Source organism: Lotus japonicus, chromosome 6 (assembly GCF_012489685.1).
Source record: "Lotus japonicus ecotype B-129 chromosome 6, LjGifu_v1.2".
In the NCBI taxonomy this organism is placed as follows: Eukaryota; Viridiplantae; Streptophyta; class Magnoliopsida; order Fabales; family Fabaceae; genus Lotus; species Lotus japonicus.
In genome coordinates, this window is record NC_080046.1 from 10326414 (window position 1) to 10398502 (window position 72089).

A 72089-nucleotide genomic window follows, 5' to 3' on the forward strand; every position below is an offset into this window, starting at 1 on the left:
AACAAACAAATTAACACACTGTAAAGTGTATATTACTTAAGTTATACCTGCACTCAATGATTGTTGTTGACATGTAGTATACATATAACTTTGTGGTCCATGACATGTGGTACTGGACCAGTAAGAGAAAAAAATGTACAACATCACTCCTTTATGCGAAAAGTGTGACGAACACAACCTGAAACGCAGTAGCAACTATGTGACACATATCTGGAATGCTCAACCACTTCTCCTTTGTCGCAAACTCCTTTTGAGCAACATTTAGGGCTTGTAGGACATGTTGTACAATTTGTTGTTGCCAAACAGTCTCACATAGGTAGAATTGCGTGTGGTAAGCTTATTTATCATTGCTCGCCGTACTTTAGGCCAGCCTTCTTGCCCTTCTCTCATCAAGGTAGCAATACTCATATATTCACAATTCTCATCATCAACAACATCCACAATGTTAATCACATAATCACAGAAGAGTTTGGGCACTTAAAGAAGCATAGGGGCTGAAAAGAATTTGGGCATTTCATCAACCGACTGAGAGGGTATTACCTTTCCCTTCTTCTTGGCTACAAATGAGTGGAGGTGGGGAATGTGGTAGTAACTGCATTTATTAAATCATTGTCCTTGTCAGTTACTATAACCTTCGGTAAATCATCGTCCTTAAGTATCAACCCCCTTAATTTATCTAGAGCCCATGTCAATTCAGGTTCACGCTCATTGCATAGGTATGCAAAACTTCTAGTGAATGTTCTCCAATTGATGTCATACCCACTATCTTGAGCAGTGATATCCTATACTTGTTGGTTTTGTAGGTGTTGTCTATCAACACAACAGTAGGGAATTGATTAAACAACTGGATTGCAACTGGATGCGCCTAGAATAGTGATTTAATCACTGTGGAATCCTCTTCAATCCTGGACCAGTGGGTGTACTTGTCTGCCTCCATCATCCTCATCAAGTGTTGCAATTATGTTAAATGCCCCCCCCCCCCCTTTGACTTTATGTATGACATGCGCTCATTGTAAACTTGTCTGATGGTGGTGAGATTACCAGGATTGACATTCTTCAAGGCGATCGCTTAACCTTGTCGTTGTAACGCCCCAATTTCTAAACTGAGAGATCACATTAATAACCTGTCAAAGTCTAAGGATTATTTCACATTCCCAAAACACAAGGATATTTTTTTTTTAAAAACAATAAAACATTTCATCGCTAAAGCGAGTACACCTGCCACTTAATTTGATAAAACACTTCAATCATAGTTTTGAAATATAACACATCCTAAACTATGAACCTGTACCCAAGGCCAACACGTAGCAGTGATAATAATAGAGTATTTCACCATAACATAAGCAAGACTCAAAATAAGTACACACACTTATACAAGTGGCAAAAGTAAGGTTTTATAACAAAGTTTTCAGATGGCGAAGAAGCCTCAAAAATCCCACAAAACGAATCATCACACTTCCTCTCCCATCCTTACTCCACCGCCTACAAGCTCTCCTCCGTCTTTTACATAACTAAGCTTCGTCGGAAGGATCTTCATCGCCTAGTAGCGTTAAGCGCTCAAACAACAAGTAGCAAAATAGAAAGTGTTAACTCCATAAAATCACCTCATATAAAGAGAAAAACATATTATTCGAAATTAAGTACATAACAGGATAGATAAGCTAACAACATATAATCATTTTGATTATCAACCAAAACAAATGTTAGCGCCCTATAATGCGACTATAATGCTACTACCAAAATGGATCGATCAGTAACGTCTTGCAAGACGGGACAATCACGTGCGACAAACACCACCTCATTGTCACTTTAGGACGCCTCAACAGACGGGACAATCACGTGAAACAAACACCGCCTCATTGTCACTTAATAACGTCTCGAAAGACGGGACAATCACGTGGGACAAACACCACCTCATTGTTACTTAAGGTTCAAGCCCTATATGCCAAGTTAATCAACAACATTTCGTGACCTTACTAGTCATTTAATCAACAATTCCAAATTCAATAATCAAGTCAAGATAATTACATGTTATTCCAAATTTCAACAAGCGTAAGTCAAATCAGTTATGCTTAAGAATTCATCAAATCAATATTAATAACAAATAGATTATCATATAATTCATGTCAAGCAAGTTATTGAGCAGTTCATGTTATACACACCACATGATAATCAATTTATCCAACAACATTCCTCAAACATCTAGCAAGCATAAAACATAGCAAAGCATGCTAAAATTTCAATCCAATAACAATGAAACTAAACACCTTCATCTCAACCGCAAGCATACAAGACTCAATGACACTTCTATACTGAGTTACCCTTACCTTCGTAAGTAGTAGTGCATAGGAGTTTTAGACTTAGAACAAAGAAACACAGCCAATTAAAAAATGTTCTACAAGAAGCAACCAAACCCTAACCCCTGTACTCAACCTAGTTCATGCATCAATCCTAAGGTTTCGCGAAAAGATTTTGTCCCCCCCTACATTATGGCGCTAACGGCCACAAGCCCAGAAATAGGGTTCCTGAACTTTTTCTTCGATCTAATTTAATTCCATGGTATTTTTAGGTGATATCTAGGGTAGGAAAGCACTCGGAAAAATTACGGGACTTAAAACGCAAATAGGGGTATTATGGTCAAACTTTTAGGCTAAAAAACTCAAAGTTGAAATTTTCCAAAAGTGAATCGGTAGAGTTATAAACAAGTCATCCACTAGCAACTTATCCTAAGGGTGCTTAGCTAGATCGAGACATTAAGCTTCAAAAAGCAACGGTTGATCAAAAATGGGTTTATGGCTCAGATTTCAGATCTACGGTGCCACAAAGAGAATCTAAGCGGATAGGTCATGATTATGAAGTGTATAGAAGGTATTTGAAAGAAGAAATGAAGCTAATATGACATTTTATCAAAAAGCTCCAAATTTTAAGCATATGAAGACATAGGAAAGAAAAAAAGGTTGTAATGATGATGATCCTTACCTCTGTGTCTATCCAACGCAACTAAAATCACGACGATCTGGCAAGAACCGAAGAAAATCTCCCTCTCCTTTTTGTTCTCCTTTTGTCCTTTAATAGGAGAACAAATTTTTTCTCCTTTCATAGGAGAGAGGAAATGAGTAAAAAGAAAGATTTCACGGGTTCAGGTGTTTTGGTACATTCACCTGCTGATTTTAAATAAGTATTCAGCGACAGAATGTCAAAACTTATTTCGAGGCTCATTTAATTGAAGAAAAGATTTAAATGCAGTCTGCATCAAAATAGGTCGCATTACTACTTTTTGTAGTTGACGTCGGATGAAGAAACTTCCTTTTGGAAAAAGATCCCAAACGTCGACAGAAATGAGATTACGAGGATGGAAACTTCGTTACAAGTTACGAATAGAAAAACTTTTTATTTCGGGCCTTATTTAAAGTCCCTGCTGAGATATAGCCTAGCTTTATCATGCTTCTGGAAAGAGGAAACCATGAAGTTTACAGACGAAAGTTTCGTAATGGAACACAGGTCAAGGGAAAAATACAATAAGGGTCTTATTTTCCCGCCGATTTGAAATATAAATTAAATAGTGCTCTAGAAGCGGAATTAGCCTTTTTCGGACACGCCAAACCATAGTCGAGTGTGAAAACGACTCGAGCTATCATTCAAACTGACTATAATGTCATAATTGAATATGTATCGAATACTCTACATTGTTCCACATGTCAACACTTGCTCAGGTTCCCCTCACGCTTACACAACATCCTATGCGTGAGTCGGAAATAATTAATTATTCTAATACAAAAAACTTGGTCTTACAGTCATTAACCATTTTTCCAAGCATGGAATTTTCTTCACTAGAAAGGCGACAGATGTAACACCCCGATTTCCGGGTGCCACTTTAGTAACTCAAAATCAAAATAAAGCGGAAAAGCAGGTATTTGTTTTTTCGTTTTGTTTAAATAAAAAACTTGTCGAAATAAAGACTCAACCCAAAGCGTTGAACATAAACTAATGTACATCTATGTATACACATCTCCTGCAGCAAAATAAAAGTCAACGTCACAAGTGACCTCCTGTGACGGAAAAGTAGTCTGAAAGTGATGGCTGCATGGCTGCATGCCCATAGGTACAAACCATAATCTGACAAAGTGTGATAGTACAGTCCTCCAAAAGAAAGTAACTCATCCTCAAAGCGGCCTCAACAAGACCTCCTAAGTCCTACCAACTCCATATGATCCTGATGAAAGAGAATCACACAAAAAGCTATAAGTCGGGAACTACCATGTCACAAAAGAAAAAGACCATCAGAGCTACGACATACTCCTACTCTAACTACCCAAGAGAGCGCGTCTCAATACTCCTCCTCCTCCTCCTCGGAATAATCCTTGTCGGAGTTAGAGTCAGAATAAGAGTTCGGAATGATCAGCTCGCTGTCCACATCAATGATCTCTCTCCTATCAAACCGAGACACCAACCTAGACGCCCATGTCTCTGCATCCACCACTCTGATGGTCACACCCTCCTCCGACACGCGTACCAAAGGTACCACGCTATAACCACGAGAGGAAGCATATGTCCTAGAGCGAATGGAGGTAGCAGGGTCAGAATCATCCTTAAACTCAGGCCTAGAGGAAGAAGCGGCATCGGAACAGTCAGCGACGGTGGGAAAGCTCGAAGCAGACGATGCTCCACCGGCAGGCTCCTCCTCGGAGGGATCCTCGTCGTCAGACGACAACGGTGGTGGCGGCACTCCAATACCGGGACTGTAAGACCCTGAAATAAATAACTAGATTATTTATTTAATTTCATTATATTAATTAATTTCAAAATATTTTATTTTCTATAGTTTCATTGAAAATAGAATTAATATCATTAGTCTTCTTATTTTCAATAAGCCATAACTTTGGGTTTATTCGATAAGCTCAATTCAACGTTCCGTGAGCTATCTAACAATTGTCTTTTCCTCTCAAATGATGATAAGTAGTATTGTCATTTTCTTATAATTTATACTTAGCTTAAACGCATAACATGACAACGTCAAATTTGTTCTAATTATCTCACAATTATTATTTAGCTCAGTTCTTACTCATTTTCTCGGTTCATTAATCATTTTATTTTGCTCAAAGTGATCCTAAATTATATTTTATAAAGCTTTCCATAATTTTTGATATAGTAATATATCATCTTTATATTTTTCTCTTAACTCTATGAGTTAAATCTTCCAGTGTCTAAATCAATTCGTACCCAATTTTAAAAATATCTATTGAAAAATATCTCTCTTGATTAGCCATCCTTGCTCCACGTGATACCTGTTGACCAATCCATTCATTTTCACCACATGTTTTTGCTTTCTTTATACTCTCCACATTTTTCTTCCTCAGGCAGTACAAAAACGCAGACCCACCTCCACTCATTTCTCTCAATTTAATGGAAAAGCAACCCATAGGATATTTTGAATTCAGATATTTTCTATCTATCCTCGTCACGTTCTTATCTGCTTCTTCTCTATCCTTTCCTTTACATATCTGAATGATTATTATCATCACATTTTGGCACAACATAATCCCAATCCCCTCACCTCTCGACCCATTCTCTCTTCTCACCACCAACATCACCATTCTTCTTCGTTTTTGTCTCTTCTTGGCAGCAAGCATCACCGTCATCTTTCTTTCCCTTGGCAGTCCACGCACACTTCTTCTACAAATCACGTTTTTCTTATCCTTTCTTCTTCTTCATTACTTTTCTTTTCTCCATGGCTGGCCAAACGCACCACAACCCTCTGTCCTTCTTCCTCACGTAGCTCCCTTGGACAGCCACAGTAACCATAATCTCTGTGCACTTATATGGTAAATAATCTCTTCTTTATTCTTTTAGTTTTCACACATAGTGTTTTCATTAAAGTTATGACTATGGAAATGATTCATTAAACTATGATTTTTATTTCAAAAAATGTTGAGTTCTTGTCTTTGTAAAATTTTCAATTAGAGCTTTTTTCAAAGTGCTTTTACAAATGTTATTCCCCATCACCGGATTTATAGATTTCACCAATTAGTTTTCTAAAAAGTTGTTTTTTTTAGTTAAGTGATTTTGGGGTTTTAAAAATTTTAATTTAAGCCTTGATTAATTGTTTTTAAATGTTAAAAATGGCTTTGGAAGTGATTTGGAGAAAAAGGAAAATTTATACATATTTATGTAGACGTGGCCGAGCCTATGACATGTGTTTTGGGTTTCGAAAATCAATTCTGAAACTTGTTTTTGTTTAGTGAAAATCATAAGTTAAGTTTGAGGACTAAAAGTTTATTATGGGAAAACCTTAGGACTAAAACACAATATGTTTAGAAGTTTTTAGTTAAACTTGAGTTTTAAAAGCTTGGGGTTTGTTTGATAAATTTATTAAATTTTGAGGATTGGTTTGCAAAATGGGTTTTCTTAAGGATCTTTCTTTAAAACTCACAAGTATCTTCTCTTTGGACTTTAGTCCTTGAAACATAAAGCATATGCATTAACCTAAGTGAGTTAGAATGATTAGCTAAACTTATTTTGGAACTTTAGATATGACCTTAGAGGCTAAAGTTTAGCATATGTACTTATGAAGGGTACAAGTAACGGAAGCGCTTGGCGACGAAGCCAAAGGACAAAAAGAAGCGAGCTGACACGGGAAAGCAAGGATGTGTTTGGATTAGAGTTGCAGTTTAGGAAAGAAATTGACTAAGGTAAGGGTAACTCAGTTTTAGCGCGTCTTTGAGTCTTGCATGCTTTTATTGCATTGCATGCGTTTGAGATGAAGGTGTTTAAATTGATTGGCATTTGATTATGACTGTTGTGTTGAACTGGGAAATTGTTTTCTGGAGGCTTCGGCCGAGTGAACTTATTGAGACGTGTGTCTTCATTTTCTGAGAGGCTTCGGCTGTTTACTGATTTATGTCATTACCGCTTTCTAGTTGATATGACAGGGTTATGTTTTCCAGCACTGAATTATTGATTCATCGCTCAATAGAGCTTGATGTGTTTGTGCGGATATGGAACTGAATCGATGTATGCTTGTTGATATTAAGAGTAACATAGGGTTACTTTGTCTTGATTATTAGATTTGAAATTGTTGATATTTGTGCATATGCGTTGTTGGACCGACTGTGTGGCCTTTGTGGCGTACTGTGTGGCCTTCGTGACGTTATTAAGTGGCAGATCAGTGGTTTTCGTTCCACGTGATTGTCCTGTCTTGCGAGACGCTTTTGATTTGACCGACTGTGTGGCCTTCGTGGCGTACTGTGTGGCCTTCGTGGCGTTATTAAGTGGCAGATCAGTGATTTTCGTTCCACGTGACTGTCCCGTCTTGCGAGACGTTTTTTTTATTTGACCTGTCTTGGTAGTAGCACATAGTTGTACTACAGAGCACTTATATATTGATGTGATTTGATTTGATTTATATTGTTAAGGTTGTGGATATCTGATTTGAGGTTATATTGTTGAAGTTGTTGATATCTGAATTGATGTTGTATTGTTGAGAATTGTTTATATCTGATTTGATTTATATTGTTCAGGTTGTGGATATCTGGTTTGATTTTATGTTGTTGATTTTGTTGATATCTGATTTAAATCTATGTTGTTGATATCTTAATTAAATTTAGGTTTTTGGATATATGTCGTTATCTATCTTGAATTAACTTGCTAGCTTATGTGTCATGTTACGCACTTAAACTTGGATAGCATGCTTTTCCCTTTTATACGTGGTAATTGCATGGAGTTAACCCTTTCTGTTTGCTACTTGTTGTTTGGGCGCTTAACGCTACTAGGCGATGAAGAATCTTCAATGGAGCTTGACCTTCGTACGAGTCGGAGAGGAGAACTTAAAGAATTGTGGAAGACTTGAAGAATAGAGTCGGGTGTAGAGTTAGAGCCTTGAATTAGAGAGCTAACCATTATTGGTTTAAGCTTGCCTAACGATTTTAGAAATTTATATTTGGGGTTTCGGGTACTCACCTTGTTCAAGGCTTGATGTAAATCCCTTTGTAGTTGGGAGTATGCATGACATGTTTTGGAAATACATTTGAAAAAAAAAATATACTCGTGTTTATACATTCTTTTGGAAAATATTGCATATTTACTTTAATAGGTTACTAAAGTGACACCCGAAATTCGGGGCGTTACAGGGACCACAGTGAACAATGGGTGGCAAGTTGAACACACTGAGTAACATCGCAACAAACCCTTGGTCAATCTCCCAAATTCGTCAATCTGATCCTCCATGATCCTCCCCATGTATATAGCCCGGTGACTGGCGGGATCGGTCACCCACGTGGCATGGGAATCCCGATCGATCATCTCATATCGGGTTCCCCTCGAAGGGTGAACCAGCTCGAACCAATCGGTCGTCGACATCTGACAGTAGACGTACAACCGCCCAAACACAAGTAGACAAACAAGGCAAGCGCGAGGGTCAACTCACGGAATAGATAGATAGTACACATAGTGCACGCAATAAGTAGAGTATACGAGGATAGATACTTAGGTTCAATAAGCTTACAATAGCATGTAAATATCATGACTTCAAATGAAACAACAATAAACGATAAATGACGACTAAATCAGTTATTAAGAAACAAAACGATATCCAACGACATCAAGCCAATAAGTTAGAAATGTATGATGAAATGCATGTCATGCTGCAAGAAATGCTCCAGAAAGGATGGACACCAACGAGTCAGTCCTAACACTGGCCTTGTGTTTAACCATTTCCGCTCGGGCGTCTCTTACACCAAAAAAAATGTAGTCAGATCAGTCGTAACCTGCAGGTCTGCTACTAAGAACCACACGCAGTGTTCTTATGTGAAAACTCGGGTCTTATGACCATTTTAGGATTCACCGAGGTGCGGCATCCCACCGTGTATGAACCTCAAAATGTATGAATGATGCAGTATGATTAGCCAACCAATGTACGACCTCATCTGTCACATCGTCAGGTGTTCTAACTAACATATTCTCTCTAAAAATACCCTAAGGTAAATGTCGATTCTGCGACAAACGACAAGTAATTATAAAAAGAGTGCAATCACTCTTGGTGACTTCTCGAGTCATGTGACACATCCAATTTCGATGGTCAAAAACTTCTCAGCGAGCGAAAGAGTATCAAAGTACTCGGAAACTTATAGTTTCCCGTCTTATCCTTTAGATAACCAAACAACAAACTGCTCATCGAGCAAAATAGTACCAGCGTACTCGGAAACTTATAGTTTTCCTGACTTATCTTTTAGATAGCCAAACAACAAACTTGTGTAAGATCAAGATTTGATCAGTGGTTGCATCTCTATATTTTGATGATTACAATTAAGGTTTTTGAGGATGAACAATTATGGTACTCTAACGTTTGTCTCTTTTAGTTGTGACAAACATGTTCTGATTCTGACCCAAGCTTATTCAATCAGAAGATAAAGACCCAAGGGTAACCATAAGAGAGTTCTAAAAGCTTACCATGTTCGCTCAGAACAGTGGCAAATCCTTCAGAAGTTGTGAAGATAGAAGCTCTCAAGAGGTACTGAAGAACCGAAGTCAGAAGTTCTGAAGACCAGATGTTCTAGAAGGAACGGTCCTGAAGAAGAAGACTCAAGTTCTGAAGATCTGCAAGAAGTTGGCTCTGAAGACCCAAGCTATTCTAGCTCTGGCGTTCAGAAGTTTTGAGGAACATGTCCAGAAGCAGAAGTTGCAAGGTCAGAGGATCCAAGCTTCCGTCTGACACTGATCAGAAGCTTCACCAACGTCCATCTGAAGCACACCAGATCAGAAGTCAGCTGGTGAAAGGATAGGTCGTTGTCATAGTACACATTGTACAGTCATAGCCTGCCCGCCACCTACCTCGTTCAGTCTAGCAGTCTGATATTACAAGATTGCCACTCCAACGGACAAAACCCTAGCAACGGCTACATCAAATGCCTTGGAGTATATAAGGACTGAAGATAGAAGAAAGAAGCTAAGAAACTTTGCTGATATTCCTGAATTCATTCTAACCGATCTCTTAGCAATATTTCTTCAGTATTCTTAAACATCTGAGTTTAGCATTAGCTTTTCAGAAGCATTTCTTGTATACCCAAAACCTTTCACAAACACTTTGTAAAGTTCCTTAAGAGACCAAGTTTGGTCGGATCTTGAGAGGACTGAATCAAGTTTGGTTCAGTGTTTAACTAATCTGGAGAGGATCGGTTGATCAGCTTCTTGAGAGGATACTAGTGAGAAAATCAGTGTACTGTTAGTCACTTTGCAGGTTGCAAGTGCAGTTGTAACACTCATTGATTTTAGTGGATTGCCTTCATTAGAAGAAGGAAGAAATCACCATCACGAGTGGACTGGATTAGCTTGAGCTTTTATCTCAAGTGAACAAGGATAAAATACTTGTGTGCTCTACTTCATATTCTTTAGCACCTAGTTCTTATCTTTAAGTTTGTCAAAACTTCAAAAGGGAAAACTTTTGTTTAAAAACTCTATTCAAACCCCCCTTTCTAGTTTTTTTCGCACCTTCAATTGGCATCAGAGCTCCGGTTCTGATTTATACACTTAACAGTGATCAGTGATCCAGAACCTAGTGTGAAAAACAACGATGGCCCAAGCCAATACTTCCGCTGACAACAACAACAACAACAACCAACTCAGAGCACCAGTCTTTGATGGTGAAAAGTTTGAGTACTGGAAAGATAGAATCGAAAGTTATTTCCTTGGCACTGACCCAGATCTCTGGGATATGGTCATGGAAGGCTATACTGATCCAGTAGATGCTTCAGGAGTGAAGATCCCCGTACTGAAATGACTGACGCTCAGAAGAAGCGTTTCAAGGATCATCACAAGGCGAAGTCCATGTTGTTCAGTTCAATATCATATATTGAATATGAGAAGATCTCTGACAAAGAAACAACAAAATCCATCTATGACTCCTTGGTCATGACGCACGAAGGAAATGAAGAAGTTAAGGAGACTAAGGCTCTTGCTCTCATAAAACAATATGAGCAGTTTAAGATGGAATCTGGTGAAACCGTTGAGGAGATGTACTCAAGGTTTCAAACTCTGATTGCTGGGATCAGAGTGCTGAACAAGAGCTACTCAACTGGTGATCATGTCAAAAAGATCATCAGAAGTTTGCCTAAGGAGTGGATGACTTTTGTCACTGCACTGAAACTTTTCAGGAATCTGAACTCCTTGAAGCTAGAAGAGCTTGTGAGTCATCTCAGAAGCCATGAGATTGAACTCAAAGAGCACAAGCCTCAAAGGAAAGACAAATCTATTGCTCTTAAGTCAAAATCTGACAAGGCGAAAGCCTACCAGGCAGAAGAGGAAGATTCCTCTGAAGAAGTATCAGATGCTTCTGGTGATGAAGAGCTACTCTTTTCACAAAGAGATTGAGCAAGCTCTGGAAGAACAGACAAAGCAAGAGCAAAGGACTGAAGAAAAGTAAGGGAAGATTTGAATCTTCATCTGATCAAAAGAAGTCCTCTGGGAAGGAAGTCACCTGCTTCGAGTGCAAGGAATCTGGGCACTACAAGAGTGACTGTCCCAAGCTAAAGAAGGACAAGAGACTAAGAAAAGTGTTCAAGAAGAAAGCTCTTGTGACATTTGATGCGACTGACTCTGATGAAGCTGAGACAGAAGAAGATGAAGCTGTGGAAGCTCTGATGGCTACCACTAGCAGAGATGCTGAAGCATAGGATGATATGAGAGCTTCAGAAGATGACTCAGACTCTGAGAATGACGATGAGGTATTCTCTAATTTTTCTCCATCTGAGCTAAGAACTGCATTATTTGAAATAATGGAGAAACATGATGTGTTGTTAAATAAACATAAAGAGCTTAAAAGAAAATATGCTGTTAAAACTAGTTCATCAGAAGTTCATGAGAAGTCAGTCTCTGGACTCATTGAAGAGAACTATTCTCTTAAAAATGACAACTATGTTCTTCGTGCTAAAAATGCCATGCTAGAAGATCAACTTGCATCATCTGATATTAAACATGAAACTCTATATGAGAAAGCGTTTCAAAGGTTCCTAGCCAAAGGCATAGACAGAAGTCTTATGGCCTCAATGATCTATGGCATAAGCAGAAATGGGAACAGTGGTCTTGGCTACTCCCAACCTATGAGAAGTGAGCCATTTGAGCCCAAACGCGAACCTTTGCATAAGCATTTTGTTCCCGCTGGTACTGTCATTCCAGAAAAGGTTACACCCAAGGTGGTAAAACCAAAAGGGAAATTAAAACTTGACATGTCTAAATATTATAATCAAGTTTCCTTGTACTATCTTCCTGTTGCACCCAAAGTTCTAAGAACTTATGGGAAAACTAACAAGAAAGGACCCAAGATATGGGTACCTAAGACAAAAATTATTCCTGTTGCAGATATCTTATGCAGCTCAGTTAAGACACCTGTCATGGTACCTGGACAGTGGATGCTCGCGACACATGACGGGCATAAGGTCTATATTCCAAGAACTGATACCGCTTAAGTCAGAAGGAGACGTTGGCTTTGGAGGAAACCAGAAGGGAAAGATCATTGGAAAAGGTTCCATAGGAGATGGAAAAATTCCAGTCATTAATGATGTACTTCTGGTGGATGGATTAATACATAACTTGCTCTCCATAAGCCAAATAGCTGACAAAGGTTATGATGTGATCTTCAATCAAACCGGCTGTAAATCTGTCAGTCAAACAGATGAATCTGTTCTCTTTTCTGGGAAGAGAAGAAATAACATTTACAAAATCAATTCTTCTGAACTACTATCTCAGAAGGTCAAATGTCTCATGTCCGTTAATGATGAGCAATGGGTTTGGCACAGACGTCTAGGGCATGCCAGCCTTAGAAAGATCTCTCAACTAAGCAAGCTAAACCTCGTCAGAGGATTGCCTCGTCTGAAGTTCTCATCAGAGGCTCTATGTGAAGCTTGTCAGAAGGGAAAATTCACCAAGAAGCCTTTTAAAGCAAAAAATGTGGTATCTACAACAAGACCTCTTGAGCTACTTCACATTGATCTCTTTGGACCAGTGAAAACTGAATCCATTGGAGGAAAGAAGTATGGGTTAGTCATTGTAGATGACTACAGCAGATGGACATGGGTAAAGTTCTTAAGGCACAAGGATGAAACACACACTATGTTCACCAATTTCATTACCCAAGTTCAGAAGGAGTTCCAAACTTCAGTGATTACTGTCAGAAGTGATCATGGTGGAGAATTTGAGAACAAAGCCTTTGAAGAATTGTTCATCTCTCAAGGGATCTCTCACAACTTGTCCTGTCCTCGCACTCCTCAACAAAATGGAGTTGTTGAAAGAAAGAACAAAACTCTTCAGGAGATGGCTCGCACCATGATGCAAGAATCAAGTATGGCCAAGCACTTCTGGGCAGAAGCAATCAACACTGCATGCTATATCCAGAACAGAATCTCCATCAGACCAATTCTGGAGAAGACTCCTTATGAGCTGTGCAAAGGAAGACAACCTGATATCTCTTACTTCCACCCCTTTGGGAGTACTTGCTACATGCTCAACACAAAGGAGCAATTGGGTAAATTTGATTCTAAATCTTTAAAATGTTATTTTCTTGGTTATTCTGAAAGATCAAAAGATTTTAGAATTTATAATATTGTCCATCAAACTGTTGAGGAATCTATCCAAATTAGATTTGATGACAAGCTTGGCTCAGAAAAGTCAAAGCTGTTTGAAAGATTTGCAGATCTCAGCATTGATCCATCAGAAGCTAATCAACCAAAGGACAGCCTAGAGGATGTTGCTCCAGAGGCAGAAACATCAGAAGATGCTCCAACAACTTCTGATCAACTTCAGAAGAAGAAGAGAATAGTTGCTTCTCATCCAGAAGAACTGATTATTGGAAATAAAGATGCTCCTGTCAGAACTAGGTCCATGCTCAAACCTTCAGAAGAGATTCTTCTGATTCTGAAGGGACTTGTATCTCTCATTGAGCCCAAATCAGTTGATGAAGCTCTTGAAGATAAAGGCTGGATTCTGGCAATGCAAGAAGAGCTAGATCAGTTCACCAAAAATGATGTCTGGTCCTTAATGCCTAAACCCAAAGGTTTCCATGTCATAGGAACCAAGTGGGTATTCAGAAACAAGCTGAATGAAAAGGGAGAAGTCACGAGAAACAAAGCAAGACTGGTGGCTCAAGGCTACAGTCAACAAGAGGGGATTGATTACACTGAGACCTTTGCTCCTGTGGCAAGGCTTGAAGCTATAAGGCTATTGATTTCATTCTCAGTAAATCACAACATCATTCTTCATCAAATGGATGTCAAGAGTGCCTTCCTCAATGGCTACATTTCAGAGGAAGTGTATGTCAAGCAACCTCCTGCCTTCGAAGATGACAAGCATCCAGAGCATGTCTACAAGCTCAAGAAGTCGCTCTATGGACTGAAACAAGCTCCTAGAGCTTGGTATGAAAGGCTTAGCTCCTTCCTTCTAAAGAATGAGTTTGTAAGGGGTAAAGGTGACAATACTCTTTTCTGCAGAACCTATAAGGATGATATTCTTATAGTTCAGATTTATGTTGATGACATCATATTTGGTTCTGCTAATCCCTTCCTTTGCAAGGAATTCTCTAAGATGATGCAGGCTGAATTTGAGATGAGCATGATGGGAGAGCTCAAGTACTTCCTGCGAATTCAGATTTATCAACGACCAGGAGTCACTTATATCCATCAGAAGAAGTACACCTTGGAACTTCTGAAGAAATTCAACATGAGTGACTGCAACATCTCTAAGACTCCAATGCATCCAACATGCATTCTTGGAAAAGAGGAAGTTTCCTCTAAGGTTTGTCAGAAGCTCTATCGTGGAATGATAGGCTGTCTTCTTTACTTAACAGCTTCCAGACCTGATATATTGTTTAGTGTGCATCTCTGTGCTAGATTTCAATCAGATCCTAGAGAGACTCACTTAACATATGTTAAGAGGATCCTCAAATATCTGAAAGGAACCACTAACCTTGGCTTGATGTATAGAAAAACATTAGAGTATACACTTTCAGGTTTTTGTGATGCTGACTTTGCTGGAGACAAAGTGGAAAGGAAAAGCACCTCAGGAAGCTGTCATTTCCTTGGAGCAAATCTTGTCACCTGGTCAAGCAAGAAACATAACACAATTGCTTTATCAACTGCAGAGGCAGAATATGTCTCAACTGCCACTTGCTGTACACAAACCATATGGATGAAGAATCATTTGGAGGACTATGGTTTGTTTCTGAAGAAGATTCCAATCTTCTGTGACAACACAACTGCTATCTCTCTCAGCAAAAATCCCATTCTACACTCAAGAGCAAAGCACATAGAGGTAAAATATCATTATGTTCGAGATCATGTTCATAAAGGCACTCTATCATTAGAGTATGTTGATACTGACCATCAATGGGAAGATATCTTCACTAAGCCCTTAGCAGAAGATAGGTTTTTATTTATTCTTGAAAACCTGAACATGGATTTTTATCCAGAGTAAGGTATTTTCAGAACCTCTGACCATGGTGCTTCTGAAGTCATCAGATGTTACATATTCAGAAGGTACTCGATCAGAATGCACTTAACCCACTGGTTAAACTTCTGTGGTAGACAACAATACACGTGTCACTTCTTTTGTGACATAGTTCCTTGTGTCGCGTGGTGTATCTGCTATGATGATGGTACCTACTCTCCTCCACTATGCTATTTTCTGACTAAATATTTTACTAACCGTTGATCTTGCTTTTTGCTTTATGCTCTTTAAAATCTCAACGGTTACTATTTAACCCACTATACACACGATCTCTCACACGATCTAATCCACACACTCAATTAAACGGTTTTCAAACTCCTTGTGTGCATTGCATTTCATTCACTCTTCTCCCTCCAATATTTCCTTTCTCTCTGAACCCTAAACCTCGCATACCTGAGAATCATGGGCAAATCAAGGAAATCAAAGACAAATGTTACTGCTTCCTCCAAACTAACTGCCGAAGAGCAAGAAACGCAAAGATTTGAAGAAGTTTAGCAAATTCTGAATGCGGCCAATGCGGTCACCTGCGTCAAGAAGATTGAAGAACTGGTTGTGTGCAACGAAGCAACAGTGGACTTCGACAACCTGGCTGAACATGGGTTTGACATCAGGGATCAAGTCGATCTGCAAGGTTGGTCTGGCTATTTCAATCGACTCTGTGGTCCTATTTACTACAAATTGGTTGTGGAATTCTGGAAGAATGCAGTTTGCAACGACTACTACGTCGTTTCTCATGTACTGGATAGGAAGATTGTCATTTCTGAAGAATCCATTGCAAAGTTGTTGGGAATGGAGTTTCAATAAGGGAAAAGAATCAAGAATGTGGATGCTAATGTTCCTGGCATGAGGAACTTAGTCAATAAGGCTATTTATGACAATTGGTCTCTGGAGAGGACCAAGTATGCCATAAAGGAATTGAAGCCAAAGATGAAGATATAGCAGAAGATTTTCATGTATTGCATTCACCCCAGAACAGGAGGAACTGATTACCTCAATGCAAATCAGAAGGTAATCATGTACTATATTTCTAGAGGCGAGCCTGTGTGTCTGCCATTTCTGCTCTTCAATTATCTGAAAGAATGTGTTGAGAAGTCAAGGACTACTGCAATTGAGACCAAGAGGTCTATCTCCTACATTCCCTATGGCAGGCTGCTCTCAGATATCTTCACTCAAAACAAACTGGTCAAGACTCTATCTGACTTAGGCCTTCATGATGATCTGGCTATGTCCATTGGAGATGCTCTCAATAGGACTAAGTTGAAGAGAATGCAGATCATTGAGAAAGTTCAAGTTGAACCTGAAGAAGACACATCTGAAGAGGTTCGTCAGAAGAACTACCCTGTTGATGGCTTTCCTCTCTGGTCTAAGAAGTATAATCCAGCCAACATTCTGGAATATGTGAGAATGCTCAGATGTGAAGGAGATCCAATCACTCTTGAGGAATTCGTCAAAAACCTTCCTGACAGTCCTCCTGAGATAGTAACAAGAAAATCCAAGAGAGCAACAAGCAGCAAGCCTTCAGATCCTAAGGGCAAAGGGATTCTGATAGAGGAAACGAAAAAGATGAAAGCTGCATCAAAATCAGTGGTCATTAGGGAACCAATTCCAGAACGTCCTCCTAAAAGAACTTCAGTGCAATCACCTAAAAAATCTCAGTCTGATAGCTCTGAGAGCTCTATGGCTTCATCCATTGGAACTTAAGAAGAGGAAGAATCTTCTGGTGAAGAAACTGAAGATGATGATGTCCCTCTGGCCAAGAGGCAAAGAATTCAAGCAATTCAAGTTGAGGAAGAAGTTGAGCAAGATGATTGTGAGATCATTGGTAATGTGCTTCAAGTTATAAAGGAATCTCCAGAAGCTAAAGAATCCACGGATTCTGATGAAGCGCTCATAGCCAAGAGGAAGAAACTGTCTCTGAAGGGTCCACTTCAGAAGAAGGGGCCAGAACCAAAGCAAGCATCTGAAAATGCTTTAGAGGAACGAAGGGAAAGGAGATCAAAGATTGCTTCTGATCCTGCAAGAACAACCTAACTCACAAGATCAATCACCCTCAGAAGTCCAAGTAAGGCAAGTACTGAAAGCATTAACTTAGATTCTGCTTCAGTAATTATTCCTGAACAACATGTGCCTATATCTACTTTCCTACCTTCCTCAACCCAGACAGTTCCACCTCAAACAGAACATCACACACAAGCCATTTCTCAAGCTGAAACACAAGCCCCCCACTCAAACATCCAAACTGCTACCACTTCCATTTCATCCATCCCAATCCGAACCTCCTCCACATCCACCACAACTGAGTCTGTACCTATCATCAATTTCTTCATTAAGGGTATTGCTCAGAGTGAGGCAACCTTGAAAACCTTGATTCAACAATTCTCACCCAAGCCTCAATCCACCTCAATAACTCTTCTAATAACTGAATCTGGTGAGATTCCTGCGGTGGAAGACAAAGAAGATGATGATGTTCAGATTCTAGAACCTCCCTTCAATGTGCAACCTATCCAGCAGGTAGCCTCCTATTTTGAAGATGTGTTCCCAGATGCTGCTGCTGAGTCCTCTTATGTGTCCTTGTCTCACTATTCCACGGTAAACTCAAGAGATCTGAGTTTCACCTCGCATGAGAAGACAGCTACATCCAGACAAAGACAAGAGACCATTCCTGAACTTGAGCATATGGATGAATCAGATCATTCAGGACTAGAGAAGGTTCATGTGAGTGAATCAGCTCCTTCAGGACAAATTAGAACAAAGAGTTCTAATGCTTCAAGCTCTAATGCAACCAAATCTTCTCAGCCAATCATGACATTGGCACCCTCCTTCAGACCACAAAGTCTTATTCAACTCATTCAGGAGTTCTCTGAAGAAGCAACCAGAAGACTGCAGTGGCTATATCAGGTAACTGATAATCAATTTGATGCATCTTTGGTTGATGGTCTGTGGTCTGCATTCGGAAGATGGTCAGAAAGTAGGGCTTATGAGTTTGAGAAGCAGCTTAGCAGAGAGAAGCGTCTGAGAGTTCATGATGCCTCAGAGAGAGCTTATGAGCAGAGGCAAAGGGTGTTACATAAGGTTTGTGAACCCATGAGAAGAGAAATGGCTGCCAGAACACATGTTGTCTCTGAACGTACCTCAGAAGATGCTGAGATGACTCTAGCAGAGGTTGCAGACGACTGTACTGAAGAGATAGTCATTCATGAGACTGCAGAGGTTGATGAAGTTGAGATGCAAGTACTAATTCAAGTTGTTGCTGGAGTTTCATCAGATGCAGAAGTTCCTACTCTTGTTCAAGCTCCAGAACCAGCTCCACATCCGGAAGTTGCCCTCCTGACTGCCAGAATTGATAGGATACATGATGATCAGCAGAGACTGTTTCAGATGGTTGAGCATCAAGGCATCATTCAGAGTGAACAGAGTCAGCAGATTCAGGAATCTTCAAGCAGAATGGAGTCTATGATGAAGTATCTGATTGAGAATCTACCCTCCTCATCAAAGCCTTGAACCCCTCTCACCTATCCTTCATGCATATTTATTCACTTTATTTGTCTGTGAATTTATTCTATGTTTGACTTGTTCTACTTTCTTATGTGTTTCTGCTACTATTTATTCAATGCACCGTCCACATCTCTTAGTAACTCACATGCATTTATGTTCTATGAGTTTTATGCATATTTTTCTGTTACTTCTCTCCTTTATAATCTGTTGTTTTCCTTCTTCTCCATCACAACTCAATTCAATTCAACTCAACTCAATTCATTCCTTTCTCTTCTCAAACCAAAAATGTCTTCTGTTGAATTAATCTCTGAACTCAAGGCTTTTGTATCTGACCAAGTCTTTCCCTGGAGTGTTAATCTCTCTCTCTCTCTCTCTCTCTCTCTCTCTCTCTCTCTCTCTCTCAAATCTCTCAACCTCTTGGGATGATTGAGAATCTTTTGGACTGTTGGCTGACATCGTTTCAGACCCACTGTCTGCACACTCTTCAGGAAGTTCTGAAAGAACTCCTTCGTCTGGCCTCTCGCTGGAAGGATCTTGAAGTTCAATTCAAAAGCATTTGTCTGCTCATTGAACATGAAAAGAGAGAACGAGAAGATCAAGAAGAAGATGGTGAAGTGCTTCAAGCTGCTGCCTCCTCTTCTGTCATCCATGAGAGTGAGACTCTGAAGGAAGAACTGGCTGCCCAGATAGCTTCCATTGATCAGGACATTCGTCCTTTGCACCTTCAACTCCTTTCTATAAAGAAATCTCGTGCCTTCTTATGTGTCTAGGAACTGTTCTTCTAGTTTTCTCTATCCTCTGTACTCATTTCCGTTCATTAATAATAACATGCGTGTTATCTGCGTTTATCCTCTGTTGTTATTGTTATTGTTTTTCACTCTTTTTGCTTATGACAAAACTGGAGAGTACATAAATTGGTTTTTGATAAAATTTTAATTCTATTTATATAAGTATCAAATACTTATAACACATAGATATTGCCAAGCGTCCTAAACAAGGAATACATTTTGTTCAATTTTCTGAACAAATATGCCTCTGACGCCTCCTGGACAATACTCTACGTTTCCATGTGATCTACGCAAGTTCTGAACCATCAATTTCTGATGAGCATACATTCTTCTATGAGTATCTTCCGATCACATCACAAGACTCCGAATCTAGACTCTTCATCATTTCATCAAGTCATAGATTCAGGGGGAGTCAGGGGGAGACCCCAGCTCAGAATCAGGTGCAATCCTAGATTCAGAAGGAGCAACATAAATCGTTACACAAGGATAAGTTTATACTCTGATCTCTTCTCTCTTGTGTATTCAGTTTATTGACTTAGAATTGTTCATCAAAATACTTGTTTTGTCATCATCAAAAAGGGGGAGATTGCAAGATCAAGATTTGATCAGTGGTTGCATCTCTATATTTTGATGATTACAATTAAGGTTTTTGAGGATGAACAATTATGGTACTCTAACGTTTGTCTCTTTTAGTTGTGACAAACAGGTTCTGATTTTGACCCAAGCTTATTCAATCAGAAGATAAAGACCCAAGGGTAACCATAAGAGAGTTCTAAAAGCTTACCATGTTCGCTCAGAACAGTGGAAAATCCTTCAGAAGTTCTGAAGACCAGATGTTCCAGAACGAACAGTCCTGAAGAAGAAGACTCAAGTTCTGAAGACCTGCAAGAAGTTGGCTCTGAAGACCCAAGCTATTCTAGCTCTGGCGTTCAGAAGTTCTGAGGAACATGTCCAGAAGCAGAAGTTGCAAGGTCAGAGGATCCAAGCTTCCGTCTGACACTGATCAGAAGCTTCACCAACGTCCATCTGAAGCACACCAGATCAGAAGTCAGCTGGTGAAAGGACAGGTCGCTGTCATAGTACACATTGTACAGTCATAGCCTGCCCGCCACCTACCTTGTTCAGTCTAGCAGTCTGATATTACAAGATTTCCACTCTAACGGACAAAACTCTAGCAACGGCTACATCAAATGCCTTGGAGTATATAAGGACTTATGATAGAAGAAAGAAGCTAAGAAACTTTGCTGATATTCCTGAATTCTATCTAACCGATCTCTTAGCAATATTTCTTCAGTATTCTTAAACATCTGAGTTTACCATTAGCTTTTCAGAAGCATTTCTTGTAAACCCAAAACCTTTCACAAACACTTTGTAAAGTTCCTTAAGAGACCAAGTTTGGTCGGATCTTGAGAGGACTGAATCAAGTTTGGTTCAGTGTTTAGCTAGTCTTGAGAGGATTGGTTGATCAGCTTCTTGAGAGGATACTAGTGAGAAAATCAGTGTACTGTTAGTCACTTTGCAGGTTGCAAGTGCAGTTGTAACACTCATTGATTTTAGTGGATTGCCTTCATCAGAAGAAGGAAGAAATCACCTTCACGGGTGGACTGGATTAGCTTGAGCTTTTATCTCAAGTGAACCAGGATAAAATACTTGTGTGCTCTACTTCATATTCTTTAGCACCTTGTTCTTATCTTTAAGTTTGTCAAAACTTCAAAAGGGAAAACTTTTGTTTAAAAACTCTATTCAAACCCCCCTTTCTAGTGTTTTTCGCACCTTCAACTTGCTCCTCGAGCAAAGTGCCTACGCACACAGGGTTTCCCCTAACTTGGACTCGGCGACACTTCTCATTTTCCAAAACTTAATTCCAAGCCCTAAGCTTTCTTCTGAGGTCATTATCATTAATTAAAGTGTTCGGATGTTGTTTTGTGTATTATGAATTTTCTTCGTGAAATAATTTACATTTCTTTCGTCTCTAAATTCTATAAGTTTAAAAGATCCCATCAACCCAAATGATTCCCTGAGAAGGTCTCGATGCATTAAAACAATGAGGGCCGAACCTCGGTTTGTCTCATCAAACATTCTCTCAAATATGGCTTAACTCTCCCATTTCCCCACACTCAGACGTATAACAAATATATATATATGCACAACAAAGTTAGCACAATCCAACAAATCATAGCACATATATATCAACACATACAAAGATTAACCATTTAGCACATAGCATGTGAATCAATCAACGAAAATCAAAGCAATAAGCAAGTAATACACATATGTCGACCGAAGCCTACATAAATCATTTTTCAGATCAACTTAATCAATTAAGAGCATAAACAATAAATCAAGTTGAATTGAGCGACGCCTAAAACATTAGCTAGCAAGGTAAGTTTCCCTCACCTCGAGGTTTTCCAGCTTCACACAGCAAGAGTTTCTCACTCGCTTCACTCACAACTTCAAAGAGTTCCTCAGACGAACCTTTAAGCAAAACATAACAGAATTCAACCAATTCAAGTCAGAACTAATCAAACAATAATTACTAATTTTATACGAAGCATTATAAGCTCCATAGTACAATAACCTAACACGATACGACGCGCTTTCGCAAAAGAGAAATCCCCCCCCCCTTGGAGGTGCTCTCGACCGTGACACACAATTGTGTTCCGATGCTTTTTCTTCGATCAAACTTGATTCCTAGGTTATAATTAGTCGTAACTAGGGTAAATTAAAGCTCGAAAAAAACTGAATTAGGGACAATTTGGTCAAGATTTTTAGCTCAAAAATTCAAAGTCAAAATTTTGAAAAATAAATTGGATGGGATTGTTGCTAACGATGTTTATGACGACTAATCCTACGGACGCTAAACTCAGTCGAGAGTTTTTGATCCAACAAGCAGAACCTCAGTTTAAAAATGAGGTTTTCCATAGTTTTGAATACCTACGACGATCTGGCGAGAATCGGCGAACATTAACGGAGTATTTGTGACGTATAAATGGTAGGGATGAAGTTTAGAAAGAAGAATAGAGTTATTTGGACAATTTTACCAAAAAGCTCCAAACTTTGAGCACAGAAAAACATAGAGAAAAGCGACAGAATTGACGATCAGAGGTTAGAAGTAGCATACATACCTCTATGTCAACGTATAACAACTAATAGAGTGACGATCGGGCAAGAAATGAATAAAATCTTCCTCTCCCTCTTCTCCTCTCAAGCTTTTCTCCTATTTATAAGAGATGAAAAACGCGGGAAAATGAAAATTTGTGTTTTTCTCCTATTTATAAGAGATGGAAAACGCGGGAAAATGAAAATTTGAGTTTTTCTCCTATTTATAGGAGATGGAAAAAGCCGGAAAATGAAAATTTCGCGATTCCGATTTTTCGTGGGCATTCCTCTGTGAATTATAAGATAGAATCTGGAGACAGAATTCCAGAACTCGAAACAGGTTTCTTGTAATTTAGGTAATCGATTCAATAACGGTATTAGACGATTTAACCCGAAAAGTTACTTTTTGCAGTTGATGTCGGATTAGAAAACTTTCTTCTGAAGAAAGATTAGAAACATCGAAAGAAATCGGTACACTTGTGTGGAATCTTCGTTTGAAGCTCTGAATAGAAAAAAGTCTTCACCAACAGTTTATTTTAAGGTTCTTGAGCTATCAGGAACTCAGTTTCGGCAAACTTCCGAGAATTGGAATCGATCGTTCGTACATTCCAAGGTTTCATGTCGAAACACTTGTCATGGAAAGGAATAAGAGAAATTCTTATATTTCTCTGAAGATTTTTGAATTTCGTTTCTACAATGCTTTAAGAGCAGATTAGCCATTTACTAATGCTTTCGCCCTAAGGCATAAGTGAATAAGGCTCGTGCTATAACATATAGCGACTATAATACTATTCTTAGTCATTTCCTGAACTTTCTCCTTCATTAAGACATTACCATATTTGAACTCTCGTACAGGTTTCCTTCACGATACATCGAAACCTAATCATGAATAGTAATTTATTTATTTAAATATATAACTAAAATTTTGGGTCTCACGACAGACATATGGATGGCCAGGTAAGGTCTCCTACCTCTCATGATTGTGGTATACATTCATCACCTTCACCCTCCACCCTTCATTGGTTGCTCGAAGCTCGAAGCCTGAAAGGACAATTACACTTCTTAGTACCGGTCGTTATCCATTTTTCCAAGCATGGTGTTTTCTTTAGTTGTTTGTTTTCAAAAACGGTTTTTGAAAAAATAGCTCTTAATTTTAGTTTTTAAAACTAATATACCAAAACTGCTAAAAAATGTTTTCTGTTTCAGTTATTAATTTTCATATTACAATTTTTTAATGTTGGAAAGCATCTAATTCAAACAGTTTTTTCTTAAGGGAAAACAGTTTTTTTAAATATTTTTTAAAAATTGATTCAAATTTTGCAATCAAATAGGTCTTATGACTTCCGACTGTAGCAATACATTTTTTGTGAATTGGAATTGAAAAACAACAATCAAAACACAAAGACTAGCCGCACTCCATTCAATGAACAATATTCGGGGCGAGGAGAAATACAAGACAAAAAAAAAATACTTCTATCCCTAAGACCCATTTTCGCAAGAGCATCAGCGAGTTCATTCCTCTTTCGGGACATGTTGCTCCAACCAAGAATGCTGCACACGAATGTAAGTTTAAATACTCGTTACTTGTGAGTGCCTTAACGACGTCCGAGCAATCAGAGCTGCAAATAAGCTTACAATTACCTTTGTTCCAAGCCATGCTCAAACCCTGAATTATAGAAATAAGTTTGGCTAGAAAAAACTTTTCAATATCTTCATAGCTAGCAAAATCGTGAATTCAGCCGCCATTATTATCCCGAAGTAGGCCACCACAACCCATGGTGGAGGCAGCACGATGAAAGCTTCCATTGACGTGCAAGCTAATCCAACCCACTTCAATACATTTAATTTATAAATAAAATAAAATTAATAAGATTGTATGTTAAATTTACTAATTGAAATCAATTCAATTAAAGCTACATCACCGGAAATTTATAGTGCATACTCTTCACCAAAAAATTCATATATCAAATCAAATCTATCCTACTAAAGTCCATTCAAAAAAAAAAAATCTATCCTACTAAAGCGGAACCATATGACTTGTCATTAATTTTCTTATTACTTTTCTATTGTTTTATATAAATCAAAACACTCAGATTACGAAGGTAGTGGTGAATAGACTCCGACCTTATCTCCATCAGATTGTTGGGCCTCTGCAGAGTAGTTTCATCTCTGGGCGGGGGACAGTTGATAATGCCATTATTTTACAGGAGATTGTTCATCATATGGCTGGAAAACGGAACCGGAATCAGAATATCATTTTCAAGTTGGGAGAAAGCTTATGATAGTGTTAGCTGGGATTTCTTGAGAGACACGCCTCAGTTCTTTAATTTCCCCTCAACGGTTATTGAGCTTATTATGTTCTGGGTTTCCTCCTCCTCCCTCACCCTTTTGTGGAACGGGCTTAAGCTTGATCCCTTTGCGCCTTCTCGTGGGCTCCGGCAGGGCGATCCTCTTTCTCCTTACCTGTTCGTCCTCTGTATGGAACGTCTGACTATCTTGATCCTAGACGCTATTAATCAAGGTCACTGGTTACCTGTTTCTATTTCTTCTAAGGGGCCTGCTATATCTCATTTATTTTTTGCAGATGACGTCCTTCTTTTTGCGAAGGCTAAGGTCTCTCAAATGCAGATGATTCACTCCTTGCTTTCTCAGTTTTGCCTTGCCTCTGGTTTGCGGATCAATGTGGCTAAGTCTCGTGCTTTTATGGGAGCTGGTGTTGGGCGTGCTAGGAAGGCTCGTATATTTAGCATCACGGAAATTCCATTTACCGCTCATCTTGTGATTTTGACCTTGTTGTTGATAGGGTTGGTCGCAAGCCTGCAGCTTGGAAGGGGAAGCTTCTCAATAAAGCTGCTAAGGTCACTCTGGTTAAGTCAGTTTTAAATGCCATTCCAGTTTATCCTATGCAACTCTTCTGGTTTCCTGAAGCTGTCTGTGACCGCATTGATAGCTTGGCTCGCAATTTCATTTGGTCGAGGGGAGACCGTCATGGGATGCACTTGGTCTCATGGAGGAAGGTGTCCACGGCTAAGAGGTTTGGTGGATTGGGCGTTCGGCAAGCTCGCTTCACCAATGTTGCAATGCTTGGGAAGCTAGTTTGGGACCTTTTTAATCACTCCGATAAGCTTTGGGCCCGTATTTTACTTGCCGCATATTGTCCTGATTCAAACTTTGTTGATGTTCCGGCTAAGCGTGGTTCCCCTCGCTGGAATGCACTGCTAAAGACCAGGTCTATTATCCATGATGGCTTTTCTTGGCGGGTTGGTGCGGGTAATCTTTTGTTTTGGTATGACAAGTGGTGTAATCTTGGTTCTCTGTTCTCTGTGCTTGCTGGTTCCTTATGTCCATATTTCGGACTCTGCTCTCCGGGTGAGTGATGTGTTTCGGGATGGGGTGTGTGAGCTCCACCGCTTATCCACGCCGTTGTCATTGGAATTGTCACATAATCTTTTGTCTCTGTGTGTTTTTACTACGCCAAGTCTTGCTGATCTCCGTGTGTGGGACGAAGCGCTTGATGCTCGTTACACAGTGTCGGGGTGCTATAACTGGCTCCAGACCCGTCACAATGATCAACTCCCTCTAGTCTCTTGGGCGTGGATTTGGAACGTGGTGGTTCCGGAGAAAGTCTGTTTATTTGCTTGGCAGGTGCTGCATGAGTCCCTCCCAGTTATGGCGGTCCTTTCTCAGTGAGGTGTTCCCTTATCTCCTATGTGTCGTCGCTGCCATGTTGCTCCGGAGACTCACCTGCTCTGTTTGCGTGACTGTGAGGATTCTCTCCCTGTTTGGAACAATCTCGCTTTGTCGCTTGTCCTAGGTTTTTTCACTGCTGTTTCTTTTGAGGATTGGCTGGGGTGTGTGTCGCGTCGGGATGCTCCTTCTTTGCTCATTCATGCGTGGTTTTTGTGGCGTCGTCGGTGCAGTCTCGTGCTTGGCCAAGTCTTGGAGCCTTGGCAGCTGGTGTTACGTCACGCAGCTAACATGTTGAGAGTTCTGAGCGCGTCTCCTGGTGCTGCTGCAGATCCTCGTTGGGTCCTTTGGCGAGCTCCACCGGACGGTTGGCTAGCGCTGAATGTTGATGGCTCTTCCTTGGGAAATCCGAGTCGGGCTGGGGCTGGTGGAGTGGTTCGTGACACAGCTGGGGTTTGGTTGTTTGGGTTTTCAGCTTTCGTAGGAATATCTGAAATTCTGAAAGCCGAGCTCCTTGCGATTATGTATGGGTTGAGGCTTTGTTGGGCGCGGGGATGTCGTAAGGTTGTGGTTCTCTCTGATTCTAAGCATGCCCTTTCCCTTGTACAAAATGGGTGTGGTCGCTTCCATATTTATGCTGTAGTGCTTGGGCTGATTAAGGATCTTCTTGCTCAGGATTGGCTTGTCAGGTTTGAGCACATTCTTTGCGAAGGGAATGCTGTTGCAGATTTGTTAGCAAAGGAAGGTGCTTGCGGGGATCGTCGCTTTCAATGTCTCGAGGCTCCTCCTTTGGCCGCCATCCCTCTGTTGGCGGATGATTACCGTGGAACTTCTTTCTTGAGGTTCTAGTGACGTAGTCTTTTGTTTTCCTTTTCTTTTAGCAACTTTGTACCCAAAAAAAAAAAAAATTCAATAACATTTATCAATCCAATGGCTACATTTAAAATTTGTATGGAGTATAAATAGTTTTTTGGCCTCCAATTAAAAACAACGCTCTGAGCATGCCGTAATTAAAAAAGAGCTTTTTATAATCCAGATATGTTTTTAGTAATGAAAATTGGTATTGGTACAATATTCAACCATTGATAGATGAAGGAGTAATGCCGAATTCGATTTTGCTTAAATTTTGCGTTTAATACTGACTTTGTGAAATAAAAGTCAGTACGCAATTATGGAGCCAAAAATCTTGAAGCTTTAATATTGTTTTACAAATTTCAAATAGAAGTCAGGAAGCAATTATAGAGACACAAATCTTGATGCCTTAATTTAGTTTTTTCCTTTAATTAAAAAAAAAACTGTCATAATTGCAATGAAAAATTGTTTACTTTAGAGAATGGACGCTGAATTTTTGCAATGCATTGATGGGCTGTTTTAAATAAAATTTATACAACAATTAATGAGATTTTTAAGATTATTAAATACTTAGTCAATCATGGGCCACAAACCAAAAATGAAGGAGAAAATGACTCATCATCAGATTGCTTAGAATGATTGAGGGCTTGACACTTCTCAGATAGTGAGGAGGGGGAGGAGAGTGAACCTTGGAGCGACACGTTACCTTTGCATCCTCTTTTGCCGTTTTTTTGTCCCCGAGGGTTAGCTTAAGTGGTAAGAGTTAGGGGACACAAGGGTTGGGGAGGGGAAGGTCCAGGGTTCGAATCCTGGAAGAGAAATTTGAAGGGATTTTCTAACTTACTAACAACTAACCACTAACATTTGCCTTTAAAAAAAAAAACCTTAGCGATCTAATAAAAAAAAAGAACAGCAATGGCCGTTTTAAAAAAATGTATGAATAATGATGATTTTAATGAGATAAACATACTAGCAAGACACGTGTTGTTTCCTTTAATAAAAACAAATTGCCATAATTGCAATGAATATTTGACTATTATAAAGAATGGGTGTTGATTTTTTTAGTGCATTAATGAGCAGTTTTAAATAAAAATTAAACAAAAAATTAATGGGCTATTTGATGATTATTAAATAGCTAATCAAGGATGGACCACGTTTTCCGATGGAAAAAATAAAGGATGGACCACAAATTCAAATTCATTTTGTTTATTTGAAGTCATAAAATAGCAATATATCAGATTTTGTACAAAATTTACGAACCTTAAACCGACAAAAATAATTTTGCATAGATTTCAAATTAGCCAACATAGATTTGTTTTGGCAATAAATTTTAGGTGCAGAAATTTCTCCTCTCCATTTATAACCGAATGCATTCAGTTGGTATCCCATTTGATTTTATTTGAAATTTAACATAATATCAATCAATTAGTTTAGAATATAATGATTGTTTAAAAAAATATAGTGATACTTTTTATATAAAATAAAATCTCACGTTACATATACATAAAGAAATCTCTAAAGTTGAAAAGAAGATTTTAATATTTTATGAAAAAGTTTCTCATATTTAAAATTTTTAAATGAGCCAACATAGATTTGTTTTGGTAATAAATTTTTGGTGCAGAAATTTCTCCTCTCCATTTATAACTGAATGCATTCGGTTGGTATCTCATTTGATTTTATTTGTAATTTAACACAATATTAGAGTATAATGATTGTTTAAAAAAATATAATGATACTTTTTATATAAAACAATATGTCACGTTACATATGCATAAAAAAATCTCTAAAGTTAAAAAGAAGATTTTAAAATTTTCAGTGTAACACATGTCAAAATAGGAGAACGATTTACTTATACATAAGTGGCAACACCTTGAAACATCATTACAACAAACATTGATCTTTGCATGCTCTTTTTTGCCACAATTTATCAAGAAGTGTGGTCCTTTAGAGCTGTATAGTAGCCACCAACTGTATTTAGAATAACACATTTTATACTATTCTTGGTGTAGAACTCATGCTCCATTTCTTGCAAATCCATCACATATCATCAATTATCGTCATGCTTCTTTGGTAGTTGGGAGCATCAATGTATTTCTTTTACTCTACAACATTGGGAATGATATTAAATTGTGCAAGATGATGCATCTGTTATAGAAAAAAAATGCAAAACCAAATTGCAAACCAAGCAAGAGCTTACATTGCACATGTGAGATGAACAAAATAGATTGAGAGAAACAATGAAATAATGTTTAGGTAGTGGAAAACAATTGAATTACCAAAAAAAACGGTGAGCAGCAGACATGCAAGTCCATAAAACCCGGATAAGAGTTAATAATCTTTTTATACTAAGCAATCAGAATGTGTGAAGGCTATAATAAATTTCTTCCCTTACCTAACATTGGGATGAGAAGTGATGTCCATAGAGCTCAGCAAAGTCCCTATCCTCATTATATGAACCAAGAACTGTTCATTCAGCCACCAATCTTATATCCTAACCCCATTTCACATCAGATCAGGAATTGCAGTAAAAAAATGGAGACGAAAAGTATAATGAACCACATGCTGGAAAAGTTATTTATTTGATCAGATTAATAATTCTAAGATCCAAAATCAACACAAATCAGTAGTTATAAATTTATCAGCAAGAAATGAGATAGCAAGAGCAAAGGCCATAAATTGGTGAATGAAAATAAGGAAATTTTATATGATTCATTCTCCTTATCCACATCCCCTTTCCATTCAGCTCATTAACTGTGTTAAGGCTTGCTTCCCACTAAGCAAAAGTTCAAGTATCAGTTATGAAGCCAAACTAAATGTAACTTATGAGTTATAAAGATGCAGCTATGAGTACAACTAATACCCATGGATGTGACAGGTATAAAGATGCAGTTCCCGAACCATAACCCCAAACATTCTTGAGCCAAATAGGAAACTTCCTGAAAATCAAATAGAATTAGACCTTTAGTTAAGCAAATTTATAATTTTAACCCATGTACTAATTGAAAAAAAGCTTCCACTATTGAGATAGTAAAGCAAAATAAAAGAGACTATAACTATGTCTAAAAGCGATTTACAATTGACAACAAAAAAACCTATTAATTAATAAGAAAAATAGCAAAATCTGGAATTGAAAGCAATCATATGAATAAGTATCTTACCTAAATCTCATTTCTTTATCTAGGATCATGGGTCAAATTTGTTGGACGTCCCTTCTTCTGAAAGAGTTTCTCTGCCTTCATGATGCTGACATTGTAGATGAAGTTTTGACAGCCAAAACTGGAAGATAATGATGCAATTAAATAAACTTGCAATGGGAAGGATAAAAGCATGTAAGTCTTCTATCAATTGGCCGATTAAGAACATTCAGAATAAGGGTTGCATAAGAGAAAGCATCACAACCTTAGTTTATTTAAGAGATATGGAAGCATCACAGAGACAACCAACAAATACTAAAGCATATATGAAATTAAACAAAACAATCACAAAATAGGGAACAATGAACAAATTAAGAGAAAATTAAAGGACATGGCTTTTAGGAATTGAATCAACACTACCAAATATAGTGCTCACTAATTAGGTCAATCAAATTCAGCAACAAAAAAACCTTTAGGAAGCGAAGCATAAACATTTATGTCAAACACTTACACAATTATCAACTTACTCAATTATCAACACCACATTAAGCAAGTTGCATACTCGAGTAATCTTCCTCATTTTTCCTCCATGTCAACCGGTTCACAATAGAGACATGTAGGGGAGGAGATGACTGATGCAGTATTAGTAAGGAGCAATTTAGGTAAATCTTAGATAATTAAGCCAAATATTTTAAGATTTTAATATTTTATGAAAAAGTTTCTCAAATTTAAAATTAAATTTAAAAAATTGGTTTCAAGATTTGTTATGGAAATAAATTTTAGGTAAAAAAAAGTTTATTTTTAGAGTATTAATTAATTAAATTTTTTTTTGAATTTTCGGATTTTTATTTAATTAAGGATTTTATGAGTTTTTATTGTGATTTGGTAGTTTTTATTAATTAATTTTTAAGGTATTTTTATTGAATTTTTAGTTTTTTAATCTTTTAAAATTTTATGAATTTTTTTTTGAGATATTAATAATCTATTTAAATCATGATGAAATAAATTTAGTAAGGAGTAATCTAGGTAAATCTTAGATAATTAGGAAAAAATCTTTTAAATCAAATCTAAAATTTAAAAAGCTACTAAATAAAGATAGATAAAAACTACAAAAATCTAGAAATCACAATAAAAACTCATAAAATCTTGAATTAATTAAAAATCCGAAAATTCAATAAAAATACCATAAAAATTAACTAATACTCTAAAAATAAATAATAAGATAAATTAAGATAAAATCCTGAAATAAACAACCTAAATCCTAATCAAATCTAAAATTTAAAAAGGTACTAAATAAATATAGATAAAAACTATCAAAATCTAGCAAATCACAATAAAAACTCATAAAATCTTGAACTAATTAAAAATCCGAAAATTCAATAAAAATACCATAAAAATTAATTAATACTCTAAAAATAAATCAAAAATAAATTAAGATAAAATCAAGAAATAAACAACCTAATTTCTAATCAAATCTAAAATTTATAAATGTATTTTTTTATGCAAATTAACCTGAAAATGACACGTGGAATTTTTTTTCTGATAATTAACGTGAAAATGACACGTCACTAAATCTGCCTAATAGAAGTTCTTTTTTTCTAATATATATTGATATAAAATTTAAAAATACACTAAATAAATACAGATAAAAACTATCAAAATCTAACAAATCACAATAAAAACTCATAAAATCCGTAATTAATTAAAAATCTGAAAATTCAATAAAAATAACATAAAAAACAATTAATACTCTAAAAATAAATAATAATATAAATTAAGATAAAATACATAAATAAACAACATAAATCCTAATCAAATCTAAAATTTAAAAATGTACTAAATAAAAATAGATAAAAACTATTAAAATCTAGCAAATCACAATAAAAACTCATAAAATCCGGAATTAATTAAAAATCCGAAAATTCAATAAAAATACCATAAAATTAATTAATACTCTAAAAATAAATCAAAAATAAATTAAGATAAAATCAAGAAATAAAAAACCTAAATCCTAATCAAATCTAAAATTTAAAAATGTATTTTTTTATTAAGGATAAATAAGGTAAGGAAAAATCAGGGCACATGTGGCAAGTGGGGCCAAGGAGAAAGAGCTTACATGTAAAATATTAGGTGAGAATTAATCTGGGAGCGACACGTCACTAACTTGGCCTGTGAGAGCGACACGTCATGCTAGAAGTTGTTCTTTTCTAATATATATAGATGAGCTATTTAATGATTATATAATAGCTAATAAAGGATGGGCCACGAACCCAAATTAAAGGAGAAATTACCACGTTTTTAAATTTTTTCAGAATGTTTGAGAGCTTGACACTTGTCAACTATTAAGGGGGGAGAGAAGAGTGACACCTCATTTAAATGGTTTTGAAAGAGTTGTCCTTTTCTAAAGTACTACTCCCTCCGTTCCTGATCTTTTGTTGTTTTAACTTTTGGTCTATATTTCAAAACTTTTGTTGTTTTACAAACCCAATGCATTTTTTCTCAATTTATTTCATGTATACCCTCATTTAATACTACATCTCTCACCTATCACCTCTTATTTTCACCAATCAAAATCATAAAAAGTTTTTTAACCAATAACTATCATTCTCTTTCTTCACTTTAACTCAACATTAAATAAGGGTGTTTATATAAACAAATATATCAATAATTGCACTCTTAAACAATGTGCATAACCTTAAACAACAAAAGATCAGGAACGGAGGGAGTAGTTTTTAACCCGTGCCTTGCACAGGGAATTTAATTTTGGATTTTTTTTTATTTTTGTTAATTAATTAATATATTTTTTTATTTATTTTATATAGGTATTTGATTTATTTTTCGTTTTATGTATATTTGTGGTGTAGGTTATTTTTTTGCAAAGTAATGTGTTTAAGGGTCGAAAGCACATTTAAATTGACGTATGCACGAAGATTTGCAAACATAAAATGATTTATTTAATATTTTAGTAACATGGTCAATATACGAAAAAAAAAAGTTAAAATGTTTGAAAGTGACCACCGAGGTCAATTTACCAAAAAAAAACAAATTGTCAACGTGAATAAAGACATAAAAGTGAAAGTTTAGAACAAACGCTATTTATTTGCAAACAATCTTAAGGAAATGCAACTAAATCTTTGAAACCTTGATCTTTTTCAACATTTCTGCATCTTTACTTCCAACAACTTCTGTTATGGAACCATCGTCTGAACGACGTTTAATAGGTGTGTTGGAGTCTTCAACTATAGCTGGAGGTGTGTTTCGTTTGTCTACAAAAGAAACCTATTTTATAATAGTGATGACCAATGTCTAAACCAAACCTATTTTACAATAGTGATGACCAATACCTCAGTCAGAGATTTTACATTTGAATCGGAAATATCAGAAATCAAAAATCATGATGTAGATATAAATAACAATTATGAATATAAAACGTGTATCAAAATCTTTTTTTTCCTATTATAACGTTATGAATTTAAAGCAATTAAATTCAATGAAAGAGTATAAGAGTTTATGGTCTAATTAATTGATATTTTATCTCATTATTCATGTGTTGTTAATTTCCCATAATAGGTAATTATTAAATTAGTTTAATGAGTATTTAAGTTTGTAGTTAGTGTTTAAAAATCTCTAACCCCATGAATTTTTTATTTAAAACACATTTTTGTTTAGTGTAATCCTAACATTATATGTTTATTTACTAATTTAATAATGTATTCATTAATACTAAGTTAATAATATAATAAGTAATTTTTTTATTTAATTAAAACGTTAAATGAAAATCAATGTCTTTTTTTTTAATAAAAAAAAGTCTGATAAATTAAAGTAAAAGTGATGAGAACATACTGATATGCAAGTAAGCAAATTTTTAATACATGTGCTTGGGAAAAGCGCCAGGAACTCATCTTTTTCAGTAACATTTAATCTTTCAATCATAACGTTCATTTCTTGAGTATGAACTCCGTCACACTCAAATAACCTTCGAAGAAACAAAAATTATGTTGTTATTTATCATCTAAATTTGTTCAAAGTAATATGAAATCCACAGTACATACATACCTTTCTCTATAGGACACTGCTTGTGGAATGTCAGGATTGAACATTACTTTAGTGCAGTTTAACCCAGCAATTAGTTTATATTCCCCTGGAAAAAAAAATTAGCGATCGATTGTAAGTTTAAGTTTGAACATATTGATTTATTATATAGAAGTTTATGTTTGTTTGTTGCTCAAAATAATTAAATGTACCTTGATGAATTGTTACAACTCTCAACAATATGATAATCACAACATGTTTGTTGTCTTTTGAATTTAGAACTGCATCCAATTCGTCGACAAATTGGCCGTATAAAAAACATTTAATTGTTTTGCTAGAAAAAAATTAAATAAAAGTTGTTAACTTTCTTCTGTAGGAATTTATAGAAATTAATAATACTAATTTTTTATTGATAAAAGCAAATTTACCCTTGAGATTCAAGTTCAATGTCTCTGCTCTGCGTATGGGCTCCATTCCGCTCAAATCCGTTGTAATTTCTGACATGCGTTACTTCGCCCATAACATCTATTTTAATGGTCATGTGAATACATGGAAGTGTTGGTGTATTTGAAGTTATTTAAATGAAGGTAAATATTTACATACCAACTAAGAACCGCTCGTCAAAGTCAGGATTTAGAATTTCATGCACGTTGTCAAATATCATATCACGCACAGGAAACACATCTTTATTATATGGAACCATCCTTGTTCTACTTTGCAAGTGTATCTTGTAGATATTCCTAGATGTACTAAGACCTCGGAAATTATGTCATACCCAGAAATATTCAAAACGGTATACCAAACTTTCCGTGTTTCTGTTGGCAAAACGTTCATGAAGGTTACACCTACTCTCTGCATGGATTGTTTGACCCTAGAAATGAAGGAGTTTCATATGAATTTATGTCCGTGAATTAAATTAAAATACAATTACATATTTAATAATAGCGAAATTGTTTCCGGTTTACATACCTTTCGATCCATCAACAACAGATTATAGAACGAACCATCGTGTCCTTCCTCATATTCTTCTTCCTCTTCTTCAGCAAACCACGCCCTTATTACTCGAACGACAATAGTCCAATCATGTGGTAAAGGAGTCAGTTGGTCAAGTAGGCTATAGTTCGGATTCATGATGCAAGAAAATTTTGGAGATGAAAACTAACGTATGCTAATTTTGGCCTGAACTTGTGTATAAAAGGAGATGTATACTAAAGTTTATATATATATATATAGGCTTATTGCTCTTCTGTGATTCCTAATTGATTTTGTTTTGATTTAATATTATTTTTTGTTGAAGCTCGAATTTGTATTAGTATAAGTTGAGTTTTTTTAAAAATTTAATGTGTTATTCAATTTTTTACTTGATTCTGAATTTTTAATTTATGTATGTAGGTTTTATTTACTTAATTGACGCACATAATTTTGTATAATTAATGTATATAATCAAGTAATTGTAATTAAGGAATTATTACTAAGTTGTTGCTTGAATTTTTAAAAACAAATCGATGTAATTAATGTACTTAATTGTGATGGATGAATTTTAAAATTAAATCAATGTTATTAATTTTGTTTTTTTTAATTCTAATTTAAAAGTATTTTAATTCAATTTTCCTAAATAGCAGTCAACGGTTTTAAGGAAAGAAATTTTTAAGGAATATTTGTTAAAAATAATTGAATGTAATTAAGGTAGTTAGACTATTTTGTTATTTTGAATTCAATGTACTTTATCACGTTATTAATGCAATAAATTTGGTATTTTTTTTAATAAATATGGTTTTTTACGCATTAAAGGTTGAAAAATACTTTATTTAAATTTTAATTTTTAAATGCTTAATATCATAAATGCGCTTGATTATTTATTGACTAAAAGTTAATGCAGAAAAAAATCATTAAATGTGTGACTAAAACACATAAATGCGCGTGATTATTTAAGGAATAAAAGTAAATGTAGGAAAAAGTCATGAAAATGCGTTTATTAATTTGTATTGTGAGAATTTATGATTTTTAATCACTTCTTTAATTTATTTATTTATTTATTATTAAATTCGTAGTGTAATATGTTTCAATACGATTGTTCAACATTATTTTTGGACAATTAGTAAAGAAGCAATTGCAACATTTTTCAACATTATTCTATCGTCACGGTTAAACCGTGACGAATGGGCGGTTTTAACCGTGACGAAAGGCCTTTTATGTAGTAGTGCAAAACGTATAAAGAAAACCAATAAATTTGTGATGCCTCATAAATTTTACCGTCATACAAATTTCATAAAATTCAGAATTATTTAGGATAGGCTGATCGGAAATTGACGTCTTTCAAACTTAAATGGGTAACCTGAGACAGATGGAACCATGTCCATTCTTGGAATGAAAATGTCTTCTCCAATGTTGGTTCCTGTTATTGCAGTGACCTTTATAACATTTGTTCCAAGATCAGCCACTATTAGCCGCGTTCCAATGCATAAACTGGCTGCTTGATCTATATTTCTCAATAGCATTATCGGAGCACCTTCCTTCAATATAATTTTGTGATTTGGTATTCCTGAGCATGTAATATCATTTAAGAATTCTGTAGTAAACCACTCTGATTGTAGTTCAGTGTCCTCGTCAGATTTGCAAGTGCTATATGAGCTTAAGTACTCTATTGTATTACCTGGTAGTAAATCAAGCATAAAATAATTAACTTTCTCAACACATTCCAATGTAGGACACAATATGCATCGTTCTTCCAAAAACTTTTCAATCTTCATGTTCTGCACCAAATTGGGATATGCAAATCAACCAGGTCAAGAAGTGGATTTTCACTATCCTGTATCAAAAGATCTTCAGGAATTTCAATATCTGATTCACCACTCTCATTTGATTCAAAATCACCATCTCCAATTTTGAGAATTCAGTCAGCAAATTCTTTAATTTCTGTTGCAAGCTCTGGTGAACCTGTTGTGCGTAATCTCATGTTTTTAGTGAGCTTTAAAACTTTACAGGATTTCCAAAGATCAGAAGAATTTACTGTAGCAGATACAATGTCTTGCCTTCCACCTTTTGGAATGACTGGAAGAATTTGTCTCAAGTCACCACCAAGAACTACAACCTTACCGCCAAATGGTTTGTCCATGTTGCTTTCATCTTCCTGTCTCATCATATCGCGCAAAGTCCTATCAAGTGCCTCAAAACAGTTCTTATTTAACATAGGAGTTTCATCCCAAATGATCAATTTGGCACAGATCAGTAAATTTGCCCTTAAACTACCTTGTTTGATGTTGTAAGTAGTTGTTTCATCGGTTTGCAATGGAATGCAAAATCTGGAATGTGTTGTTCTACCACCCGGCAACAACAAAGAAGCAATACCACTTGAAGCAACATTCAGAACAATCATACCCATTGAACGGATGGCTGCAGATAATGTATTCCAGACAAAAGTTTTGCCAGTTCCTCCATATCGATACAAAAAGTAAAATCCACCACTATCAGACAACACCGATTGCATTATGTTGTCATATACACCCTTCTGTTCTGCTGTCATCATTGTTAGATAGGATGCATGTTTATTTGTCATTTCTTCTTTGTTGTAGCTAAGCTCATCTACTATGAACTTGTTTTGAAACTATTCCACATCATCAAAAATTGGATAGGGCAGACAACTATGTTCCTTTAGAGATTTGCCATTTCTTTAAAGTATTTTCTCTATCTCAGCCAAACACAAATTTTGTAACTGATCATCTTCAATATTTAGTCCTGAAAAAATCATCAAAGTCGATTTTTAATACCCCATAAAATTCGAAATTTATCATTAATTCATTTTAAAATTAGTAGTTATGTGTAAATATTAGTCCAGTAAGAAGTAATGTAGTAAAAAATTAATAGTATATTTAAAATTGTTATTTTTAATGAATAGGATATAGTTTTTACTGTTTTTTGCACAGTCTAAAAATAATCAATGAATAAAAATTAAAGTTTTTAAAAGACCGTCCCTAAGGTTTTAAATATGGTAATATTTATAAAAAATGACATGAACCCGAGTATTAAATATGGTAATATTTATAAAAAAGGAAATGAACGCGGTTTTTTAAAATGAAAAGAATATAACAGTATATATGTATTTATAATTTTGAATTAAAATCATTAAAATTTGAGTATTAAAACCTTTTTTTAAAGCGTTAAAGAATATTCGAAATTAAAGTTCTGATCATTGACTATCATTAATGTATTCTAGACACAATAAATAGGTGTGGAAAATATGTTTCTTTTTAATGAACGGAAATTTGTTGTCAATGTTTGTACTCCCTCTTTCCTAAATAACCGACACTATTTTTAGCTGAATTTTGTTCCTAATTAGCTGTTACTTTACAAAAAGAACATTAATTGTACCCTTCATTTATTGGTGGTAGGAAGATTGAAATGTTAGAATTAATAAGAGAGATAAAGGGTATAATAGAAAGTTACATAGTACTTTTAATAAAAAAAGAACATTAATTATTATTTCTTAATACTTGTACAACAACCTTAAAATGTCAGTTCTATAAGAACGGAGGGAGTATTATGTATTGACTAATAATTATGGATTTCTAAAACCATTAAATAGGTGTATTAATGTTTTTTTATTATTGACTAAAATTTGAATGTTGTACATCAAATTAATGTAACGTATATGTAATTTCGTTGACTAATAGTAATGTATTTAATAACATTAAATGACAATAAACCTCATTTTAAATTAATTACACATTAATAAAGGAGTTAATTTGTATTTATAATTTTTAATTTAAATCATTAAAAATGATATTTAAAATCGTTTTTTTCTTAAAACGTAACAGGATAATCGAAATTAAATTCTTGATCATTGACTAACATTAATGTTTTTTTAAAAAGTCAAATAGGTGTGTAAAATACATTTATATTTAAGAAATAGATTTTTTATAGTTAATGTTTTTATTATTAATTGACAAATAATTAATGAATGTTAAAAGCATTAAATATGGATATTATTGTTTTCTATCATTGATTAAAATTTGAATGTTGTAAATCAAATTAATTTAATGTATATGTAATTTCGTTGACTAACATTAATGTTTTTACTAACATTAAATATCAATTAATTATAAACACCATTTTAGATTAATTACACATGAATAAAGTTCCTTAATGTCTTTTATGATTTTAAATAAGGAATTTTTTTTTTTTGAAAACGAAATGACTATTATTAAGAAAATGCTTGAGCCAAAATAACTCAAGGCAAGAGTAACGTACAATCTGAAACAGAATGGTTCCTGACAAACCAAGTGCTTAAAAATGCACCAAACCAACCACCAACCCGCATGATGGCTTCTAACATGTTCCCAAGAAGAAGCCTCGTTAAAACCTTACTGAGAAAAACCCATTGGGAAAAAACCCAGCAAGGAAAAAGAGTACCACCAACTTGGGAAAGCCACCATGCATCTATAAAACTTGCAAAATAGCCCAAACGGCAACAGGAAATTCGTATACAGTAAAAACAGCAGTATTCCAATCTCTGTAGCATCAAAACAGCGAATAGAAACAGCAACCAGACGAAACAGCAGCAACAATAAACAGCAAAACAGCAACAGCAACAACAGCAAACGCAGAAAACAGCAAACAGCAACCAGGAAAACAGCATCCAGCAACTCCAAACAGCAACCAACAAACAGCAAAACAGCAAAACAGACCCAAGGAAAAGCAACAGCGGCTTCAGAAACAACAAAGCAGAAATCTGCAACAGCAACAGCAACTGCAATAGCAGCAAAACAGCAAACAGCGAAACAACAAGACAGCAGCCAGCAACTCCAAACAGTGACAAAAAACAGCGAAAACAGCAGCAAAAATGGCCGGAATTTCCACACTCAGCGAAAACAGCAGCAACAACTTTGACTACCAATTTCAATAGTCCCCCTGCAAAAACAATTAGTGGTCAACAAAAGCCAAAAATGTTATTTCATCCTTGTTGCCCATCATAGTGCCAAATTGGCACCTCACGAGAGCATCCCTCCTTTGCAAGTTCATCCGCTTCCATGTTCCCCTCCCGTAATATATGAGAGACTCCGCAACACGCCACCAATGGAGATAAATAATCAATCATATTCAACTCATTAGTTAAATTCCAAGGTCTGTTTTTTATCCCTCTCACCCAATCCACAGCAAGACTTGAATCACTCTCAATTTCAACCGAGCATATCATAAACTGTTGACAAAATAATAAAGCATACAAGATTGCCAAAACCTCCGCCTCGTCCGCTCGTTTTACCTCCACCTTTCTAGAAAATTTCCCAATCACCTTCGTCGCATTGTTCCTCAAAATCCCTCCAATGCCTGCTGTTCCTGATTGGAAAGAACCATCCACATTGAATTTCAAGGTCGTCCCTTGAGGTGGTATCCAAGGTATGACAGGCCGCACACTACCCTTGGCATGTAAATCAATTTTTGTGAAGCCCCTCTCAAACTGATTTGCATTATAAGGACAATCTTGCCACCAAGCTCTTATCCACGTAAATAATAAAAAGACATGAGACTCCCAAATGGCTTCTACATCAAAAAGTTTATCATGGAAAATCACATCATTCCGAGCCATCCATATTTCCCAACATAGAGCATAAGGAATCAAATCCCACAAAATTCTTGAAGTAGTTTTGCGTAATAGACTCCATTCAGCCAGCAAAGTCGAAACTGATTCTGGAACAGTCCACATAATGCCCTCCCTCTGAAACACAAGTGTCCAAAGCATCCAAATCTGGGGGCAATGCAAAAAAAGATGAGCCGCTGTCTCTGCTGTAGATAAGCAAAAATTGCAAGCCGCACCATTCTCCAAAACTACCCCCCTTTGTTCCAGGTTATCCTTTGAAGCAATTCTATTTTTCTGCACCTGCCACAAAAATAATGCAACTTTTGAAGGTAAAATAGGCCTCAAGACTTGAGGGACAAACCATCCCTCCTCAGTAAACCACCGGGCTTCCACTACTGCACACATAGACTTAACACTGTATAGTCCCATATTATCATGTTTCCAAATGAGGGAATCTGTATCCGCCCTCTCCCCCTGTTTGGGAACCAAGGTCTGAAGAAGATCCTGCAATTCATGATACTGTTGTCTCTCACACCCCAGAAAATCACGCATAAAATCAATATTCCATACCCACTGAGGGCCTACAACCGTGCCACACTCCCACACCAAGGCCCTCTTATTCACTGCCAAAGCAAACACCCGAGGGAAAGCCACTCTAAGAGGCACATTGCCTACCCACAGATCCAACCAGAAAAAAACACCCCTCCCCCTCCCTACCTGACAAGCTATCCCCTCCCTGAAAACATTGCCCACTATCCCACTATCACGCCAAACGCCATACACATCTGCCAGAGGCTTAGATAATTTTTTCACATCAGCAGGATCAACATTAAAAGATATCAGCTGGAGTGGTAAACCATATTTTTTACAAACCACCTCCCTCCATAGAGCATCTCTCTCCCTACCAAACCGCCACACCCACTTCAAAAGCATCGCCTTATTTTTCCATTCAAGGAAACCCACTCCTAACCCTCCAAACCGGGTACCCTTACACAAGTCTTCCCATGCAACCCACATGATTTTATTGTCGCCAGAAGGGCCCCCCCCAAAGGAAACGACGCATAATCTTCTCTATCCGCTGGATTATCCCCTTTGGAGCTTTGTAGAGAGCCATATAATACAATGGAATAGCATTCAGAACAGATTTGATCAATACTAGTCTCCCACTTAAAGTCAGAAAGCGGGAACTCCAAATGCCCAATTTTGCAGTCATATTTTCCAGTACCGGATTCCAGAAAGACAATCTTCTAGGATTGCCACCCAACGGAGACCCAAGATAAATGAAAGGCAGTGTACCTATTTTAAAGTTCCACCAAGATGCACCTTGTTGTACCAAAGAAGGATTGGCATTCACCCCATACACCGCTGATTTATTAAAATTTACTTTCAAACCTGAACTGTATAAGTAAGCTTCAATTGCCATAGCCAAAGTCTGGAACTGAAGCTCATCACAATCAGAAAACAACAAAGAATCATCTGCAAACTGTAAATGATTCAAACGATACCCCGCCGCCAATTCCACGCCACATGGTGCGTCCCCTTCTAGTAGCTGATTAAGCATGCAAGACATTCCGTTAGCCACAATATTGAATAATAAAGGTGAGAGAGGGTCACCCTGACGCAGTCCCTTTTGAATATTGAAGAAATCAGAAGGCGAGCCATTAACCAGAACCGCCAAAGAAGCTGTTGAAACACACACCTGCATCCAACTAATCCATTTTTCCCCAAAACCCATTTCCTGCATAAGCTCCAGCATAAAACCCCATTCAACATTATCATAAGCTTCTGCAAAATCAATTTTAAACAACAAACCTCCTTCTGGCCTTGAAGCCATGGTGTGGACAATTTCATTAGCAATTAAAGAGCAATCTGCAATCTGGCGGCCTGCTGTGAAAGCGAATTGATTCTGACTCAACAAAACTGGCAGCATCGAACTCAGACGCACAGAAAGGACTTTTGACAGCAATTTATAAATACTTCCAATTAAGCTGATTGGTCTGTAGTCTGAAATTTGCTCTTGTTCACCCCCTTTAGGAATAAGAGCTATAAAAGTAGAGTTCAGACCCCTCACCAGCCGTCCTGTAAGGAAAAAATCATTGAAGAAACAGAGGAGGTCATCTTTAATTAAATTCCAGAATTTTTTAAAAAAATCCATACTGAAACCATCTGGTCCCGGAGCTCTATTTCCATCAAAATTTTTCACCACATCCCATATTTCCTCCACTGTAAAATCTGTTTAATTTTATGCTTGTGAAACACGGCCTAGGACCCTCGTCCTTGCGGAAAAAATTAATAAAGTGTGCTCGCATAGCTTCTTTTATCTCATCTGGGGTAGTTAACAGACGCCCACCATACCTTAACTGCGTGATGGTTTTCCTTATTGTACGGGCCTTACACACACGGTGGAAATATTTAGTATTTCTATCCCCCTCCTTCAACCACCTTACCCTTGACTTTTGTAACCATACTCTTTCCTCCTCACGATATGCCCGCCACAAATCTTCTAAGAGCAACCTTCTCTCCTTATTCAGGACCTCTGAACCCCCCTCAGTTTCTAACTCACCCATCACCTCCTGTAATTTCTTTTCTAAATTTGCAATTTTTTCTACACCCCACGCACCCTTCTTTCTACGCCACTCTCTAATTTTTCCTCTCAACCCTTTTAGTTTTTGTTGCAACACATAACCCGACCACCCTTGATACACAGCATACTTCCACCAAGACTCTACTAAGTCGTTAAAACCCTCCTCATCAACCCAGTGGTTAAAATAATAAAATGGCTTAGGTCCCGAATCAGACACCCCAAAGAACAAACCCACCGCCCTATGATCAGATACATTCCATGGTAAAACAAATTGAGAAATATTAGAAAACGTTACCAGGACCTCATCAGACACCAACCAGCGATCCAAGCGACTCCAAATCCCGTCATTCCGGCTGGAAAACCAAGTATATTCACCATTATTCAATGGCAGATCCATTAAATTGCTATCTTGTACAAACTGTTGAAAGGATGAGTCACCCACATCAAGGACACGCCCTGAAGATCGTTCAGAAGCCAATAAAACTGCATTAAAATCACCCCCTATACACACCAGACCGCCATGACGCAAAACCCGTTGCTTGAGAGCTTCAAAACAAAGGCTGCGATCGGTCACAGAATGAGGACCATAGACGTTTCCAATCAGCACTGTGTTATCAATATTGGGCAACTTAACCGTCAGCAGGATAAACCAAGTTTCTATAGCCACTGTCAGGACCTGCAAAGAACTCTCCCTCCATAAACACATCAAACCCCCAGCTGTTCCAACAGAAATAGATTCAGCATGCTGCATACTCAAACTTTGAGTCCAGGAAATTACTGTACGCTCCCGAAGTTCATTCAGTTTGGTTTCCTGTAACAGAACCAATTCTGGTCTCAAATGTAAAATTGCTTTTTTCACTGCTTCCCGCTTGGTTGTTCCTCCTAACCCGCGAACGTTCCATGTCAGCCAAGGTCCTAACATATTAATTAAGATGTGGATGATTTTGGCGAATTTGAGTTTCTAAGCCACGGAGCATCAAAGCCTCTGATCCTCGCGGTTTCAAACCCAGACGTTTGGCAAGTAACCATGTTCTCTGAGCTCTAGTTGACACTCCATCCTCCCCAGGCACCGGCTCAAGAAAATCAATTGGAAGGGGCTTCGGTTTGTTCTTACTTCCCTTTGGACGTCCCCGCTGTGAAGACTTCTTGGATGAATTGGTGTTTGGTATGATCTCTTGTGCCTGAAATACGGAATCAGCAGCTGCAGCAGGCGAAACAGGACCAAGAACAGCCAAGGAAGATGAAAGAATAGAACGTGGAAGGGTTGTTGATGGAGGAGAAGTCAAGCACACTGTTGCCTCTGGACTTGCACGCTGACGGATAATTTGGTGAGGGGAGGTATGCACAAACACGTCTGTAATTCCCCTTGTCTCTGAAACTTGCAAATTTGCAACCGATGCAGCAAAATCCAAAAAGCTATTTTTCTGATTTTTTACCGTAGGCAAACACGCACTATCTTGTGGTTTATTTGTTGGTAGTTGTGGGTCCCGGTTCAAAACATTATTTGGCCAACAAATATTAGCTTTTTGATTCAAATCTTCAGCATTGAAAGAGTAACCAGTAACAGCAAATCCCCTTCCTTGATGTTGAATATATTTATCAAATATCTGTTTTCCATTTAAACTGATATCCTCAGATTTTAAATTCTCTTGCCACACCTTAATTTCCTCAAACGTATAACCTGAGTTTATTAGATCCTCCAACTGTTCCTTTTGTTTCTCTCCCGAGTTAATTGGCTTCAAATTTTGAAAGCTTTCTGTAACGTGCGTGACTTCAGCATTTTCTGTTTGCAGCCGTGCAACACTTTCGACGGCCACCCTCTCCATCACCGGCGCCGCCACTTTCGCCGGCGAAACCGTTGACGCTTTCACGCACACAACCCCCAGCGCATCAGTGGAAACTGGTTCACTCCTAGTCTGCAAACCTTCCGCCTTTCCGTCCCGATATACCTCAATCTCTTCATCCAAATCAGCATCAACCTGTGATTCATCATCTCTCCCTTCATCTCTCCCGTTTCCCCCCATGCTTTCATCATTGTTGCTCAAGTCTTCATCAGAATTGTAAGGCTTTACTGGTGTTGATGGCTTCACCTGTACAGCCCCATAATCATAAGCTGTTGGATCCTTTTCAACCAAGACAATACAGGACGTACCACTCACATCAACGGCCATGGTAAAACTGTGAAGGATTGGATGATGCGTACGAACCAAAATACGAGCAAAATCTGCTCTGTGCCTCAACAAAGTAGCAGAATCAGATTGAACATAGGTTCCCAACCTATTTCCGACGGAGGAAAAAAATGCTTCACTCCACAAGCCCAACGGTACCTGCCACAGTCGAATCCAAACAAGATGAGCCATACCAAAAGAAAGGATTGTACAGGGCCTTATATCATATAGTTTCTGTTCTAAGAAGAAGCTGCACTCTGTAATTGTTTCCTCCATCTCATCCTTCGTTTCAAATTCCAGTATCACCTCATCCGCTCCCAGGGGAATTAAGCGAAAATTGAATAGCCCAATCTGGCTGAATTGATCCTGTAAAATTTGCACCGGCATGGACAGTAATGTGCGTGCCCGGGCACATCTCAGCACCCAATCTTCATCTAAGGCAGTCCCAACCAGACGTAGCTGACATACTTCTGGTTTAGCAGCTTCACCTTGCATCCCTAAATTCATTACTGATGCTGGAGATGGTTCTTTATTTTTCCCCAGCTGTTGTGCTTTTGGTCTCCACACCTTTCGTTGATCGTTTTTTCCGGATTGAGGAGCCACTGGAGTGCGCAATGGTCGCTGAATATTCGCTCTTTGGACAACCAGGTATGTGCCGTCAAGCCTCAAGCCATGGAACATGCGTATCGCTTCCCAGGCCTCATCATCTCGATGAAAACGAAGGAATCCAAAGCGGAAACGTCGATGATACTTTTTCTTTTGCTGGATGAAAACACTTCGCAGACGTCCTGCCTTTTCAAAAATTGAGCGTAATTTCTGAGCTGTCATTCTATCGCCTAACCCGTCTACAAAAACTGAGAATGATTCAGTTTGAGATTTGTTCTTTTGTGATCCATTACTTCTTGACTGGTTTTTTTGTGGCTGTTGATGCACAGTAGCTGCCGGTTGGTTGGAACGTGATGGCTGCCGGTTCAGTTGTTGATCAGTTTGTCTCCAGATTCCTCCATGAGCAGGAAATCTACCATCTCTTTCAGGTTGCAATCCATACTGGTTATTTTCTGTACGAAGAAACCCATAACTTTGGTGATATTGTTGTTGTTGCCCTCCTCGAGACCCCTTGTAGGAGTTGTGATGTCGCCGTTGAGGATGCTCCCCCCACCTCCGAGCAAAGTTAACCTCCGGCTGTCTCCATGGCCGCCGCCACCGCGCCGGAGGCCTCCGGTCATAGCCTCTCTCTCTAGCCTCTCTCATCCCTATGGTCAATTACTTATTTTTAAATAAGGAAATTAATATAATTAAGTTGTTTATATAAGGAAATTGAAGAAAATTAATAATTAATTTCAAAAACATTTTCCCTAAATAAATAGTTGATGCATTAAAATTTATTAAATTATTTTAAATTTTCTTATTTAAAAAAAAACGAAAATAGCATTTATTTCATATTCTTTTATTATTTTAAATAAGGAAATTAATATAATTAAGTGGTTTATATAAGGAAATTGAAGGAAATAAATAATTAATTTTGAAAATATTTTCCATAAAAAAATAGTCAATGCATTAAAATTTATTTAATTATTTAAAATTTCCTTATTAAAAAAAAACGAAAATAGCATTTATTTCATAAAGCATTTAATGTCTTTTATGATTTAAATAAGGAAATTAATATAATTAGGTTGTTTATATAAGGAAATTGAAGGAAATAAATAATTAATTTCAAAAATATTTTCCAAAAATAAATAGCCAATGCATTAAAATTTATTTAGTTATTTTAAATATCCTTATTTAAAAAAAACGAAAATAACATTTATTTCATAAAGCATTTAATGTCTTTTATGATTTTAAATAAGGAAATTAATATAATTATTAAGTGGTTTATATAAGGAATTTGAAGGAAATAAACAATTAATTTCGAAAATATGTTCCTTAAATAAATTGTCAATGCATTGAAATTTATTTAATTATTTGATATTTCCTTATTAAAAAAAACGAAAATAGCATTTATTTCATAAAGCTTTTAATGTCTTTTTTTTGATTTTAAATAAGGAAATTAATATAATTAAGTGGTTTATATAAGGAAATTGAAGGAAATAAATAATTAATTTCGAAAATATTTTCTTTAAATAAATAGTTAATGCATTAAAATTTATTTAGTTATTTTACATTTCCTTATTAAAAAAAACAAAAATAGCATTTATTCCATAAAGCATTTAATGTATTTTATGATTTTAAATAAGGAAATTAATATAATTAAGTGGTTTTTATAAGGAAATTAAAGGCAATAAATAATTAATTTCGAAAATATTTTTCCTTATATAAAACTTGGCTACCGAATTTAAAATGTAATTAATTTTTTTTACCTTTTTTTATCATTTTAAAATTTGAAATTATTTTAAAACCAAGGAAAAGGGGATTCATGTAACTAATTATTTAAACGTTTTTTTTTCATCTTAAAAATGGAACTTATTTCAAAAGGGATTTTTTTTTAAAAAAAATCGTATAAAGCAATAATTTGACATTAATGATATTGATATTAGACTAACTTAAATTGGCTGTTAAAAACAGTTTTTATTTTTAAAAAGGTAAGGTAAAAAAGTGTTTTTGGTATTGGACTAAAGTTCTTTTTTATATATAATCTTGTTTGAATCCTGACCGTAAAAGGATGACAAAGAAAAGAAGCACCGTTGGACATATATGAATATCTTATTATTATAAATGACCGGTGAATGCACAATTGTCAAATATATCAAGTTTGATTCAGCCCACAAGACAAAGTGATGAAAGCAAGGAAAAAATTGTACGTGTAAAACAAAGGAAAAACAAAGTAAATCATGAGAACAATTCCAAAATGAAAAAAATAACAATTAATCTTGGGTTTTATTTGATAAATAAAGTAAATCATGAGAACAATCCTCTCATGTAGATTGAGAAAAACAAAACAACGAAAAGATACCCAAGACAAAACAACAACTGATTAAATTTTGGAATGAATAACAACTGACTAAATATTTTCATACACCACCTTAACTTCAATAATTCTATTTGCTATTCTTTCAAACCTAAAACAAACTATGTCACCGCCTCTAATTTCCATTAATTTGCAGAATTTTCTCCAACCAGATCCTATACGCGCATCAGTAGGTTTTGACGAAAGCACGTTGCAGGGGATGTCATCTATCACACCAGTATGAAGTTGTACCGGAGATGTTCCAAAACTTAAAAAGAATGAAACGATCTGCGAAGGTAATAGCTGAAAAAAAATGGGAAAACAATTATGAAATTGTAAAAACCATAATAAAACACATTGAAGTTAAAAAAAAAATAAAGGAATACAAAAATTAAACTAACCAATTCGTATTGTGCACATTGACATGCTGTGAGGGTCAGTACCAACTGTGGATGTTTCTGTTCGTAAAAAACAACCACATATCTATTTTTTCAAAAATTTGGACGATCACTAGTATCAGTGACCGGGACCAAAACCCGCAAGAAGTCAAGGTCGTGTTCATGTGTAACCATAGAGAGGCCTCGATACTTGATATGAGTAAAATCTTCTTTCCAATTTGAAACATAAAAAACGTTATCATTTTCAATTTTTTTTTGAAAAGAAACCAGCAGTTTAGGGTATCAAAGTTGTATAGCCATCGTAGACCTATCCAACCGTTAGTCAAGCGACATTCACCATTCTGATGGTGAAATTCAATTGTGCTATGAACACTCACGGGATCAATAATAATAATATATCCTTCAAGTATCGAGGCTAAAAACAATATTATGGTTAGTAAAACATGAATATTGAAGGATTGAGATTAGATTACAATAACACACACCAAAGACATCAAAAATTGATTTGATTTGAGAAAAAGTAGATACCTTTGTAAAGTCTTGAAGAACAACGAACGGAGATCTTGAAGCCATGTAGGAAGGCTAAAAACAAAAAACGCATGAGATGGTGAAGGAGCAGTGTAGGTTTAGGATAAATCCAAATAATGGAGAGATGAATGAAGAATAAGAGTCTTATATAAGCTTTTAAATAGAGAGGGGTGTAGGTTAAGGAGAAGCGTGTCCATTAAGAGGAAAGGAGGAATGATTGCCATGTATGATTTTTAATGGAATTAGCCAATCATGAAATGCCACGTAGGCGATGATTGGACCTAGAAAAACCCCTGAATGTATATATTATGGATAAGCGCTCAGGTAGTTGATGATATACATAGTAGCAGCTCTCATTGCAGGGAGTCAAGTCGGCCTAGCTTGCTAGAACTACAGGAGTATTGTCTGCAGGGTCCTAGGTGTCGGGGAGATCGGAGAAACAAGGAACGCCTAGACGACGTTTTTTCTTCCTGGGCTGCTGTAAGAAGATCGAGAGGTCGTTCTGTCCCTTGTCCACGAATATGGGTTATATGTTCTCAAAAATTCTTGCTCTAATCTGACCTTGCTGGCGAGCGATCCCAGTTTGCGACAGAGAACAAAACAGCAAGCGAGCATACCTTTGTTCGCTTCTTCTCCACCAAGCACGAAAGTTTAAGGATGATTGTAGGTAGCTGGCTACCAAAAAGTATAGATCATATTATACGTTAACTTTACTGATTGAAATCAATTCAGTTAAAGCCACATCATCGGAATTATTTAGTGTATACTCTTCACCAAAAAATTCATATATCTTTAATCGAAAAATAAAAATTCATCTATCAATCAAATCTATCATATTAAAGAGGAACGATATGGCTTATCATCAATTTTCTTAGAGAAAAAGGATGATGCACCAACGGTGTAAAATTTTTTTACACCGTCAACCAATCAAATTTCAAGGATGTATCACGTCATTTAATGAAATTAAATAAAAAGAGAGATTTTCTCACATCCTTGAAATCTGATTGGTTGACAGTGTAAATTTTTTTTACACCCTTCAATGTATAGAAATTAAACTCATTTTCTTATTCTTTTTTCTAGTGTTTTATACTCCCTCTGTTCCTGATCTTTTGTTGTTTCACTTTTGGTCTAAATTTCAAAACTTTTGTTGTTTTATAAACCCAATGCATTTTTTCTCAATTTAGTCCATATATATTCTTATTTAATACTATATCTCTCACCTATCACCTCTTATTTTCACCAATCAAAATAATAACAAGTTTCTTAACTAATAAATATCATTTTCTTTCTTCACTTTAACTCAACATTAAATTTATAGGGGTGTTTATGTCAACAAATATATGAATAGTTGCACTCTTGAACAATGTACATAACCTTACACAATAAAATATCAGGAACAGAGGTATAAATCAAAACACTCATTTCAATAATATTTATATATCAATCCAATGGCTAGCTAGCTAAGAGCAACTCCAATGCCAAATTTCTTATTTGGTTTCTTAACACACTATTCAGCACTATTCCTGTGGGTCCGTACTGCCACATCAGACTTAAGGAACTCAAGCAGATTTTGCTCCAACCCATGGTTTCTTAAATTACTATTTCAAGGGTCCCATCCGTGTCCCACCATACAACATTAATTTATAATATTTATTCTCACCCAATTTAGATTTAAAATTTAATATTAAATCAATACTATAATTAAATTTAATTATTTCCTTTTAATTTCCTTAATTAATTAAATATTAATGTTTGGGTTGAAAGTTCAAAAAAAAATTGGGCTGATCAAAGTAGTCTAAAGATGATTTCAAAAAAAAAAGAGTCCAAAGAGAAAAAAACCGGCCAGGCCGGTCAAACCAAGCCCAAACGGGCAGAAAACCGGTTCCAGCCGGTCAAACCCAGTCTGGACCGGTCAATAACGGGCAGGTGACCGGCTGAGCCAGCCGGTCACCACCTATAAATTCCAACTTTTCCTCTCTCCCTCTCCATTTTCAACCCTAGCCGCCTCCTTCCTCTCTACCATCTGCATCTCCATTCTCGTCTTCTTCTCCTTCCTCTCTAGCCTCTGAATCTCCATTTTCAAATCGGTTATAGCCCTCTTCCTTCCTCTCTACTCTCACACTCTCCATTCTCGTCTTCTTCTCCTTCCTCTCTACCTGCCTTCCATCCCTCTTCTGATCGCTCTCTTCCTCCTCTCTCGCTCACCCACTCACTGTCTCCTTCTGCCACGCCACGCTCCGCCCACGATACAACCTCCACCGCCCCTCTTTCATGCGCTCAAGGCCTGATATCTCGCAAAAGAGCTTTCTTTTCACACATGCAAGCCGATTTGAGGTAAGTTTGTGTTGATTTTGTTGATTTTCGTCAGTTCCTGTACTCTTCTATTGAACTTCTCTCATTTTCCTTCCAGATTGGAGTAAAAAATGACCGGATCGGAGCTCCTGTTCTTCCACACAGATGAAATCACACCCTTTCAGCTTCTATGTTTTTTGGTTTTTCTTTTTTCTATGTAAAAAATTCATCTTCTAAACATTTCATTAGCTTTGTAATTATTTTCTTATTTTGTTGTTGAATAAAATTTCTGGAATTGTGGTTTATGTTCATTCTGTGTGTGTTGATGTTCATTCTGTTTCTTTCCCTCTGAAATCCGTTGAAGCAAAGTGAGAGAAAATATCATTTTTTTAATCTAAGAAACCAAAAAACAGAGTTCCTTGTGTAAGGAACTCTGCACTGTTGCTAAGAAACCAAAAGTGCCAAGTAAGCAAACTCCAATGCAGTCACAAAATAAGAAACGTTTCTTAGCAACTCCAGCTGGGTTAAGAAACCAGCGTTGGAGTTGCTCTAAGGCTGTGTTTGGAACAGTGGAAAAAAACAAAGGAAAGAAAGGGGGGAAGGAAAAGGTAGAAAAAAGTTTTCTTTCCATTGTTTGGTTTCAATTTAAACATGAAAGGAAAGATAAAAAACTGTGGGACCCATCTCAAAAACTTTTCTTCCCAAATCGGACGGAAAAGTGGCATGACACCCTATTTTAACTACTATGACTAAAGTACCCCTGTTTTTTCTTTATTTATTTCTATCAAAACCCAGCTTATCCATTTTTTATTATTATGGTAGCTTATCATTTTTTTTATTACGTTAGCCCATATGGTAGCTAACATATATGTAATGTAAGTTATAATAATAAATTTGTAAATATTATGTTATATTTTAATATATAATACGATAACAATAGTAATTTCTAATATAAAATGTATTGTGTATACTTTGAAAGATACCATACAATTTTTTATTTTAGTTTTTTTATTAAATTTGTAGATTAGTTTTCAAAATTTATTTTTAAAACCCATTTAAATTGAAATATTCATTTAAAGTATGATATTTAAATTATTTATAAAGATGTATGTGTAAAGGATAAAATAGTAATTATTCATTACACTCATTTTCTTTCCTCTCACTTTTCCTTCCACATTCACTCATACCAAACAATCCAAGAAATCATCTCCCTTTCCGTTCTCTCTCCTTCCTCTCTCTTTCTTTCCTCCCACTTTTCTTTCCTCTTACTTTCTTTCCCAACCAAACAAGGCCTAAGAAACGATATGACCTATAACTATTACCGCTAGTATTTTCTGATTTCTGATTGCTAGGTTGCAGCTCCTCTGACCAAATAGTGTTACAGCTAGCACTATTAAATGTGTATCAGAAAACGTGTGATGGAAGTTTTACCCTCACCCTGACTTTTCATTTCAACTTCATTTCCTCTTGTTTATATAAACCTATCTATCGCTGAACAAACTTCACAAATCAACTTCATTTGCACAAAGATGGCTGCATCATCTCCTGAAGAAATGCCTGTTAAGGAAGCCAAACGAGAGATCACTGAGGAGGAACCAATCAAACTTGGTGAAAGGCTTGAAGTTCCTACAGATGTCACTGCTAAGATTCTGCACAATGTGACTGAAGATGATGAAGGTGAAGATGAAGAAGAAGATGAAGATGAGGATTGTGAGCTTTGTGGATGTGACTGTGGATGTGGTGTAAGTGGTGTTTATATGAGCTGTGAACGGCACTATAATGACTTAATAGATACTCTTATGACTCTGTCTCACAGTGACGATCCTAAAGACAAGGCATATGAAAAAACTCTTATGGCTGAGTTCTATGATTCACTTGAATTTGATATGTTTTAGTTAAGTAATCTTATGTTCTTTTTGGATATGTTGAATCACTTGCTGGTAGTGTTCTGAGTGACACTTGTTTTTTGTTTGAAAAGAGATAATGGCTCTTTTGTATGGCATGGTTCTTTTACTTTTTTAGTGTTCAAGTTTTCACTTTTCAGAATAGTACTTTACATACCTCTGAGTGGTTTTTTCTTTTAATTTTTCATCTTCTTCACCCTTCTTCCTCCTTCTTCTTCTTCTCTCTCCAGTAAACAGCACCACCACTGCCACTCCCTTCTTCTTCTCATAATCTGAAATTTTCAGAAATCTTTCCAGAAACCTTAAATTGTAAACAATCAAAAGAAAAAAAGGGTAAGACTTAAGAGGAAGAAGCTAAAAACTAGAATATGAATTTCATTTTGGGAGCTACAAAGGAAATTCCAAAATCCAAACCCATCCTCACCGTCGATCAACTCCTCCAGTCCCAACAGTCTCACTGTCAACGTTGTCGCGCCGTCTTCATCATCAACGCCTAAAAACAATCTGAAAAATCACTCACCCTCACCTCTGTTATCAGCTTCTCTTTCCCTTCCTTCTTCCACGTTTCCCTTCTGGCTTTTCCTCTCTCTCACTAGCTAACATGCACCAACCAAGGGTTTGTGAAAATGGGTGAGGGTCAATGGCAAAGGGGTTTGCGCCGTGGCTATATGAAAATTGTGTAGGAGGGGTTTGTTACAAGTTTTACAAAAATATTTCAAATATTGTTTCCAATGAATCTCATTACTAGTACCGTTATTCCCGGGGTAAAATGAAAAAATAGAAAAAATAGAAAAATATTTTATTTTCAGAAAATTTGTTGTTTTGAACCTTATTTCAATATTCTAAAATGTTTGTTGTTTTAGAAAATCAATACATTTTTTGCTAATTTTTTCTACCTATACAATTATTTAATATATTTTCTCACTTATCACATTTCATATTAACCCATCACAACTTTTGATCAAAACAAAAAATTAACCACAACTCTTCTCTATTAATTATATTCTTCTCTATCTAAGTATAATTTAATAGTTGCACATCATACTGTAAAATTAAAAAAATGCAATCTAATCAAATTATACTATTAATAATTGATTTCTTACTCCTTGTGCCACAACCTTAAACTACAAACTTTCTGAAACGAAAAGAGTAGAAAATAAGTAGTGGAAGAGAAGGTTAGTGGAAAATAACTTCCATTAATTAGGAATGTAGGATTCTCCTTCTTTGAGATGAGAATGAGATTTAAAAAATCATGTGTAATTTACTTACCTCGGAATCTTTAATACCCGGGAATAAAAAAAAATTAAACTTCTACCAAACATAGGAATGTTACTTTCCCAACCTCACATTCCCGGAAATATTTTGAGATGCCTATCTACCAAACGCCTCGTAGGTGTTGTATATGTACATTGTCTTAGTTAATCCTTAAATTGGTTCATGTGCTTGTGTTACCGTCTGAACTAAGTCTCACCGCAATTTCTGTAGCAAAAGGTCCTCTATTTTGTAAAACATTTGGAGCAAGTCCTCACCAAATTTCGAATCTCCGACGAGTGATGATATGACCTACTGAAGATGTTAATGAGCTTACATGTATTAAAAAAAATACATCATTAATTTAAATTTAACTAACAAAAATAAATAAATACAAAAATTATTAATTAAAAAAAATCTAAATTTTTATTTCGTATATATTAATCTCTAAGTAACACAAAAAAAAATTACCCACAAATCATCCCAAATTCATCTTCATCCTTCACATAGTTCTATTATACTGAGCAAGAAACACAATCACATGGGTTACTGCCTGTTTAGGGATATTGTCTTTATCTAGTCTAAAATTAAAAGCAAATTTCCTAGAAGATGAAGATAAAACAAATTTTCAAAATAAGAAACAAAATATCCAAAAAATCTAAATCACCTAATTCCATCTCATAAATTAATAACCCAACTAAATCAAAAGAAACGGCCTCCCCTGAACCTAGATTGTATTTCCCCCTTCATTCTACAAGAAGAAGAAAAAAACCAACCCTTTCAACATCTCCATCACAAAGAACTCTAATTCTATTTCCTTTCATCCCAAAAGAAAAATTAACCCAAACCGCAAGTTTTTCAGATCTGCAACGAATTTAGATCCCTCATTTGTTAGTCTCAAATGATCATGTCATGTGCAAGATCTGGACATTTAATTATTATTTAGTGAAATATGATGGTCAGTATATTTCCCGCACAATTTTAATTTTCTCTCTTCATATATTCATTAAATGACCTAGATTCCATTAAAATATAATTAAAGGCTCAAATCTTCACATGACATGGTCATGTGAAAATTAACACATGAGAGGATCCAAATCTGTTTTGTGGGTAGTTTCTTCAACGAGCTCTTGAAGGACACGCACACTTGTACCCACACCCGCAGAGGACAAAAATGCACTAGACCCACACAAAAACGTGTTTCATCATCTCACTTACATCATAAAAACTAGCGTCGCCACTCCTTTGTCTCTCTCTCTCTCTTGGGGTTCTAACACCACCACCACCACCACCACCATCTGCCTTCTCCTTCCCTAGATCTAGTATGTCTTCTTCTTCATTGTTAGAAGTCTCACATTGGATAGAGATAGAGCATAGATAGTCTTTATAAGAGCAATGCAAACCTCAACTTACGAGCTAGCTTTTGTGGTAAGTATAGGTCTCTCAATTTCTAATATGATATCAGAGTCTATCCTAAATCCATTTATTGTTTGTTGTGGAGACCTGCCCTATTTGGGCCACCCATTGTTGTTGATCCCACGTTCCAGTTTCTTCAGTCCTGAACGTGAGGGGTGTGTGTTAGAACTCTCCAGGAATTTGAACTCGTTGAAGTTAGAAGAACTCGTGAGTCATCTCAGAAGCCATGAGATTGAACTCAAAGGGGACAAGCCTCAGAAGAAAGACAAGTCTATTGATCTTAAGTCAAAGTCTGACAAAGCTAAAGCTTATCAGGCAGAAGAAGAAGATTCCTCTGAAGAGCTATCAGATGCGTCTGGTGATGAAGAACTATCTCTTTTCACAAAGAGATTAAGCAAACTCTGGAAGAACAGACACAACAAAGGCAAAGGACCAAAGAAAAGTTCAGGAAGATATGAATCTTCATCTGGTCAGAAGAAATCATCTGGAAAGGAAGTCACTTGCTTCGAGTGCAAGGAATCTGGACACTACAAGAGTGACTGTCCTAAGTTAAAGAAGGACAAGAGACCAAGAAAAGTTTTCAAGAAGAAGGCTCTCATAACCTTCGATGCAACTGATTCTGATGAAGCTGAGTCAGAAGAAGATGAAGCTGTGGAGGCTCTGATGGCTACCACCAGCAGAGGTGCTGAAGCTTCAGAAGATGACTCAGACTCTGACAATGACGATGAGGTATTCTCTAATTTTTCTATATCTGAGCTAAGAACTGCCTTATCTGAAATAATGAAGAAACATGATGTTCTGCTAAATAAGCATAAAGAGCTTAAAAGGAAATATGCTGTTAAAACCAGTTCTTCAGAAGTTCATGAGAAGTCAGTCTCTGAACTCATGGAAGAAAACTATACTCTTGTTAATGACAATGCTGTTCTTCGTGCTAAAAATGATGTGCTAGAAGACCAACTTGCATCATCTGATGTTAAGTATGAGACAAAATATGAGAAAGCGTTTCAAAAGTTCCTTGCAAAGGGCATAGACAGAAGTCTTATGGCTTCAATGATCTATGGCATGAGCAGAAATGGGAACAGCGGCCTTGGCTACTTTCAATCCATGAAAGATGAGTCATCTGAGCCCAAACGCGAACCTTTGCATAAGCATTTCGTTCCCGCTGGCACTGTCATTCCAGAAAAGGTTACACCAATGGTGGTGAAACCAAAGGGAAAGTTTAAACTTGATATGTCTAGATATTATACTCAAGTTCCTCTGCATTATCCTCCTGTTGCACCCAAAGTTCCAAGAACTTCTGGGAAAACTAACAAGAAAGGACCCAAGATATGGGTACCTTAAGCAAAAATTATTCCTGTTGCAGACATCTTATGCAGCTCAGTTAAGACACCTGTCATGGTACCTGGACAGTGGATGCTCGCGACACATGACGGGCACAAGGTCTATATTCCAAGAACTAACACCGCTTAAGTCAGGAGGAGATGTTGGCTTTGGAGGAAACCAGAAGGGAAAAATCATTGGAAAAGGTTCCATAGGAGATGGAAAAATTCCAGTCATCAATGATGTACTTCTGGTGGAAGGATTATTTCACAACTTGCTCTCCATAAGCCAAATTGCTGACAAAGGTTACGATGTGATCTTCAATCAAACCAGATGCAAAGCTGTTAGTCAAACAGATGGATCTGTTTTGTTTTCTGGGAAGAGGAAAAACAATATTTATAAAATCAGATCTTCTGAACTGCTATCTCAGAAGGTCAAGTGTCTCATGTCAGTTAATGATGAGCAGTGGATCTGGCACAGACGCCTAGGGCATGCCAGCCTCAGGAAAATTTCTCAACTTAGCAAGCTAAATCTCGTCAGAGGATTGCCTCGTCTGAAGTATTCATCAGAGACTCTATGTGAAGCTTGTCAGAAGGGAAAATTCACCAAGAAGCCATTTAAAGCAAAGAATGTGGAATCTACAACAAGACCCCTTGAGCTACTTCACATTGATCTCTTTGGACCAGTGAAAACTGAATCCATTGGAGGAAAGAAGTATGGGTTAGTCATTGTAGATGACTACAGCAGGTGGACATGGGTAAAATTCCTAAGGCATAAAGATGAAACACACACCATGTTTACCAACTTCATCACTCAAGTTCAGAAGGAGTTCCAAACTTCAGTGATCACTGTCAGAAGTGATCATGGTGGAGAATTTGAGAACAAAGCTTTTGAAGAATTGTTCAACTCTCAAGGAATCTCACACAACTTCTCCTGTCCTCACACTCCTCAACAAAATGGAGTTGTTGAAAGAAAGAACAGAACTCTTCAGGAGATGGCTTGCACCATGATGCAAGAATCAAGTATGGCCAAGCACTTCTGGGCAGAAGCAATCAACACTGCTTGCTACATCCAGAACAGAATCTCCATTAGACCAATTCTGGAGAAAACTCCTTATGAGCTATGCAAAGGAAGACAACCTGACATCTCTTATTTCCATCCGTTCGGAAGTACTTGCTTCATGCTCAACACTAAGGAGCAATTGGGTAAATTCGATTCTAAAGCTTTAAAATGTTATTTTCTTGGTTATTCTGAAAGATCTAAAGGTTTTAGAATTTATAATATTATTCATCAAACTGTTGAGGAATCTATCCAGATTAGATTTGATGATAAGCTTGGCTCAGAAAAGTCAAAGCTGTTTGAAACATTTACAGATTTAAGCATTGATTGTTCAGAAGCAAATCAACCAATGAAAAGCCCAGAGGATGTTGCTCCAGAGGCAGAAGCATCTGAGGATGCTCCAACAACTTCTGATCAACTTCAGAAGAAGAAAAGAATAGTTGCTTCTCATCCAGAAGAACTGATCATTGGCAACAAAGATGCTCCCGTCAGAACCAGGTCTATGCTCAAACCTTCAGAAGAAACTCTTCTGAGTCTGAAGGGACTTGTTTCTCTCATTGAGCCCAAATCAGTTGATGATGCTCTTGAAGACAAAGGCTGGATTTTGGCAATGCAAGAAGAGCTAGATCAGTTCACCAAGAATGATGTATGGACCTTAATGCCCAAACCCAAAGATTTCCATGTCATAGGAACCAAGTGGGTATTCAGAAACAAGCTGAATGAAAAAGGAGAAGTAACAAGAAACAAGGCAAGACTGGTGGCTCAAGGCTACAATCAACAAGAGGGAATTGATTACACTGAGACCTTTGCTCCTGTAGCAAGGCTTGAAGCTATAAGGCTACTGATCTCCTTCTCAGTAAATCACAACATCATTCTTCATCAGATGGACGTCAAAAGTGCCTTCCTCAATGGCTACATCTCAAAGGAAGTGTATGTCAAGAAACCTCATGGCTTTGAAGATGACAAACATCCAGAGCATGTCTACAAGCTCAAGAAGTCACTCTATGGATTGAAACAAGCTCCCAGAGCGTGGTACGAAAGGCTCAGCTCCTTTCTTCTACAGAATGAGTTTGTAAGGGGTAAAGGTGACAATACTCTTTTCTGCAGAACCTATAAGAATGACATTCTTATAGTTCAGATCTATGTTGATGATATCATTTTTGGTTCTGCTAATCCTTCCTTGTGCAAGGAATTTTCTAAGTTAATGCAGGCTGAATTTGAAATGAGCATGATGGGAGAACTTAAATACTTCCTGGGAATTCAAATAGATCAACGACTAGGAGTCACCTATATCCATCAGAAGAAGTACACCTTGGAACTTCTGAAGAAGTTCAACATGAGTGACTGCAACATCTCTAAGACTCCAATGCATCCCACATGCATTCTTGAGAAAGAGGAAGTTTCCTCTAAGGTTTGTCAGAAGCTCTATCGTGGAATGATAGGCTCTCTCCTTTACTTAACTGCCTCTAGACCTGATATATTGTTTAGTGTGCATCTCTGTGCTAGATTCCAATCAGATCCTAGAGAGACTCACTTAACTGTTGTTAAGAGGATCCTCAAATATCTGAAAGGAACCACTAACCTTGGCTTGATGTATAGAAAAACATCAGAGTATACACTTTCAGGTTTTTGTGATGCTGACTTTGCTGGAGATAGAGTGGAAAGGAAAAGCACTTCTGGAAGCTGCCATTTCCTTGGATCAAATCTTGTATCTTGGTCAAGCAAAAGACAGAACACAATTGCTCTATCAACTGCTGAAGCAGAGTATGTCTCAGCTGCCACTTGATGTACACAAACCATATGGATGAAGAACCATCTAGAGGACTATGGCTTGTCTATGAAGAAGGTTCCTATCTACTGTGACAACACAGCTGCTATCTCACTCAGCAAGAATCCTATTCTACATTCAAGAGCAAAGCATATAGAGGTAAAGTATCATTATATTCGTGATCATGTTCAGAAGGGCACTCTATCATTAGAGTATGTTGATACTGACCATCAGTGGGCAGATATTTTTACTAAGCCCTTAGCAGAAGATAGGTTTTTATTTATTCTTGAAAACCTGAACATGGATTTTTGTCCAGAGTAAGGTTTTCCTCAGAACTTCTGACCATGGTACCTCTGAAGTAATCAGATGTTACTTCTTCATAAGTTACTCGATCAGAAACACTTAACCCACCGGTTAAACTTCTGTGGTAGGCAACAATACACGTGTCACTTCATTTGTGACATAGTTCCTTGAGTCGCGTGGTATATCTGCTATAATGATGATGTCTACTCTTCTCTACTATGCTATTTTCAGACTATCTATTTTATAACCGTTGATTTTGCCTTTAATTTCTTAAAACTGTCAACGGTTACCATTAAACCCACTATATGCACTGTCACACATGATCTTCCACTCACTTACACTTACGGTTTTGAAACTCTTCGTGTGCAATGCATTCATTCATACTCCTCCCTCCAACATTTCCCCTTTCTCTCTGAACCCTAAACCTCACTCTCTGAGAATCATGGGCAAATCGAGGAAACCCAAGGTAAATGTTTCTGCTTCTTCCAAACAAACTGCCGAAGAACAAGAGAATCAAAGGTTTGAAGAAGCACAGAAGATTCTGAATGCACCAAATGTAGTCACTTGTGCCAAGAAGGTAGAAGAACTGAATGTGTGCTGTGAAGCAAGAGTTGACTTCGACAATCTGGCTGAACATGGGTTCGACATCAGGGATCAGGCCAACTTACAAGGGTGGTCTGGCTACTTCAATAGACTTCGTGGTCCGATTTATCACAAATTGGTTGTAGAGTTCTGGAAGAACGCTGTCTGCAACGACTACTACGTTGTTTCTCATGTGCTGGACAAGAAGATTGTAATCTCAGAAGAGTCCATTGCAAAGCTGCTGGGTATGGAGTTCCAGCAAGGTAAAAGGATTAAAAATGTTGATGCAAATGTTCCTGGGATGAGGACTGTGGTCAACAAGGAGCTTTATGATAACTGGTCTCAGGAGAAAACCAAGTATAACATAAAGGACTTGAAGTCTCAGATGAAGATTTGGCAGAAGATCTTCATTCACTGCATTCACCCCAGAACTGGAGGAACTGATTACCTGAATGCAACTCAAAAGGTAATCATGTACTACATTTCCATAGGTGAGCCTATATGTCTGCCATTCCTGCTCTTCAATTATCTGAAGGAATGCATTGAGAAATCAAGGACCACAACTGGTTCTGAGAACAAGAGGTTCATTTCTTACATTCCGTATGGAAGGCTGCTGTCAGATATCTTCGTCCAAAATAAGCTTGTCAAGACCCTGTCAGACATTGGACTTCATGAAGATCTGGCCATGTCTATTGGCGATGCTCTCAATGGAACAAAGTTGAAGAAAATGCAGATCATTGAGAAAGTACAAGTTGCTCCCAAAGAAGACACTTCTGATGAAGTTCGTCAGAGGAACTATCCTGTTGATGACTTTCCTCTCTGGTCCAAGAAGGACAATCCAGCATGTATTCTGGAATATGTGCGGATGCTCAGAAGACAAGGAGATCCTATCACTCTTGAGGAATTTGTTCAAGCACTTCCTGAAAGCCCTCCTAAGTTGGCAACAAGGAAATCAAGAAGGGCAACAAGCAGCAAGCCTTCAGATCCTAAGGGCAAAGGGATTCTGACAGAGGAACCTACAAAGAAGAAAGCTGCATCCAAGACTGTGGTCATCAGGGAACCCTCTCCTGAAAGACCTTCCAAGAGAACCTTAGTTCAACCACGTCAAGTGTCTGAATCTGAAAGCTCTGAAGACACATGAGAAGATTCCTCAAGCGAGGAAACTGAAGATGATGATATTCCTGTGGCTAAGAGAAGAAAAGTTACTCTTGAGGAAGAGGAAGATGAGCAGGATGACCATGACATCATCCAGAATGTGCTTCAGGTTATAAGGGAATCTTCTGACGCTGAAGAATCAACTGATTCTGATGTTGTTCCCTTAGTGAAGAGAAGGAAGCTTCCTCTGAGGGGTCCACTTCAGCAGAAAGAGGCAGAAGCAGAGCAAGCATCTGAACCTGCTTCAGAAGCACAACGGGAAAGAAGATCTAAACGCACTTCTGATCCAGCAAGGGCTGCTAATCTTACCACAACCACATCCATCAGAAGTCCAAGTAAGGTAATTACTGAAAGCATTAACTCTGATTCTGCTTTAGTAGTTATTCCTGAACAACCTCTGCCTATATCTACCTCCATGCCTACCTCAAACCAAACAGCACCCACTCCACCTGAAACTCAACCTGAAACACAAGCTGAAACACACGCTGAACCTCAAGCTCCTAAATCAACCATCCAAACAGCTACCACAGCCATTCCTTCCATTCCAATTTACACCTCTTCCACATCCATCCCAACTGAACCAGTACCTCCTTTCAATTCCTTCATTCAAGGTATTGTTCAAAGTGAGGCTACCCTGAGAACCTTGGTTCAACAATTCACTCCCAAGTCTGCATCCACTTCACACACCTTCCTCATAACCCAGACTGGTGAGATCCCTGCTGAGACAGAAAAGGAGGATGATGATGTTCAGATCCTTGTACTGCCTTTCAATGTGAAGCCTCTTCAACAAGTAGCTTCCAACTTTGAAGATCAGCTTCAAGAGGTTCCTGAGTCATCCTATGTGTCCCTGTCCAACTACTCTGCAGTCAACTCACAGGATCTGAGTTTCACCTCACCTGAGAAGACTGTTACCTCAAGGCAAAGGCCAGACACAATCTCTGAAGCTGAGCACATGGATAAATCAGATCACTCAGGCATAGAGAAGGACCATGAGATTGAGTCCACTCCTTCAGAACAACTCAAACCTGATAGCTCAAACGCTTCAAGCTCCAATGCTGTCAGAACTCCTCAGCCTGTTCTGACCTTGGCCACCTCCTTCCAACCTCAGAATCTTACTCAACTCATTCAAGGATTCTCTGAAGAGGCCACCAGAAGACTGAATTGGCTGTATCAGGTAACTGATAATCAGTTTGATGCCTCTCTGGTTGATGGTCTATGGTCTGCCTTTGAAAGATGGTCAGAAGGCAAAGTTCATGAACTTCAGAAGCAACTTAGCAGGGAGAAACGACTAAGAGTTCATGATGCATCTGAGAGGGCCTATGAGCAAAGGCAGAGAGTGCTGCACAGGGTTTGTGAACCCTTGAGAAGAGCTATGGCTGAAAGATCATGTGTTGTTTCTGAATGTACCTCAGAAGATGCTGGAAGGCCTTCAGCAGAAGTTGAAGAAGAAAGCTCTGACGGTATAGTCATTCTGGAAGATGCAAATATAAATGAAGTTGAGCAGCAAGGGCCAATTCAAGTTGATACTGCAATGTCTTCAGAAGCTGAAGTTGCTGCTCATACACAAGCTCCAGAAGTTCCTACCTCAGCTCCAGCTCCAGAAGTTTCCATTCTTGCTGCCCGGATTGACAGGATTCAGGATGATCAGCAGAGGTTATTTCAGATGGTTGAGCAACAAGGACATGTTCAGAATGAGCAAAGCAAGCAAATTCAAGAGTCCTCAAGCAAAATGGAAGCAATCATGAAGTATTTAATGGACAATCTTCCCTCATCCTCCAAGCCTTGAATCCCCCACATCTATCATGCATGCACTTATTTATTATGACTAAATTTATTTCATGTTGACTGTGTTAATGTTTCATTCTCTGATTCAATGCACCGTCCATTTAGTAACTCACATGCTTTTATGATTGATAATTTTTATGCATGTTTTTCTGTTACTTTTCTTCCTTATATTCACTGCGTTCATCTTCTCCTTCACCATTCAATCTCATTCTCCTCCATTCATATCCATTCTCCTCTCTTCTACATCAAAATGACTACTGTCGACTTGATTTCTGGACTCAAGACTATGATATTCGACCAAGTCTTTCCATGGAGTGTCAATCTATCTTCTTCTCAGATCTCTCTCGCTCTTGAGAAGATTGAGACTCTTCTGAAATGCTGGCTCACTGCTCATCAGACTCACTGTCTTCAGAACCTTCAAGAAGTTCTGACTGACCTCCTCCGTCTGACCACTTGCCGGAAGGACGTTGAAGATCAGCTCCAGGGCATTTGTATGCTTCTGGAATATGAAGAAGATTACACTGAAGCGGATCAAGAGGCTGTCCAGGAGAATGTTGCCTTGAAGGAAGAACTGGCTACTCAGTTAGCCTCAATTGATCAGGACATTCGTCCCCTCCACCTTCAACTTCTCTCCATGAAGAATTCTCGAGCCTTCCTATTTATCTAGGATTAGTCTTCTTCATTCCTCTCACTCCTCTGTACTTCTTCTCCGTTCAGTAATAATAACATTTCTTATTTGCCTCACCCTCTTGTTATTGTTATTGTTGGTTTTGTTTTTCACTCTTTTTGATTATGACAAAAAGGGGGAGTACATAAAATTGTTTTGATAAATTTTTATATTATATAAAACCAGTAGAGGAGAACAAGTATCAATACTTATAGCACATAGATATTGTCAAGCGTCTCAGATAAGGAATACATTTTGTTCATATTCTGAACTAATCTTGCTTCTGACGCCTTATTCCAATTAAATATGAACAAGACTCTATGTTATTATGTGATATACGCTAAGTTCTGAACCATCACTTCTGATGAGTATACATCCCTTCAAGCGTAAATTCTGATCACATAACCAGACTCCGAATCTAGACTATTCACCAATTCATCAAGTCATAGATTCAGGGGGAGTCAGGGGGAGACCCTAGCTCAGAATCAGGTGTTATCCCAGATTCAGAAAGAGCAATGCAAACCGTTACACAAGGATAAGTCTAATCTCTGATCTTTTCTTTCCTTTGTATTCAGTTTATTGTGTAAAAATTGTTCATCAAAATACTTGTTTTGTCATCATCAAAAAGGGGGAGATTGTAAGATCAAGGTTTGATCAGTGGTTGCATCTCTATGTTTTGATGATTACAATTAAGGTTTGTGATGATGAACAATTGTGGTACCCTAACGTTTGTCTTTTTAAGATGTGACAAACAGGTTCTGAATCTGACCCAAGCCTATTCGTTCAGAAGAAGAAGAAGAACCAAGGGTTACTAAAACGAGAGCTCTTTAACCTACCATGTTCGTTCTGAACAGTGGCAAATACTTCAGAAGCTCTGAAGATGGAAACTCTCAAGAAGTTCTGAAGAACTCAAGTCAGAAGTTCTGAAGACCAGATGTTCCGGTGGAACGGTCCAGAAGCAGAAGACTCAAGTTCCGAAGACTTGCAAGAAGTTGGTTCTGAAGACCCCAGCTATTCTAGCTCTGACGATCAGAAGTTCTGAGGAACGTGTTCAGAAGCAGAAGTTGCAAAGGTCAGAAGAATCCAAGCTTCAATCTGACGATGATCAGAAGCTTCACCAACGTTCATCTGAAGCTCCTTGATCTCAAGTCAACTGGTGAAAGGACAGGTCGCTTTCACAGTACAACGTCGTACATGTCTCAGTCTGTCCGCCACCTACCTTGTACAGCCTAGCAGTCTGATATCACAGAATTGCCACTCCAACGGATAAAACCCTAGCAACGGCTACATCACAAGTCTTGGAGTATATAAAGGCTGAAGAAAGAAGCTAAGAAACTTTGCTGAAAACATTCAACATATACGAACCATTCTCTTAGCATTATTTCTTCACTGTTCTTAAACATCTGAGTTTACTATTCGCTTGTTAGAAGCACTTATTGTAAACCCGAAACCTTTTACATCACATTGTAAAGTTCATCAAGAGACCAAGGTTGGTCGGATCTTGAGAGGACTGAATCAAGGCTGATTCAGTATTTAGCTAGTCTTAAGAGGATCAGTAGATCAGCTTCTTAAGAGGATACTAGTGAGAAAATCAGTGTATTGTTAGTCACCTAGCAGGTTGCTAAGTGCAGTTGTAACACTCATTGATTTTAGTGGATTGCCTTCATCAGAAGAAGGAAGAAATCACCTTCACAGGTGGACTAGATTAGCTTGAGCTTTTATCTCAAGTGAACCAGGATAAAATACTTGCGTGCTTTACTTCCTATCATTCAGCACTTAGTTTTTATCTTTGAGTTTTGAAAAAGCTTAAAAGTATACCCGTGATTCAAAAACTCTATTCAAACCACCCCTTTTTAGTGTTTTTCGCACCTTCACCGAGCATGATGAACTACAGGATGACACATCCTCCAATGATTATAGGTCTTGAGCACGCCTCTAGTCTCATAATTTCGCCGTTTGTATGACCTCCATATGTCACGAGCTATATGTTCGCCATACTTAGTCAACAAGCAAAGGTCAAACGGACCTCCCTGATACCACAACCTGTTCTCATCGTCCTCATCACCAGACTCCTCCTCAAACTCCGCCTCAATGTCAGCACCGACATCCTCCTCAGCCTCCTCTTCACCACTAGTCTCCTCCGCCTCAGTGTCATCATCCTGCTGATCAGCCATAATCTCATCATTCTGTTGATCCTGTACAACAGGCTCTTGTTCAGCATTCCTACCCCTTCCTCTATTAGCCTCTTCTGACCGTTTGCGGTTAGAAGCATGAGTGGAGCTACGATCCCGTGGAGCAGTAGGTTCAGCAGAAGGACCAACAACACGGGTAGTTTTCCTAGGAGGCCTGAAAATTAAAAATACAAAAATTTATACTCATACACAATAATTTATTAACATAAACAACAGTTTATTAACATAAACAACAGTTTGTTAACATAAAAAAGAATTTATAAACATTCAGAGAGAATTCAGAGAGAATTAAAAAAATTTGACAGGCTAACCGCTCTTAAACATGCGGTAGGCATAAAAAATTTGACAGGCTAACCGCACTTAAACATGCGGTAGTCATAAAACCTGTCCGCGGTTTAGAGTGCGGGCAAGTCACGAAACATCCTCCCACGGCAGAATCAAATCGAGGGACTGAATTTTGACACAAAATACAACCTAAGCCTCGAAAACTTGTAAGAACTAACTTACATTGTTGTTCTTCTTGTGGGTTATGGGTTGTTGTTGTATTTTGTGGGTTTCTCCTTCTTGACTTGGTCTTCTTCTTCCTCTTCTACTTCAACTTCTTCTTCTTACTGGTTGTCCTCCTTTCTCTTCCTCTTCTTGACTTGGTTGTGGGTTAATGTGGGTTTGAGAGACTTGATTTTGTGAGGGTTGAAAATTTTGAAATTGGGTTGGAGAGGAAGAGGGGTTATATGGTTGAAAGAGGGGGGAGGGTTTGTAGAGATAAGGTAGTTTTTTTTTTAAATTAAAATTACTGAAGGGTATTTTGGTCTTTTTGCAGTTTTGGGGATGACTCACTTAGCAAAATAGGAGGCGCGAATAGTCTCTGCCTAAAAAATTTATGATGTGTAATTTTTTTATTTATAATTCCACGTATGCTTCATTTACACAATTAAAATGCATTATCATCACTCGTTGGAGCTCGGACTCCGGTGAAGACTTGCTTCAGACGTTTTACAAAGTAGAAGATATTTTGCTAAAAAATTTCCGGCGAGGGACCTAGTTCTAACAGTAAGACAAACACAATGACCTATTTGAGGATTAACCCTAATATCTTTCTTGACCATTTTAATGCAAGAGTGAAAATAAGTTTGTTTTGTTTTTTCATTGGAAAGATGAAAATAAGATCGTTATTGTTGGCACCGAAAAAGTGACTTAGTTGATTAAGTTGGTTGCGTGAAGGGAATTCACATTGCACGTTGCCACAGCCCACAGGTAGGGTACTATAATTGCCACCACCATATTCGTGTTTTCAAAAAAGGGAAAATTTATCTACATTACTATACCTGTTGTTATTATTGTTCTCCAACCAAAAAGTGACATATGGAGCTATTTTTCCCCATCATATCACCACTATCATTTTTCCGAGAAACTTACACAATTAACTCTCTCTCTCTCTCTACCATACCTTCTCACTTCATCGTCATCTTGGTTCACTGTGTTTTTAGCATCTCACCTTCACCATCAACACTGTCATCATCAACAACGTGAAGAAAAAGGGCATCCTCAGTTATAACACCCATCAGATTCTAGTACCCAAACAACGACGGAGCAGAAGATATAGCCCCGACATATCTCGATGAGTGCGGCGGCAACGAGGGCAATGCTGTAGCCAAAGAACAACATTGTAAGTATGGGTGAAATGGATATTGCCAATCTTATGCCAATGGGGATAAAGCAAGGATGATGAGGATTTCATGGAAAATTGGGGATTTACGTCGGAGAAGCCTTATATTATAACCTACCCATGGCTATGAAAGAAAGACATTTTTAGTGATTATATTCACAGTGTAAAGGGCACGTGAAAATGACATAACAATTGAATTCAACTTAAAAGTATTAGAAGAGAATTGAATTATAATAATAAAAATAATTATAAAAATAAACTTCGTTTCTGATGTATGGTTATTTCTATTGTATTGAGCTCTTTAGAGAATCTCCAATGCAAGGTAGTTCTTAAAAATAAGAACTCAATTCTTATACAAGGAGTTTTACTTTTTGAGTTCTTAACTTAAAATATTAATTATTTCTCTCTCATCCAAATTACTTTATTACTTTATGAGTTTTGTTTTTTACTTTCTGAAAATAAAAGTATAAATAATGTGGTTGGTGAGACTAAATGAATAGTGGTAAGAACTAAAAACTCATAGTTGGAGCAAAATTGCTTGAGAGTTGCTGAAGCACATGTGGCAATACAAGCCCACATGAATAGTGCTAAGAACTAAGAAATAATAACTAGCATTGGAGATGCTCTTAATTTACTAGTTAGCCTTTTGGATTTTAGCTTTAATAGTTTAGTTGGCTACTGTTCTATTTCTTTTTGCCTGTTATCGGCACTCTGTAATGTTGAGCTATAGCTCTCAATCATCTTTTTTATTATATAAATTTGGTATTTCCAAAAAAAATAAAAAATAAAATAATAATATTTGTGTGAGTGAGTATGAGGCGAGTTGTGTATTATGACACTCAAATTTAGTACTTTTTATGAATATTTACCAATGCACACCTCATACTCCTCTTGCACCGTTTTTAACCTACTTATGATTTTTTTTTCTTTGATCACCAGTCTTCACGGGATAAAGGAGCCCGACGTGACTAATCTGGCTCGGGATACGATAGTGATCTCCCTGACCACAAATGTATTATTTTTTACCTCAGAGGGGATCGAACCCGGACTAGAAACCTAGACAAAATCCCTTAAGGAAATGCACATTCACCACTTGTGCCACCCCTTGTGATTGATGAGAATTTTTTGCGAGTGCCTCGAAACTCATGACCATCCTCCCTACACAAATTGCATTCAACAACAAAAAAAAAACCAACCATTTAATTGCATTTAATTTGTAAATAATATCCCATAAATATGGTTATACGTTATCTTATTAATAGAAATCAATTCAATTAAAATCACATTAATTAACGGAAAAGATATATGACCCATCAACAATTTTCTTATTAGTGTATTTTTCTAGCCTTTTATGTAAATCAAAACACAATTTCAAAAAAAAAATGTAAATCAAAACACTGATCTCAATAAAATTTATCAATGCAAAATGGCTAGCTAGAAATTAGAGCATTCATTCACGCATATTTTCTGATAGGGTGCGGCTCCTCTGGACTAATAGTGTTACAGGCAGTTTACCTATTAAATGTGTATCACAAATCGTGTGATGGAAGTTTTACCTTCACCGTGACTTTTCATTTCAATTTCAAAGCGCGGTTACAATTCCTATTCCTATTGTTTATTATAAAAACCTATCTATCGTTGTACAAATTGTACAAATCAACTTCATATTCAATTGCATGATGGCATGTTCTGAAGAAAGGGCTGAGAAGAAAGCCAAAGGTGAGAGCACATTGGGACCAAACTGGCTTGAACTTCCTAGAGAAGTCACTGCAAAGATTCTACACAAGCTTAGTCCCTTTGAAATTTTGAACGGTGCAAGCCCTGTGTGTCCTTTATGGTGGGAAATCTGCAAGGATCCTATCATGTGGCGCACCATTGACATGACTAACCCCCCTCCCTACCCACACTCCAAATTAGTTGGGTTTTGTCGTCTTGCCATTAAACTTAGTTGCGGTCATTTAGAAGACATTAGTATTGAGGATTTTTGCACCAATAAAATCCTCAAAGACATTGCTGATAGGTAATTTCATAAACTTTGTCTCATTATTGGCTCCTTTCCATGTTCTATAATTACTAATTTTCCATGTTTTTCTCTTAATTTGTGCACATTTACATTTTATTTATTTAATAGTGTGTAAAATTTGAGTGAGGACTCAACATTTGCGGACATATATATGTTTTCTGGAAGTTTCATATATTAATTTTGTTTAAGCACATGATACTTTGTACTATCGGTTTTTCTTTTTTTATTTCCATGTTTTAACAGTGGAAGTCACCTACGACGGTTGCGGCTTCTGAAATGTGAGAAAATGTATGATAAAGGATTGAGTGTGGTTGTGAAGAACCTTCCAATGTTGGAGGAGTTTGAAATTTCATTTGGTGACCTATCTACGTATAATTTGGAAGTTTTGGGCAAATGCTGCCCATATTTGGAAGTGCTGAAATTTAACAAGAAGGAAAATAAAGAATACCAGTGTGATGATGAGGCATTTGCTATTGCGAAGACTATGCCTCGGCTACGCCATCTCCAGCTTCTGGGAAACAGGCTCACTAACCAAGGCTTGCTTGCCATTCTTGATGGATGCCCTTGTCTAGAATCTCTTGATTTGCTTGTTTGTTCCAATGTTGATTTAAGCGGAAGTTTGAGGGAAAGGTGTTGGAAGCAGATTAGGGATTTACGTTTCCCGGAAGACTTGAGTGATGAAGTTGGCATCTATGTTGAAGATGAACAGGTTAATTATGATGATTATTATGAATGTGACTGTGGTTGTGATCGTGAGCCACGCAATAACCGGCGAAATGACCCGGCATATGAAGCATATCTTGTGGAGCAGTACTATGCTTCATTATGATTCATATTTAAGTTAAGTAATCTTATGTTCTTTTTGGATATGTTGATCACCTGCAGGTAATGTTCTAAATGGCATTTGTTTTTGGTTTGAAAAGAGACTCGATGTTCT

The 72089-nt window shown here is 37.1% G+C and overlaps 2 protein-coding genes and 1 long non-coding RNA gene across 3 annotated transcripts; 2 read left to right on the top strand and 1 right to left on the bottom strand.

The window, feature by feature from the left end:
- The first annotated feature begins 5435 nt into the window (after positions 1–5435).
- On the top strand, positions 5436–8054 carry LOC130726636 (uncharacterized). The gene is made up of 3 exons (XR_009014919.1): positions 5436–5822; positions 6572–6689; positions 7770–8054. It is a non-coding gene; the product is annotated as an uncharacterized LOC130726636 (long non-coding RNA).
- A 21450-nt stretch (positions 8055–29504) lies between these two features.
- On the bottom strand, positions 29505–38099 carry LOC130724871 (uncharacterized). Its single transcript, XM_057576141.1, has 7 exons — positions 37584–38099; positions 37424–37510; positions 37227–37326; positions 36909–37115; positions 34598–34682; positions 30268–30343; positions 29505–29552 (listed from the first exon to the last, which is right to left on the bottom strand). The coding sequence occupies exons 1-7, from the start codon at positions 38097–38099 to the stop codon at positions 29505–29507; spliced, it is 1119 nt and encodes a 372-aa protein (XP_057432124.1).
- Positions 38100–70808: 32709 nt separating this feature from the next.
- On the top strand, positions 70809–72048 carry LOC130724872 (putative F-box/LRR-repeat protein 23). Its single transcript, XM_057576142.1, has 2 exons — positions 70809–71149; positions 71396–72048. Exons 1-2 carry the CDS (start codon positions 70809–70811, stop codon positions 71979–71981), a joined length of 927 nt encoding a protein of 308 aa, XP_057432125.1. The 3' UTR covers positions 71982–72048.
- Positions 72049–72089: the final 41 nt, after the last annotated feature.

Bases quoted from the DNA above. Each gene is read 5' to 3' on its own strand.
- LOC130724871 (XM_057576141.1), bottom strand. From the start codon at position 38,099: ATGATGACAGCAGAACAGAAGGGTGTATATGACAACATAATGCAATCG. The intron at 37,116-37,226 runs GTAATACAATAG...TTACATGCTCAG, and splicing joins TATGCTTGATTTACTACCAG to GAATACCAAATCACAAAATT. The intron at 29,553-30,267 runs GTATTAGTTGTA...TTTCTATAACAG, and splicing joins TATACCTGTCACATCCATGG to ATGCATCATCTTGCACAATT.
- LOC130724872 (XM_057576142.1), top strand. From the start codon at position 70,809: ATGGCATGTTCTGAAGAAAGGGCTGAGAAGAAAGCCAAAGGTGAGAGC. The intron at 71,150-71,395 runs GTAATTTCATAA...ATGTTTTAACAG, and splicing joins CTCAAAGACATTGCTGATAG to TGGAAGTCACCTACGACGGT.